Source organism: Sander vitreus, chromosome 10, assembly GCF_031162955.1.
Source record: "Sander vitreus isolate 19-12246 chromosome 10, sanVit1, whole genome shotgun sequence".
Lineage (NCBI taxonomy): Eukaryota > Metazoa > Chordata > Actinopteri > Perciformes > Percidae > Sander > Sander vitreus.
The window spans coordinates 8,955,398-9,027,486 of record NC_135864.1 but is presented as its reverse complement, the minus strand read 5'-3'; the positions used below and the strand labels follow the sequence as shown (position 1 = coordinate 9,027,486).

The 72,089-nt window shown below is 39.2% G+C and overlaps 4 protein-coding genes across 4 annotated transcripts; 1 reads left to right on the top strand and 3 right to left on the bottom strand.

Annotated features, from left to right (window-relative positions):
• Positions 1-21,345: 21,345 nt before the first annotated feature.
• Positions 21,346-28,491, bottom strand: LOC144524123 (eukaryotic translation initiation factor 4E-1A). The gene is made up of 7 exons (XM_078260153.1): positions 28,413-28,491; positions 27,010-27,113; positions 26,731-26,826; positions 26,273-26,336; positions 23,539-23,652; positions 23,034-23,173; positions 21,346-22,676 (listed from the first exon to the last, which is right to left on the bottom strand). Exons 1-7 carry the CDS (start codon positions 28,428-28,430, stop codon positions 22,562-22,564), a joined length of 651 nt encoding a protein of 216 aa, XP_078116279.1. The 5' UTR covers positions 28,431-28,491; the 3' UTR covers positions 21,346-22,561.
• Positions 28,492-30,216: 1,725 nt separating this feature from the next.
• On the bottom strand, positions 30,217-36,806 carry LOC144524121 (alcohol dehydrogenase class-3). The gene is made up of 9 exons (XM_078260150.1): positions 36,739-36,806; positions 36,066-36,167; positions 35,649-35,790; positions 35,471-35,558; positions 34,978-35,197; positions 33,787-34,047; positions 33,383-33,518; positions 30,884-31,022; positions 30,217-30,789 (listed from the first exon to the last, which is right to left on the bottom strand). The coding sequence occupies exons 1-9, from the start codon at positions 36,754-36,756 to the stop codon at positions 30,765-30,767; spliced, it is 1,131 nt and encodes a 376-aa protein (XP_078116276.1). The 5' UTR covers positions 36,757-36,806; the 3' UTR covers positions 30,217-30,764.
• A 1,110-nt stretch (positions 36,807-37,916) lies between these two features.
• Positions 37,917-41,131, bottom strand: gar1 (GAR1 homolog, ribonucleoprotein). The gene is made up of 7 exons (XM_078260152.1): positions 41,054-41,131; positions 40,498-40,714; positions 38,923-39,077; positions 38,736-38,795; positions 38,504-38,627; positions 38,167-38,292; positions 37,917-38,075 (listed from the first exon to the last, which is right to left on the bottom strand). The coding sequence occupies exons 2-7, from the start codon at positions 40,697-40,699 to the stop codon at positions 38,065-38,067; spliced, it is 678 nt and encodes a 225-aa protein (XP_078116278.1). The 5' UTR covers positions 40,700-40,714; positions 41,054-41,131; the 3' UTR covers positions 37,917-38,064.
• Positions 41,132-41,193: 62 nt separating this feature from the next.
• Positions 41,194-47,740, top strand: LOC144524120 (alcohol dehydrogenase class-3-like). Its single transcript, XM_078260149.1, has 10 exons — positions 41,194-41,250; positions 41,365-41,413; positions 41,727-41,828; positions 42,575-42,725; positions 42,812-42,899; positions 42,993-43,212; positions 45,123-45,383; positions 45,660-45,792; positions 46,325-46,463; positions 47,308-47,740. Exons 2-10 carry the CDS (start codon positions 41,396-41,398, stop codon positions 47,372-47,374), a joined length of 1,179 nt encoding a protein of 392 aa, XP_078116275.1. The 5' UTR covers positions 41,194-41,250; positions 41,365-41,395; the 3' UTR covers positions 47,375-47,740.
• Positions 47,741-72,089: the final 24,349 nt, after the last annotated feature.

Sequence of the window (72,089 nt, the reverse complement as noted above, 5' to 3'; positions counted from 1 at the left end):
TCCATTTTTAAGTAAAATCATTGAAAAAACGGTTTCTCAACAACTCAACCTTTTCTTGTCACTAAACAACAGTTTTGATGCCTTCCAGTCGGGTTTTCGACCACACCACAGCACTGAGACAGCTCTTGTTAAAGTCTTTAATGACATCCACTTAAACACAGATAGTGGCAAAATTTCAGTCTTAGTATTACTTGATCTCAGTGCTGCATTTGATATGGTCGACCATGACATATGGCTCAGTACTAAAGTGGTTTGAGTCTTATTTAAAGAATAGGGACTACTTTGTGTCTATAGGGAATTATACATCTGAGCATACAAATATGACGTGCGGAGTTCCCCAAGGCTCAGTTCTGGGGCGTCTCCTGTTTAACATCTACGTGCTTCCACTGGCTCAAATTATGGAAAACAATAAAATAAGTTACCATAGTTATGCGGATGACACACAAATTCATATAACCTAATTGCCAGGGGACTATAGTCCAATACAACAACTGACTAAGTGCATTGAACAAATTAACGACTGGATGTGCCAGAACTTTCTTAAATTAAATGAAGAAAAAACTGAGGTGGTTGTTTTTGGAGCAAAAGAAGAACGATTAAAAGTCAGCACTCAGCTTCAAACAATAATGTCAAAAACAACAGACAAAGCCAGAAATCTTGGTGTAGTCATGGACTCAGACCTGAATTTTAACAGCCACATTAAGACAATTACAAAGTCAGCCTATTACCACCTTAAAAATATATCAAGGGGTAAAGGACTTATGTCTCAGCAGGATTTGGAAAAACTTGTCCATGCTTTTATCTTCAGTAGACTTGACTACTGTAACGGTGTCTTTACAGGTCTCCCTAAAAAAAAATTAAAAAAATCAGACAGCTGCAGCTGATTCAGAACGCTGCTGCTCGAGTCCTCACTAAGCCCAAGAAAGCGGATCACATCACTCCAGTTCTGAAGTCTCTACACTGGCTTCCAGTGCCTCAAAGAATTGATTTCAAAATACTTTTACTGGTTTATAAATCACTAAACGGTTTAGGGCCAAAATACATTTCTGATCTGCTACTACACTATGAACCACCCAGACCTCTCAGGTTGTCTGGGACAGGTCTGCTTGTTGTCCCCAGAGTCAGAACTAAACAGGGGGAAGCAGCGTTCAGTTTTTATGCTCCACATATCTGGAACAAACTCCCAGAAAACTGCAGGTCTATTGCAACTCTCAGTTCTTTTAAATCAAGGCTGAAGACCTCTTTTTGATGTTGCCTTTCTTTAAATAACTGTTCATTTCTTATACTGAAGTTGCATTGTTGACACTCTATGACAATCTATATAAGCATATAAAGAGAAATTCCTATTTTATCTGCTTTTATATATTTAACTGTTTTAACTGCTCTTAAATGTTTAATTTCTTATACTGCACTGTAACTTTATTCTCGTATTTTAGGTTTTAAATTGTTTGATCTGTTTTCAATTAAAGCACTTTGAATTGCCCTGTTGCTGAAATGTGCTATACAGATAAAGCTTCCTTACTATATCTAACGCAGAGCTGAGGTCAAGAAGTACCAACACAGAACAATCACGTGCGTCAGAGGACATTAAAATATAATAAGAAACCCTTTTGATATAGGGCAAATAATGTAAATGCAGCACATGCATCAAAAACAGTGTGGGGTATCGACTTCACAGCAGGCAAAATGAGACAGAGGTATGGTTATATATCATCAAGCACATCTTACAAAAAGCTATGTGTGGTTACAGAATAGAGACAATTCAAGGAAGGAACAGCATTAGTGTAGTGATCAGTGAATACCAAGTGGCAAACATTTCTGAAAGAAACTTCAACACATCTTAATTAAACAAATGAAGTTTTTTTTCTTCTCTTTTCCATTAAGTCAGTGGCTGCGGGACAGAAGGAATTGGTTGAGGAAGCGAAGTAGATTGGAATCCCCAAATAGGGGCTGCCCTGTGCCTCTGCAGCTAACAACTCTAAACCTGTATTGTCTCTCAGTACCGTTTGGAGGACATTAGTCCTGCATAGACAACTCCCAGGACAAAGCCTTAAAGATGGACCGGATTGCACCCACTGCCAAGAACTCAGATGATTGAGTAGTCTGTGTATTTACCCTGTCTCCCTCACTAGTATTATATGTTTATTAGTCCGTCTTAAAGCTAGCCTTATAAAACTGACCAAGGCCCTCGCTGTCATACAAACCATTTTTCACTCATACCACAGCACCACTTTTATAGTGTTAGTCTGCCCTCAGAATAAAAAGTCAAAAAAATTCAAATGTGCTTGCTTTTCAGGCATCAGGTGGCAAAAGGAATACTTGAGCACCCAGTTGTTTGAAATATGAGGTCACTGTCGCAATATACTGCAAGTCTTTAATTCCACTTTATCACATTTTTAAAAGAATAGGTTACAGCGGCTTCTGCAAGACTAATGTAAGACAGATCCATTGTGGGAAGACCTATACCTTTGCTATCATTACAGTATTAATGCAGTGTAAATGTCGGGAGGGGGTCTTATCACTGCAGTATAAATGCAGAACAGATGAAGGAGCTGGGACCTCTACCATGGTTACCACTATAGTATTAATGTAAAATAAGGGATTCTATCATGGTTGTCTGTCACTGTAGAGGTAATTTAGTATATATATGGTTGTGCTATAATCGCCTTTTGGTTATAGCTGTTGGGAATTGCTTTGGCGCATCCAGCAGAGAGTTTCACTCAAGCTCCACTGAAAAATAAGTGATGAAATCTCGACACAATCAATTGTCATGATTGCAAAACCTATGAAAATAAGGCCCACGTTGAAAATATCCCTTTAAAACTGACTAAAGACATTATCTCTGGCCCAGGTCTAATGCCCAGTATAGAGCATTGTCATTATCTAAATGAAAGGAAGGGAAATGATTTATCTGCTCAACATAATCCTGATCACCCACATCATTAGTTATAATAAAATGCTAATAATGTATCATATGTCTTCAAGGGAAACTCATTTGTCAAACATTCATTTGAATACAACAAGGAACTCTGCATACATTCCTCTAACCTTTCGCAGCGACAGAGATTATTACTTCCCACACTACGGCAATAATACATCTGGTGTAAAGGAAAAGAACAAAGACACACTTTATTCACATTTCTGAAAGGGTAATAAGGATGCCATACTACTAAAATGAAATTCATATTGATGGTGGTTTGAACACGAGAGCAAAAGACCACCAAGAAGAACACTGACCAGACAATTTCTTACTGCCTTTTGGATTATACATTGAGCAAGCATATGGTTGTGAATGATGACACGGTGTTATCTATTTGTAAAAGAAAAACTTTTTTTTAATCATGTTCTGTTTCTATCAAATTACTGTCTCAGGGCATGTTCACGCCAGAAAGTAGCAGAGCCAAGTGTATCCGCAAGTCTTAAATAAAATAGTCCGTGCTAAAGATGATAATAATGACTACTAGGGATTCCTCGCAGGGCTAGTTGGTAAAATACTGTCAGTTAGTAAGCTTGTTAGCCTTCTTACTAATGGGACTCTAGTTCACACAATGTATTTAAGATTTTGTACCAATGACTTTTGTCTCTTGTCTAAAAACAATGCCTTTTATAAGAAGCAGCTTATACTCTGACAGAGGAGGTTAAATAAAAGTGGATGGTGCACCTCAACTAATAAGCTACAATGGCTTCTTCCATTTTGGACTCACCAGCTCTCCGCTCCAAAATGCAGCGTTGACAAGACTGTTGCATGTCAAATGTTACCAAGATTAGAGTCAACGTGAACGATAAGTACGGATAAATGTGCCCCCACAAGCGAGTCCATTAATCACAGTGATTCCATTTTCAAAACTTTCAAAAATTAACTGATTTCGTCGCAAAATGTAAATGTTTTTAATAGTGCTGTCAGTTAAACGCGTTAACGCAAACCCATTTTAACGGCGTCAATTTTTTTTATCGTGAGATTAACGTTCTTTTTGGCCTAGCAAACTTTGTAGTTTTTTTCACATGCTGTTGCAACAACTAGTAACGTTAGAAAAACTACAACACCACACCGGATCTAGCTAGACCGGAAACAAAAACAACAGGCACGCCGCACACACTTGTTTGGGCTTGCGAGCCGACCAAAGAGTTGTAGGCTAACGTTACGTTTTGAGTGCATGGCGAGCGCGAGACGCCGAAATGGATGCCAATAACATTCTGAATGGAAAGATTACTTTCAAAAAGTTGCCAAATGGTTCCATTGACAAGACCAAAGTGATCTGTGTGTTTTGTCGTTGTGAACTGAGCTATCATCGCAGCACGTCCAGTCTGAAATACCATTTGATGGCCAAGCACACAGCTGATGCAAATTCTCCGCCCCTTCGTCAAAGCCATTACATTGTGTGAGAGATTATTTGCTCCAAGTGAAATTGAACAATATAGTATGCCAATGTTGTTTTCAATAAAAAAAAACATGTGCACAAAGCAAGCCAATCCACTTTTCCATGTTGATAAGAGCATTAAAATGAGAAAAAAATAATAATGGGACAAAAAGAAATCAAGGGACATTTAGAATAGATAAAAATGTGTGATTAATTGCGAGTTAACTATGACATTAATGCGATTATTTAAATATTTTAATCGTATGCCAGCACTAGTTTTTAATGTTGGCATAGCCAGGCTTTTATACTTTCTCTGTTCTATTATTTTGGCACTTCATTCTTAAGTGCTGCTTACAAAAATTTAACATTCTCTCTTCTGTTGTGTCAGTGTGTACTTCTGCAGTGGCTGAGGGTGTGGAAGAACATTACAGAAGCACAAACTAGAGACGTGAGAGAACAGTTGTTAAAGTGTCCTCAGAGACCCTATAAGACTTTATATAAGATCATGTGTTGCTGCATACAGTAAAATCCCCAGGTTACAAACAAGTACCACCTGCACTCGGTGCATGAGGTTTCCCAGCGTTAAAAACAGAAGTAGAAATCCCAGGTGCGGCAGCTTCAGTCTGTCTGACAGATTCCACTGTATTATCCAGCCACTGGCTTCCCATTTTAAACCACTCATAGAAAATGAACAGCCATGATAGGATATATGTTGCTGCTCCCACTGTTGTCTGTTTGGCTGGATGTACATCCATGTTATCTATTACCACCTATAAATTCCAATTATCTCCCTCTTCAGATAAGATCACACACCCACATGTCAAAATAGCAATACACAGAGCAGGAGGCAACAGGAATTCAGTGTTAGCAATAAAATAATCCTGTCCTTGAATCTAATCTCTACTACCTCAACTGTAGACAAATTCCACACCGGTGTAATTAAAGCTGATTTAGCATGATTTACACGCTACGAGCAAGATAAAATAAACATGATTAGGTTAGACAAATACTGAGGTCAATACTTTTGAAGGCTTGGAAATTAATAATGCATTTTGTATGATAAACACTTGCACCGTGGGCTCCAAGCATGGAATGCTAAACAGTTTGGTTGCTGTGCCGAATAAGGATCTGGGGCCCCCTGCTGTTATCGACTCAAACTCTTTGTTAATGCTGAAAATAGGCCTCTTAAGGCACTTGTTATCCCTAGAAAAAGGGGCATAATGTGCTTTGAATTTCCAATATCAAATGATTTTCTCAGAGGCTGTGTCACAAGTAGAAAGGAAATAGACTTATGCCAGATGCAAATTTCAAAGCGTTGGGTAATGATGCAAATTATGTTCTGCAATTTCTGCAATCTACAATATTTAGGACACGCCATGTTTACAGTGATTTCCACCTGAGAAGGACTGGAACCTGAGAGAGAAAGAAAATAATGTCCCGCTCATTGTGAGCTGCTTATCGCAAGCACTCAGCAGTGTCATCCTCTAAAATTAGCTTGTGCTGGCTGAGCACTATCTGGTGAAGATAAAATAGGGGGGTGGGGGGGGGGGATGAGTTATGCTGCATTATTAATCTTGAGATGTGGAGGGAAAGAAAGAGAAAAAGAAAGGGAAGGGTATGAGAACTGAATCGAGAGTGGGCGACATGGGCTGAGGAAACAACGAGATAACTTAAAAAAAAACATTTAACTAAATGAGGTTGCCACTCTCACCTGGCACAGCTGCAGATTTAGGTGGGTGGAGAGTCTGCCACTAGCTTGAGGTAAAGAAAAGTCGAAGAGATGACTGCCTCCTCCCTGGCTGGTTGGTAATCGCTGCAGCCGCGGACACACACAACTGTAAACCGGTGCGCTCTCTCAGACACAATCACACACACACAATCACACACACACAGCGGCAGACACATGACTGGCTCCTTTTTTTCTGCCCCAAGAGATTTTGGATTGCCCCATTGCACCCAATCCCACCTTTTACTCAGCTTGCTTCCACATTGCAGCTCTATATTCTTGAGGTCAAAATTCAATTACATCACAGTATAAATGCCTCAATTCAATATAGTGTTTATTTTGTGATAAGCCACAGCCATGAAAAGTTGATGTGTGGTTGCATTATACCTTGACTAATAGCTTGGGGTCTGAGGATCAAATATTTCTGTATTTTTTTCCCCTCTCTTTTTCTAACAGAGTACCTGTTATATAAGGCATTTATCTCATTTGATATTTTGGTCATTCAGTAAATAGCTACTTATCCAGAGCAGCTACACAGGAAGTGGCTTCAAATGAGGCTGACTCAACAGACACCTAAGAGCATGTAACCACGCACAGCCAATTAGTGATGTGCATGCATTTGTATTCCCAATGAAAAGCATTTGCTGTGTGGTTGGGGAACAATACACCATGTGGGCTTGGTGCAGAAGATATGCAAAGCAGTGCGAATTTATGAAAATGTCTGTTTTTGTGCTGTTTTGAAACACTTATATTGAAACACATATTTAGGCGATGGTGTGTGATGCTGGTGAGCCAAAATGACATTTTGCACAGTGAGCCATGTATGGAAATGTTGCCAGAGCAAACAAGGGAGTCCATCAGTACCACATCCACAATTTATGAATTTATGCATCTGGGCAGGTCGGAAGAAAAATGCCAGCGTGGCACTTCATCCACCAGTGATGAAAATCCAACCGGGATCAAGCAGGGTGGTTCAGGACAGGAGAGGGTTTTCAAGATAAAGCTGCTATAAAAGATGAATGACTATTTGCAACAAACACAGTGGATCCTGAATCATTCATGGGTCATGTAATGGAAAAGGAACGAACGAGAGAAAACCCTTTACCCAAACAAACAGGAACAGGATTAAGGGGGGAAATTACATTGGATCCCAGCAAGGTCTCTCAACATGTTTATTTCTATAGGTATGTTATACTGTATGTATAGTATATTGGTAGGCTGGATCAATGGGAGAGAATATTATCAGCCAAGTATCAACACTGGGCCTACTACAGTCTTTGTACTCACTCACTGTAAAATGCCCTTTATTAAGAGCACAGGCTAAAGGTTTAAATGTAAATGTTTAGATGGCAAACTGCCGGCAATACTGACTGAGACTGAACTGCCAAATAGTTCAAGAAAGAAAAGATTGGAAATGTACACCATTATGATGAAAAAGCACATCAAATCATGCCCTCAGTGTAATTAGATTGTGCCTTTCCATGTGTACGATTAATACCAGGGGGGTTTGTACTGTCACTCCTCAAGGTCCTGCTTTATGTTAGCTTCACTGTCGATAAACAGCTACAAAAAAAGATGTTGCTGTGGACTATCATCTGTTTGGAGGATTCATATAAATTACTTTCCTAAATCCAAAAGACGACTGCTCTGATTACTGCATTGCTGTGATATTTGTCTTCTTTCATCAATTGAGAATATGTCTCTTTAGCTTCTCCCTTATAGCTTATTAAAATGACCATTTATGATTTTGTGCTATTCAAAATCAATTTAACTTGATTTGAAAAAAAGTGAAGTAGAACAGATAACTTTATGCCTTTAACTTTCCTCAAGGCAACTCACTGAAATGGTTCAGTGCATAAACCTCCAAAAAGAAATTGCTTTCTTGTTCGGAAACTGAAAGGATATAATTCAACTGACCAAAAGCCTAAATGCAGGAGATAAGATCACCATAAAGATCCCAGCCTAAAAGAGATGAACACCACCCTGCCAACACCGAGGACACACAAAAGCCTGAGATCCGTCTAAATCGCTCTCTCTATTATCATAGTAGAAATGCTACAAGAGGATCCAAGGTCCTTGGATGATAAAGATGTCACAGTAAGAGTAGCTCAAGTCGCTAAGAGCAATGAATGTGAATTGATTGATTTTATGCATGACATTGGTGCTGGAACCTACAGTAAAAGACTCTCAGAGTCATTTAATTCAAACATAACTTCAAGTACAACACAACCTCAGTTATAGTGCAAGAGGACAGTGCCACAAAGTAAAGCAACAGTTGCTGCATTCATGGGACCATTTAAGTGTTTGTCATGTGTTTTTTCTCTTCCTGTAGTCACATATATATCTTATAACTTCACAGTGAGCTGTACCTTGCGCGGCAACAACAGCAGACATTGGTTGTCTGAGAATCTCAGACTATAAAGTATAAAAAATCTTTTAAGACATGCTTTGCAGAGGTAAATATAATGCGTGCGTTCACTTTGTCACAATGTTATTCTTGATACTACCACCAGATGGTGCCAAAGTAAAACATTTTCAAATCCTAAATTAAAAAATTTCGGTGTTGTACTTTGTAGACGGTCCCTAAGCACTCGTCTTGCCGTCTCAACACCAGAACTAAACAGCTGAATTAGCACAACTTTTTTGCATTTCTTTCACCTCTACTGCAGTCAGAGTCACATGGGTAGGCACTTGTAATGACATTTCGAACATGTTAAGAGGCTAAAAGCAAATTGAAAACTTGCCCGGTTTCAGCCTCCTGGGTGCCAACGCTAGCAGGAGGATAACACGGTGTAGGCAACACCGATTGTTTTCGTTTTTCTCGCTACTGACAGCACTCCAAATTTTTCAGTCTTTATGCTAAGCTAAACAAACTGCTTCCTGGCTTTAGCTTCATGCTTAACAGATGAAAGTGGTTTTGATCGTCTCATCCGACGTATTTCAATACAAGCGTATTTCCCAAAATGTTGAACTATTCCTTTAAGACATGGCATTTTCCCCATATAGTGGTGGGGATCTAAGAGCAGCAAATCAATCAATCAATGAATGCAATTGTCTTTCAACAAACAATTTCCAGTTTTCCGGTGTGCAAGGACTATTCATTTTACTGACCAGAGCACCACTGGTTTTGATGTGAGATGCAGATTGAGAGATACAATATAGCACTGTGATGTGTGATAACAGTGAATACGGTATCAAATAAGTCACCAATACAGGGCATCTGTCACTTTCTCTCAAACTCCTACACTATAACATTATGTTGCACACACAGACATACATATACACCACACACAAGCCTTTTGAAGCTGAAGTTTTAATCCAAAGGGCTTTGACATCTGCGGCACGTAGACAAAAATATATGCACTTATATCATGTTGGACTTTGTTTATATATCTCATTTCAAATACAAGGTGGCTTTTTCCTTTTAGCAGCAGAGGGAGAAAATCAATAGGCAGAATAATGATGCTGTTGTCTGCGCTGCTTCCACGCCTTTACATTCACTGTCATCAATTTACGACACAGCCTTTAGACCTCAACCTCGGTTTTTATTCATCCGGGCTCTTATTTATTTGTAACAGCTGTGGGTGTGGGGGGGCAAGAGAACATGTGTGTAGTATGTGTGCATGCATGTGTGTGGGTGTGTGTGTGAGAGGGGGAGAAGGCAGGAGATGGCAAGAACCTGAAGAAGAAACAAATAGAAAATTAGAGATGAAGGAGGAAGAAGAAAGAGAGGTGTGAGAGACAGAAAGCGAGAGATCACAGAAGATAAAGCGTCTTATGAGGTAAGACTTTTTGACAAACCCTTTTTAGCACACTACACAGCTACAAGCAGGGTTACAAAAGAAAAGAAAAAAAGGCTTTGGTTCATGAGGTTGGCTAGTAGTCATGCTGCTTGCCAGCCCGCATAATGACAGGGAAAAGAGGAAATGCTCTTATTCCGGGCCAAAGATAAAAAGGATTTGTAAGGGTATGTAAGTACAGAAGGAGTCGAGAGAGCGATCAATAATTAATTTACTCTCAACAGTCAAGGGCAATTAACACGCTTTTTTGCCCATTACCCGCCTAAAAGGGCCGACACTGTGGCTCTAGCCCCTAATCTCGCTGACCGTTGTCACAATCGAGGATTACACAGCTAACAAATCGATGCACACACAGACATAGAAAACATGCACGCTCCCCTAAACACTGGAGACTTGGATTAGCAGCAGTTTTGTATGGTTATAAAATGTTGAACATGGAGGATTTTGTTGCATTAAGCACCGTCCCGAAGAACAGGATGGCTGAGCGAGTCGCTGTTTGTTTGCACAAACAATGTTGTGCCTCTGTCATCCATCACTAAAATGCAATTTCAAAAATGTAATCAATATCTGATGTGGCCTGAATATTTAGAGCAGAACGCAAAGAGTCATTGCGGTGTGACCGGCCGATCTGATACAAAAGACACATTTTTTTGGACTTTATTTTTGGACTTTTGCCTTTATACTGGCAGCAGGGTAGGTTGATGTCTTAGAGACTTTTCTGTACAAACAAGGTGTGAGGTTTGTTCTCTTCCAATTGTGAGCGTTGATTACTTTCAGGATAATTAATCTTTATCTGCTTCATAAAATGATCAGGAGAAGCCAGCGGATGTTGATTCAGTTTCTTCTTTATTTACATTGACTCCCTATGTTGTTACTACTACTGCCCCCTCTGACGAAAATCTCTACATGTTTACTGTGTGTGTCTTGAATTAGAATACTTCATGTCAATTGTGTCCTAAAATATTTGCCCTCTGAGCTCATCACCACAAGGCCTTGCAACCAGTGAATGATTTTCCAGATAGAGAGCACTCCACTGCGTTCATCAGCATTTCTCATATGGAATATGTTGCCAGGCAAACACCATTTATGCATAATGAGCTGACCTCAGAGTTGAGCTCAAACTCGGCATAAGAAGTACATTTCAGCACATCATTCTGCGCAAGAGTTACACATTAACTGATGTAAATGTGTTGCAGATCTTTTTTTTAAATGGGTCAGAAAAACCCAACTGGAAGCATGCTCAGGGATGGATGATACCTTAAGCTTTGGGGAATAGATGTAACATACCGGATTCTGGAGCTGTGACATCAGTGATTACTGCCGAACCGACAGGAAGGATATCTCATTTAAGTTACTGCCAGGGGATCTTTTTCCTGCCCGAACTGAACATGTGTACTAAAACTGACGACGTGGAATGAGCTGGATGGATAGAGATATATATATATATATATATATATATATATATATATATATATATATATATATATATATATATATACACACACACACATACATACATATATACATACATATACATACATACACACACACACACACACACACACCCCTCATTTGTAACAGCTGTGGGGGCAAGAGAACGTGTGCAGTATGTGTGCATGCATATGTGTGTGGGTGTGTGTGTGTGAGAGGGGGAGAAGGCAGGAGATGGCAAGAACCTGAAGAAGAAACTAATAGAAAATTAGAGAGGAAGGAGGAAGAAGAAAGAGAGGTATGAAGGCCGTTTCACATTGTACGCGGCATGCGCTGCGCTCGCCACTAGGTTGTCCTATTCCCAACTATATTTGTTGTGCTTGCCGCCGGGCTCAGCGCAAATTTACGTCATACATGCGCCAATATTTGAATGCACTTCACGACTGCGTCCGGTGTTTACATCAGACGTGCAGTACATGCGACATTGTGGATACACAGTAGTGATTTGGTGGAGACGATGTTTCTGTCTTTGAAACAAAAGAAAGCCTTGGCACTTGCCCTGGTTGTGAGGAGAAGACGGAGGAAGGCAGCAGGAAGAAGGGTGTGGGTGCACGAGACCCTCAGGTCCAGAGAGCAGTTGGGGGAATTCCGGCAGGTGAAGGAGCTCCGCATTCACTGTGACCGGTTCCAGGGGTACTTTCGGCTCAACAGGGAGCAGTTTGACAGTCTGCTGACGAGAGTCAGGCCTACGATTTCCCGGATGCGAACAACATTCCGAAAGCCCATTTCTACAACGGAGCGTCTGGCTATTTGTCTCTCCCTGACGTGTGGCTCCAGACAAGACAGTATGGAAAAGTACTTCCGAGTCTGCCCCTGCACCACTTTTGTCTCCTCTCCTTTATGTACCTGTCCCTTAGGTTCTTCCACCTTTTCTTACACTCCTCCTTTAAATAGATGAAGACGTGTGAATTATTTTCATTTCTAAATAAAATGTTGCATTTCAACACTATGTGTCATTGCATGTTTATATACTTAAGTAAGAGGTCTGCAGTCATTGCAGTTGGGTATAATAAACCTAAGATATGAGCCTACAGTCATACATGCATCATTCATTCTCTGGAAAACACTTTATTTAATGCATATGTGCAATTAATTCCTCCAAAACTGGAGCTTACACATTCGGAAATGGGTAGTTATTCTGTGTAAAGGCCATATACCTACCTATATACCTATATGTGAACTTCAATGAAAATGAACATGACTTGTGTCAATCAGTCCCAACATATTTTACATCATATAAACATACAAATACAATATTATTATTGTGTAATAACAACCGAGTGTAAATTGTAATTTCCCCATTGGGGATCAATAAAGAGTATAAATTATAAATTTTTTATAAGAAATACAAATACATCCTACAAATACCTGTATGGAGCTGTATAACCAACTTGGTATTTGGTTTTCGCAGCTCACAACAGTAGGTTACAGTTCTTCTCAGTTGCTTTGGCGCATTTCTCAGATCAGAGATGACAATAATGTGTAACTTTGTCACATAGGGAATAGTGCTCCCTTTCATGTGCATTGTTCATTAGACTATACTTCCAGAGTGAACTGTTAAATATGGACAACAACACAAAGCAGTTTCACTATCTTGGTATAAACAATGGCGTAAGGACTTGTCAGTTTGATTCATAAATACTTGCTTTGGACACAAAAGATTTCCAGCAAGATACATGATTTTTCAGGTCAGTCACTCTGCGGTGCAGTTTACACCAATTGTTTTAAGAAATGCACTCACTGTTGTGCAAATGCAATTATGATTTGACTAGGATTGTATTTCAGTGGAGACATATGTTGATTTCACATAGCTAAAACAAACCCGAATTATTTAAATTAAGAGGCTACAATAATCTACATGCATGGCATGCCTATTATGGGGAAATATGCTTCCACAGCATAGTTTTGCGTCCGAGGTCTCTGTACGACCTCGAACTTGTGTCGTAGCCTGTACAGCTCTGGGAGATCGCTGACGGCCAAAATCAACCTCTCGTCCATCTTCCATTTGTGGATCCACGTGTATTCTGTGTTTTTGTTGTTGTTTTTTTTCCAGACACTTGAATGCACGTCACAGTTGAACCATGTTGAACTTTGACCGCGGCACGCGCAAGAGCAGCCAGCCACAAAATGCCGCTTGCGCTGCACTTTGCTCAGCGGCAGACCAGTTCTTGCGCACGCAAGCCATTGACAATAATGGGTTTCATAGCGCAGCGCTGCCGTTTGCGCGTACAATGTGAAACGGCCCTGAGAGACAGAAAGCAAGAGATCACAGAAGATAAAGCGTCTTATGGAGGTGAGGACACACACACACACACACACACACACACACACACACACACACACACACACACAACAGCATAGATGGAAACATTGCTTGGAATATGGAGCAATCTCTGTTTATTCTTCCTGTATAACAAAGACCTGAGGATGTTTGTTTTTGAATAATTTTCTTTCATAGTCTCATGCCTTCCCTCTGAGACTAATCAGAGTTTGTTAATGCTAATTACTGGCAGTTATACAGAGAGAGACGTGTTACTACTAGTGGCTCTTTCTCAGCAGGCATTCAAAAATCTGTGTTATCACATTTCATTACAGTCCAAAATTCAGATATAGACAAAATACAAAAGCAAGTGCAAAACTGACAAAAGAAACATTAATAGATTGTGTGGACCAGTGTGTGCAAAGAAAATGAAATAAATATATGTTAAACATATATTTTTGACATTAAAATATTTGAAATAATTAAGAAAGGATTTAGAGGAAGGCTCAATAAAGAAGCTCCTTATACGCTTTGTTTACACAAAATCCGTAGAGGCTTGGCCCTGCTTATGGACTGCTGAGGTTTTGAAGGCATACTATTTTTTCACTTTGCGATTCACTTAGGGCTGTGCAATTATCGTTAAGTCATAGAGAAACAATATTATTTTTGCACATTACGTTTTGCAAGTAAACTCTTATTTTGTCTTGTGTTCTGAATGGGAGAAAGAAAAAAAGTTCAAACGGGAAAAGTATTAAGGGAGATTTCACAGTTCAAGGTGTTTGCTGCTGCTTTTAAGTTCAATACTTGCAACATCTTTCCAAAAAACAATGAGTAATCGTGTTAATCGTGATTTAAATATTGAACAAAAATAATCCTGATTATGGTTTCTTCCATAATCGAGCAGCCCTAACTTTACCAGTATTTGATTTGTTTGTCTTTTGTCATGTAGGTTAGCATGATGTTTTTCTGCAACCTACTGATTATGTATGATGCTGCTCACTTGGTCAGCTCTCTAGAAAAATGCATTAGAACTGCCTGGACAAGCAGTGGAAACATACCTAAGGAATAAACCAGCTCTCCAAACAAAAAATACTTAGACAGCAATTCTGCAGTTATTTTGAATCCACTGGAGCTCACTACAAGTTGAACAGACAGAGGTAGGTATACAGTTCAATTCCTGTGACGAACCACAGAGGAATGGAAAATTAAGCTTAACATTATAATTCATTGTATTCCAACATCAGTTTGCCATGTCCATGCAATTATTGATCAGTTTCCTTTTTTAGCCGATTTTCATTACATTCATGATCATGTATGCTTCTCATAATCAAATATTAGCACAAGAAAGACAAACAAAATTAATTACACTTAATTGTAGCCGTTTTTTGGTCCGTGACAGCAGTGTAGGCGCAGAAGCAGCTGTCCGTGTATAAATTGCATTCCCATAGAAGGGCGGCCACCGATAACAAAACATACTGTACTTTCACGCTAAAACTCAGTGAACTGCTACATAGATTAGTTCACAGTGGTTGCTCACTTCATTGACTAATGTTATTTTTGCAAGCACAGATACACATAGTCCATCTTTGTGGTGCAGGGAACAGGCAGCTTGCTATCACTAATGCCAGTCTACTAGATTAAAGACATCAGTGTTTGCCGTTTTACAGTCTATATACAGAGGAGGCTAAGATATCTGGGAAAGAACATGGATACTTTCCACACAGTATAAAAGTGACACAACCAAATTTAGCATCTGTGATTAACTGTTGATATACTGCTAATACACAAAAGAACAAAGTGTAAATATGAGCTACACATCCCAGTCATGGCTGCTTTTAGCCCTACAACCTTTTCAATTTCCAATGAGTCAGGAAAAGTTCAATTTATTTGCAAAGTCTTTTCTATCAAACAAGTCTGTCACAAAGTAATTTACACAACACATCAGTAGAGATTGAAACAGGACAAACACAGGGAAGAACAAGCAAAGTGCACATTTCCGGATAGGTTCACAGGCTTTTTATACGCTGTTACAAATTCTGTTTTTATACCAAAATCCATTCAAAGTGACAGCCAAAAAAAATAACTGATTTTACAAAACACAAATTCTGTTATGATACAATATCTATCACAAATATTTGTCATGCCATGTTGAGTTTGGAAAATTAGATGTCTCGAGGAATACCAATAATGTCAATTTGCTTTTTTTACTGTTATTATGCATGGAAATCCTCCATGCTATTGCTGCTCAGCCAACCATTCACAAACGTCAAAATATGACAACAGGTAAAGATACGTGATTAATGAGTATCTTTACATGCTTAATTGAATCCTCTCAATTAAAATTGTGAATACTATATTTAAAGCACTATTCAGTGTATTGGCATGCAATTCAGATTTTGTAAGAGGCACATGTCAAAAGGTCACCAAATGTTATAACCCAGATGTTGATATTAACAAAATATGGTGCAGTGGATTGCCAAGTAGCCCAGTGATCATTATACAGTTGTATGTAGACGTGTTTATGAGTGTAATTGAATACTCAAACCATAAATTAGTGATCAAAATATTGATATTGACACTGATTATTTTCAGAAATACATGTTTATTTAAACATAAAACATTATGAAAAAAATCGATATATTACTTACGACAAAATTTAACTCCATGCAGCTTTTTGCTTGTTAAACTGATTTTGTGTGTGTGTGTGTGTGTGTGTGTGTGTGTGTGTGTGTGTGTGTGTGTGTGTGTGTTGAAGCCCCCTATACAATACTTAATGAGTGGATTCCTCCCTCTGGTTCAGACAGAGAGATGTCAAGATCTTATTATAATAGACTCATGGACACGGTCAGCAGCACCATGGATAATAGTCTACCTACTGAGCCTAGTTTAGGATTCCTGAGGCAGCTGCTTTTGGGGTACTGCGAAACGAGAAATAGTTAAGTGAAACGTCTGTCACAAAGCACAGAGGGAAGGAACACCTCCTGCAGATGCTAAGAACCATCTGCAACCTTTTATACCGCAGCCTAGTCCAGAGTGGTGTCATGTCATTGGGTGGTGTCATCTCCTGCACTTGTGCATAGCAGGTGGTACAAAAACATCAGTCAAGTGGAGGGTGCAAGGCCTCGACTCTCCCTGTCCCCTTTTGTGTGCCGTACAGGGGCTGCTGAGCAGGAGGTTGACAGTTGCCTAAGGCGATAGGGGAACATTGTAATGTGGATTTCTCTCTTTTTTTGGCGGGTGGGCGTGGATGGTATATAAATATATTTTTTTTAAAAGACACAGCTGCTATTTACAGATATATTCTTTCCCTCGTGTGTTCAACAGACACACTCAGCGGAATCCTAATTTCCTCTACCAAAAAAAAAAAAAAACGTGAAGGATTGAAAGATTGGAGGCTCAAGACAAATGTGTAGTTATACTGCCTCCCAGTGGAGAGTTTGTGAAAAGAAAATCCTCGACGTCACACTCACACTATGCACACATGAATTATTATCTATGGCAACAAAGGTGAGTGGAGATATTCTTTTTAGATAGATAGATGCACAGAGTGTAGTCTGAAAATAAAGGTTTTTCTGAGTTTAGTGTGAAATAAACTGAATGGTCAACAGAAAGGCCTGACCTTAACCATCTTTGGGATGAATTCAAAATGCAGACTGTGAGCCAGGACTTGTCGCCCAATATCAGTGCCCAGCATTACTAATGTTCTTGTGGCCAGGGATGGAAAGACTACTATACTACTACAAGTGAAATTACTTGTGCACATGTTTAGGCTTGATAAAAGTAGGTTAAATGATAGACCTAATTTAAAGAAGGTATTTAGGCAAATAAAGTGCATTGACATGTCAATGTATAGGCTATACATCACACCACAGGGCCCTTATGCCCAAACCAACAATGCATACATTATCAAGTAGGCTATAGGCCTACCAGAAAAGGGGACACAACTCAGACAGACCATTACACAAAAATGCAGAAAATATACATACAGTAAATAAGATACTGATAACACTTCTTATAGAATTAACAGCAGAAGAAAACATCACCAAAGCAGACAACACAGATATGTTCAAACAATGAAAACTCCACAGCGGCTGTAGCCACGAACACACAATGAAGCAAGAAAGCGTTGCACAGATTTGACACAATGTTTAGTAGGTTACACACAAGACATGCACACAAGCTCCTCTGGGTTGTGTGTTATTGTACTCACCTGAAGGGCCGCCTGCGATGTGCACCGTCAGCCTCATCTGTCCTACTGCGCTCCTCAAAGTTTCAAAATGTCTGGCTCTGTAGTCACAACTGTGGCGGAAATTAAAAGTAAAAAACAGTTAAATAAATAAAAAATAAAAGGGCCTCACACACCTTGCTGAGCAGAAGAAGTTACTCAGTGAATGCAGAAATCACCGCTGTTGGACCCATCGTGCATTTTATCTTAGCAAGTAGGCCTAAGTCAGACCAAGCACCTGTTGGGTAAGCTAATCATGGGTTTGTTTGATTTTAGACACTTAGCGCGCCCGTCGGGTGGAGCATTAAACCCGTGATTAATTAAGGTATTATTTTACCTATGCCGCGGTCCAACAATGTCAACCTTAACCTATAATGACGTCATTATCACATTGCATAGTTCACAAACTCATTGGCACGATTGTGAATGCACGACCCACACGCCCCCGGCCCGGACACGTGGCCAGTGAAGGTAAGGTAGGCTAAACGTTTCAGCTGAGTGTGGAGCTGTGCCCTCCTGCGGCCGCAGACCAGTAGCTTCAGACAGACAGGTGAACAAACACAGCAGCAGCTTGTTCTCTGCTGCAGCCGCTTAATTATAATTGAACAGCTTTCTGTTCACTGTTCATCAGGGCTTTTTAATGTGCCTTTTATGTTTAGCCTATGGTCTTTAAAACGGATGCGACCTGAAATGTCCCAAATAGCCTATAATACCTGAAATAAAAAAGAAAATACTTAAAGCAACCTAAGTAAAACAACTGATTTTAAAAAAAAATACTCCAAACAGTAGGCTATAAGTAGGCATGCACAAAAAAACGACGTTGTTAGGCTACTGTAACGAGAGTAGCCTACATGTAATTCGATACTTTCACCCCTGGTTGTAGGCTATCTGAACGGGCGGGCGGGCGGACGGACGGACAGACAGACAGACAGACAGACAGACAGACAGACAGACAGACAGATAGACAGACAGACAGACAGACAGATAGACAGACAGATAGACAGATAGACAGACAGACAGACAGACAGATAGACAGATAGACAGATAGATAGATAGATAGATAGATAGATAGATAGATAGATAGATAGATAGATAGATAGATAGCTGGGCTATCCCTGCAACCGCCAGCATGCTTATGAACAGATTGTTATTTGAGAGGATGGGCAGATTGTGATCAGTCTGCATCATCGTCTTTTTAAAGACTTCAAAATGACAAGCAGAAGCCAAGAAAAGAAATGATGAAATAAGAACAAGATAATGTAGTAATTAATCAGAATGTAATACAATTTGCATGTGTTTACATCTCCTTGATGCAATGTCTTAAAATATATGCTTGTATGAGCTACACTATTACATCATGGAGGGTAATAATTAAATTATCCATCAGAAGATTATATTACATTATCAGACAGTTAATTACATTAACAGATCGTATCACATTATGTAGCCTACTCATCTAGAGGGTCTATAAACCTGACACACAATTTCTTTATGTAACGCACTCGCCCTTCCATACAATAAATGGACAAATAATCTCACTGACCTGTACCAGGAGGATATCTGAAAACATCAGAGGCCTGAAGGATTTACTTTACCTACAGTAAGTTAATTTACTTGAGCTTGTGTTACAGCTGAACAGAGGATAATAAAAATACCAGCAAAAACAAATCCACCAGACAAGGTTTACTGCTTTTCAAATACCCACACTATGTTGGGATTGTTTTTATGGTTGGCCATGTGTTAAGGAAATGCGCAATACCAATTAATCTGTATGAACTAATGATAAATACAAGATTATACATGGAGTGGGATATTACTGACTTTAAGAAAACAGGTGGCATTGTGTGCACATAAAATGTATTTGTATCAAGTGTGTTGCTGAGAAAAAGTCAAATAAATGAAAAACATTTTAAGACTGAGCTTGTTGCCATGCAAAACCATTATTCACCTTTTTTTGCAAAGTTGCCTCCAGCTGACCGTAGTGCTGTCTGAATCCAACCTCCAACCATCATGGACCTGAGTGGGGTTGAGTCTATTGAGTCACATAACAAATATAAACTAGCATCATACACCTTCAAACCAAGGGCACTACAACCTCAGTCCACCTTTTATCTAACATTTTTGATCAGACTGATTGCATCTCAGTTCAAGACATTGCTATTTCTTCATTTTTAAGCCTAAAATATAAGTATAATAAGTTCCTGTGTCATTCTCCTGCATTGGATCACATCAGCCACGGAAGTAGTTGAGTGAGGGAAACCAAGCATCTGTGCTTAGTCTTTATTTAAATAGCTGTAAATTAGCAGCTACAGTTTTATTATGCGTTATGCTTCCATCTACAATAGATTCTTTCTTGAGGTCTGCAGTGTTAAGATGCAGACTAAATGTTCAACAGTGGCAAATTACCAACATTAAAAAGGCTTTCAACAAAACCTTCAACCTTACAATCTCTTGAGACAAATCTTTGTGGATCTCTCTTCTAATGTCCTCTTAGTTGTCTCCAGTGTGAGAATGTGCCTTGATTAATTGTGTCAATTACAGGGAGGCTTATTTCAAACGACCAGTAGGGGCCGTGTTGCTCTCAAGTAAGCGGTCAATGGATGTCATACAGTAGATTGCTTTAAGCCCATTCAAGTCCAACTACAATTTGTAGGCTATAGCCTAATAAAAGGTTAAGACCAACTGAGACAGAATTTACTGTAGCTACTAGGCCTAATAAAAGAAAATTATCTGAAGTAATTTATATTGGATATAATTATAGTAAGATGCTTCAAGATATTTCGGTCGTTGGCATTGCATTTATAAAGGGAAGATAATGACTTTAAAGGCTGAATGAAAGACATCTGTAAGTAAACTGTACCATTTAACCTTACATTGCATCTTTATGAACGCTCTATACGCGTGTATTAGGTTTATATATATATATATATATTTTCTATATGTGTGTTAGGTTTGTAATCAGATTTTTTGTTCGCTCCCTAACAATTTAAGGTAACACACATCAGTGTAACAGGAGAGAAGAGTGAATAGATAGTGCTACGGTGACATTAAAATAATTTTCAGCTTCAAGAAAACACACCTTGCATTACTCAACATGAGTTAAGTGTTAAGAGTGATGAAGAGCTCCTTACAGATGCTGTGTGATATAAATTGCCGAGCAGCCTATTATTAGCATACATAGCATACATGCAGAGCTTTCATAAAGATGCAATGTAAGGTTAAATGGCACAGTTTACTTAGATGTCTTTCATTCAGCCTTTAAAGTCATTATTTTCCCGTTATAAATGCAATGCCAATGACCAGCATTTTTTTTCTAAAAATATACATTTTACTATAATTATAGCCGATATATATAACTTCAGATCATTTTCTTTTATTAGGTTCCCTGCCTCTAAGCCCCCACTAAAACATTTGAATTTATGGCATGCAATTATGATTTAACAGTCAAAATAATCTGTTCATAATTAAAACAGCTTTGAACAGAACACACTAAACTGTATGTTTTATTTACATTACTCCTTTATGCATTTACTGTTGAGAAATATCATGCAATGTGTTACATTAAAGGCACAGTTCAATCCCTCCCAAACAATTTCTCTTCTTATGCCACAATCAAAACAAAATCTGGAGTGGAAATAATTCTACCTTGTAAACTTCATCAAAGAAGTAGATCAATAAAACTGACCAAACGAACAAATCAACTTTTTAACTGAACATTGTACATATCCAACAATATGTACATTTGGAAAATATCCTCCTTTAAGACATACGGCGATACAAAATCCTGTTTATCATTGACATCTTTGTGCTCTGAAACTCAAAATTCCAGAGATTTGTGTACAAGAGATAAAGTATAGCAAAAGCTCAGGCATCAACGGCTTGCATTTGCTCCTGTGATAAAGCTGAGGCACATAGTTAGTATGCTTCATGGTCCATTTTGGTGTGAAATTTGTAGTTTACTCCAGTGGCAAATAAGTCAACTTCAAAATATACCTCAAACTCACCATGAAGCACCATGAGTAACTCAACGTCAACACTTCACATATTGCACAAGAAACTAAACTGTTCAAATTAAGACATCCTATTTGCAACGTTAGCAATAAAAGTGACTTTGAAATAATTATCAACCAGGAAAACAACTCCAAAAAGAAGTCAAAACTGCTCTTACTGCTGAATTTAAAAAAGGTATTCTATCAATGTGTAAACTTTCAGAAGATGTGGGTTTGATCACAATGTATGGTTTAAAATTCCATGTGCAATAAAGCCATACATGTATATTGTAATTTATCTGTGTGGCATTAGAGTAATAAAGAGCTAGTTTATACCAAAGTAGAACATGTTTTACTTTGTTCTTTTTGCCTTTAATGTTAGGTACTTTAAGAAAATAACTGACATACACTAAGTGATACATTAAATAAATTCTCCACAAATATGCAGCTGCATTTGAAAATGAAATGTGGGCATCAAAATATCTTTGACTCATCTTCAGCCCACCACCACAAAAATAATCAAGATAGTGCTACGTTTTAACTGCACATACCCTTACCATAAACAAAAGCTTTGATTTAGTAGCAACAAATAGGCAAACGGAAAGGAACACATTTTATCTCCACTTCAAATGTTTGTTAGTGGATAAACATGTCAGAAAAATCGATGCTGGCAACAGAAAAAGGCATGGTTGATGATACTGGTTAACAGTCCTTAGGCAACAAACTTGTTCTTGGTTGAGGAGCCGCTCTTTGTGGCGGTATCTGCATGCGACTGGTACCCGATGATCACTTTTGGAGGAACACCTAATCTCTCTTTGTAAACACGACTAAAAAAAAAAAACATATTGCATGTTAGCAAATACACAAAAAAGATTACAGACTCATAATATACATATTCCTCGCCAATATAATCTCCATTACAGTATTCTGCTGTAGAAAACTAGTTGGCGGCAGCTATCCAGCGATGCTGTATCAACATATTTTGCCCCAGAGGTTCGAAAAGCTAAAAACACTGGGGGTTTCCTGTCCACCTTTAAGCCAAACATATCTACAACTATACTAGTGAGTCAAATTGTAGTAACTATGTAACTACTGGGGTTAACCCGTTTACATATATAAAGAAATGTTGATTTTCTTTGACATCTTAACATTTGTCATCAATAAGTGTGGCATTTTTAGGTCACCCTATGTGCGTGATGGCATCTTTGTTTTCGTAGTCTGTGGTCCATATTGCTATTTTATCTCCTTTGGCTCGGACGTTGATGACGGCGCCGCACACATCGTCACTGTGGTCATCAAAAGCTTCACCCACAAGACACAGGAGCTGCAGGAAAAACAGACATCATTTACAAATGCCTCGTTGTTGTTGCTCTGATGGGGCCCTTTTCAAAGCAGAACTTCGGACTTCTCGGTAGGATAGAAAAGGACAGGTGTTACTAATAACACTAACGATGGCTCCATTCTATTCAAGTATCCCCAGCAAGCCATGACAGTGAGCCAGTAAGCACAACACCAGCACCCTGGTATAAAAAACAGCCAGACAGAATTCAGCCGTCATTAATTCTATGGTTGAAACTTGATTTTCCTCCTGTGATGTGACAAAATGTCCACCCTGAAAAACGGCCTAAAAAGATACAACTAATAATGGTATAGTTAAAAGTAACCAATACTCGACACGAGTGAACATACCGTCTCCAACCAGAACCGATCCAGGTCTGCTCTACGCTGCTGCTTGGACAGAGTTATCAGCCAGCGGCCACCTCGTCGATTCCGTCCATCCTCCCACATTGGCTCAATCCCATCCTGTATCCACATAAAAAAGGTCAAAGCTCACAACACAACAAATATCCCAAAGTCTCCATAATTAACAAAGGCTTTATCAGTTTCCCTTTAGATCAGGAAAAGAGCAAATAGTACATGTAGCAAAACATCTAATTAGAAAGTACAGAAAGTAGTTACGTTTCTGTGTTGTTCCTATAAAAAGCACACTTTACAAAACTTAAATTTAATACCAATTCATATGGTAACGTATATATTAAGACCATTCCAGATAGAAGGGACACGCTGATCCACTTTGTGTAGACTTGTGGCCAGCTTTGACATCTTGATATGCAGTTCTGTCTGGTTTGACCACAGTCTCAGTTGTGAGCCAGACAAGCATGTGTACAGCTGTAATCCAGGAAGAACATGGATGTGACAAAAAAATATATAAGCAATCTATTAAGAGCCAAACCTGGAGACAAAAGCAGCATCCGATATAACACTACATAACAGAGTGGCTTACACGCTTCCTATTAGATAAGTAAAATACGGTACGTGTCATTTTAGATTGCACAGAAGAAACACTCAAAGATTGATTATTTTTCTGAAAATAAAAAAATAAGTACATTTATTTTGTCCGTTTTGAGAAAGAAAAACATTTAAGAATAAAAAAAAAACTGTTTAAAAATATTCTTGTGTGTGAATACTTGATTCTGATTGACTGCAGGGTGTCCATAAAAAAAAGTGTTATAGGACATCTACTAAAAGGAGTTTCAGTAAAAGTTTACTGTTCTAAATTAATGCGCTACATTAAAACAAAAAGGAAATGTGAATCTGTCATTTCCAACACTGTTGTGCTTCAGTGCCTCGTCCTCTGAACACCACAGGATGGCGCTAACACACAAGCTGCAAGAACTAAGTTACACTGCCCCTCTGAACTGACTTTGTTCCACAGCGAATAACGCTATCTCACATCCCGTTCTCTGTTCAGGTCGCTACTTCAGGCTGCGGCCGACAGTAACGTTACACATCGTGGATAAAATTGTTGTTATAATTGTTTTGGGGACAATGACATGGCTGGATAGCTAGCTTGTCTTGATGTTAAACATACTGTCAAATCATTTTTTAACTGATTACCAACTAGACAATATTATTGACTTTGGATCTTGCCAGCATAGCGTTAACTCTGGCTCGTAGCTGAGCTGAAGGGTTCTACGAGCTGAGCGGACTATAAATATCTCCTTTGATACGTACTGTACCTTCGAGCTCGCCTGGTCCTACCAGACTCTCATACATTTCATTTGTACAGAGAGTCTGGCCACTCTCCATTGACAAGTGTTAACTTCAATGAAGGCGGGTACTTTGAAGTTTAAAAACTATTGGATCTGCCCAGAGCCACTCTGGATCTGCCATAAACAAATCGCTAACGTTTGGTCGTGACGTATGTCATGCACAACAAGAGGGGAGACCGACAAGGCTTGTATTTAGCATTAGCATCGCTAGGGTTAGCCTTAGCCAATCAAACTTTTCCCGAACCCTGTGGGGAGGAGGGCCACAACATCATGGCCATCAACAAAACTCAGCAAAGCTTGTTCTTGCTCAGGCTTTAACTCCTGGATATTCGCAGCGTGCCACAACGGGACCGAATGGCTTTCGGCCAGCATCTTTCTCCGCCGCCATTATGGAACTACAACTCTAGCGCACGACCTCAACGCTAACGTTCTCAGCCACTCCTCTGTTCACTGATTGACCGCCAAAAATTTGGCTGGAGAACACCGCAAACCCAGACGTAGTACTGAAGGAAATGGAAAAATTGAGCGCTAGCACGAGGGAAGGCAGAGCCAGGCTACCTTCGAGCCAGCGCCTCACTAGAATAGGCGTTTGTTTGCTTTAGTTCTTCAAGAATGCAACAGAACAGCCTGGACGTGACACTTCTATGAATTCAAAACTGAAAGTGATTACATGATTCATCGGCTGAGCATGGCAACTGTCAAGAAACACATCTTGTCTAGTTAGATATGCATTTGGTAACCTTGTCAGCATGTAAATACAAGGATTTTTGTATTGTGGAAATTTCTCATTAACAATGAGTAAAACTTGGCAACAACTTGCATCTGACAGCTATAATTTTGCTCCATATTGCAGCACAAAACACCACCTTTCCATCATGTTTCTAATTATCCAATTTATGACAGATGAGATCCAGTTTCAGTCTTGACTGATGCTCATAACTAACTCTTTCTTCGTAAGCCCTTTGTGGCTATCAGAGAAGATGAAGTGAAGGGACTTGCTGCTAGTAACTGGAATAAACGGTTTTGATTCCCCCCACCAAATGGGTACATGCGTCACTGGTGATGGACGGTCACAAGACAGCAAAACTCAAATGAATGAATTACCCATCAGGCCACTTGGCTTCATGTTTAATGCTCTTGGCTCCTTCGTAATAAGATGGTGTGCGCGGTTCATCTGTAATAAGATAGTGTGTGCTCTAAATGGACCAGAATTACAATACACCAAAAGAAAAATTGTTTTTTCGTGCACCTGAACAGCCCTTGGCACAAACTGGCAGTGCAACAATCCAGTCCCCCTGAATTAACATGAATATCTATTAACAATGGAAGCTAAGAGAATTCACGAGCGGGTACGTAAAAAGCATGCTTACCTTAAACAATGAGTAGTCACAGCCAGACATCAAGTTACTTGATAGCTGAATGTGATTGTATAATCTAGGAAAGGAAGGAGGACATTTTATGTCAAACAGTAAACCTTTTGGCAGCCTGGCTGAAAACCTGGTGTAATATGAATTGTAACTTCATGCAGTACCAACAACTGGGCTAACAATTGATCATCCATCAAATGTATACTGTTCCACAGTATATCAACTGGCACGCATGTTAAAAGGTTAAGACTTAATTTCCAAAATATTACATTAGTTTAGTTACCTGTCCCTCCACGAAAAAGCAATCCGATTTATTTGTCTAAATATCAGCAAATTCAGGGTGTTATGTACCACCACTCAAATTTTGCTATTTTTTTTTTTTTTTTTTTAATTATGAATAGGTCTGATGTGTAAAACGCCAGCTTTTAGAGCAGTAACCCATATAGCAATAATATACTCACGCCCAGAAGTCTTCCACAGTGTCAAATTTTGAGATCAGACGAAGGTTGGCTTGCCATGTTTTGCTTTTGTCATTCTTGAAAAACCAAAGAGCCCACCTGCAAATCAAATATGAGTTAGTACAGACAAACTGCACATTTTACCTCATTAGTCATGTTGCTCATTAACAACTCATTTCACTAAAAGAGATGCAAAAATGTCCTATAAAACTATTGTACCTGATATTGAGATGGGATGAGAGATTAGACGTTGTGAAAAAAAGAAAAGAGATGTGGTCTTACTTGTTTTGTAATGGATGCTTGATGTATGCTTCAGGACTCCTAACCTTTTGAATTACTGTTTCACATTTTTCCTTTTCAGGATGAGCAGGAACCGAAGTTGACACCTAAGAAACCAAAAAAAAAAAAAAAGTACAAAGATGTTTCAAATAAATACTTTCAGAGAAATGTTGTGGGTTCTTTAAACATTCGTTTCTCATGTGCCATCTGTGATGACAGCTACTCGCATTGTTACGCTGTTTGTAATTATCCAACATGTATAGTGTTGAGGTCATATTTAACTTTTAATTTGTATGTATTTTTATGGTCAGAGCCGTGATACTAAAGAGTGTGTAAGGAAGGTGGATTGCAGACTGTCTGGGGTATTATTTATGGAGTATGACTGGTTAAGGAGAAGTTAGCGGTTAGGAAATGGAGAACATGACACAGCACCCTGTGATAGTCATGTACATGTTATTTTTTTGTACTGTTCCTCTTTGTCCCAGTTGTTTGACTTTGCATATTTCTGCACTGTATTTGACCAAATTAATTTCGTTCTTTAAATAATAGTTAATTAAAAAAAAAAAACTCCTCCATGAGACTAATAATCAATTTGTCATGTTACCCAGTCTTATGCCTGCTTTTGGCTTGATGTTTTTGGCAGCTATGTTCTGAACAAAATTAAACAACTTTTCCTTTTTTGTTTTACATATTGGCTAGGCCTAATTTTTTACCAAATGTGCCGATCCCATCCACCCACCAAATATAACATAACGTAACATAACACCTTAGAATCCAACAGCCAACCATGCTCTGGACCTAGGTCCAGGTAGAATAACTTAATGTCAACTCAAAATACACTTAGCCCATTGACTTGCATTTGTAGAGTGGAAGACGTCTTCACAAAAGGAAGCCCATCTTACGAGTTCACCGTCCCAGTGATCTACCTAACCCTTAACCTATAGCTATAATTTAGCAAAATCACCATTACACGGTTGACCTGGTACATTAGCGACGCTTGTCTTTCATTCACCCCAAGCATCAGAGTTCATCTCAGGGTAACGTTAACATTACCGACTGAGTTATCTACTCGGTCAAGGTGTTTTAACCAGGCGTCATTCTCCTGCGTTGACGACAATACAGCAGCAGTTGTTGTGATTAATACAAACGTACTTACGAACCTTAACGTTTGGAAAAAATTCTTAGATAAAAAGCGACTAACATCAGTGTTAGTCTAGAGTGCTGCTAATGTAATGGTTTGGCTAGCGAATTCTGGTAATAAGGTAATAACAGTAAGTTTGAAAAAAATGACTGTGTCAGACTCAAACCCGTCGTTGTCTTTTATCATTGATGGTTCAAAAGTGGATTAAAAAAAAACCATCGCTTGTGGAGTTGACTTCGCTACAAGTGTGTTGCAGTACACTCACCACCAGAGCGGTCGCCATCTTCTGGAAATCACACTCAGTTTTTGGCGTGTGTTAAATAGATGATTGGGCCATCTGGTACTCTACAGAACGCATGCGCAAGAAGATGGACAAAAGTGTTGATCCTGTGGTACACTGTTATCCTCCTTGACTTATTTATATCCATCATCGGTAGATTACAAACAAATTCTGTCTAAGTTCTTTGTAATCGATTGTCATTTAAGTAATACAAATATATCAGATACATGTAACTATATTAGTAGAAATGTGTGCAATAGATGTACTTCAAGTAAAAGCATTTGCTACTTGTGACCATCATCCTGAACTTTCTTTTGTGGTTTACAGAAGTATTTACAAACCGTGTAAAGCATGAGATAATCAATAAAAAATGCCAGCCATACAGAATGATCTTTCAGGATGATGTGGTCCGGCATGGGTGCCCAAAGCCTGTTCGACTACAGAAATATGGGCTTTTTGGAGTCCCAACTGAATCACTCCAGGCTTTTAGCAGTATTGCTTTAGGTGATGTCAATGTGTTACTGTCAACATAAATGTCAATGTGTTACATGTTGTCAGGGTGGCACGGTGACCCAGAGAGTCAAGGCAATGGAGCTCAGCGCAAATTATTTCAGGAAGACTTCTAAATAACTTCAATCACCACTATCTCTTCCTAAAACTATTCAGCTGTTAAAAGGCGTTCACTCAGTAAACCAACCACAATTGGCCACGAAATTATGATCTAATCACAACATGACATCCTGCTTTATATGTCTTCTCTCCTTATCAGCTGTCTTTTCAGGCAAACGTGCAACCCTCCTCCTCCCCTTCCACCTCTGGTCATCGTCAACCACGGCAACCCGAGTCCCTTTCCGGCAGATAGCTCCTTCGTTCGGTCTCCGGGTTCCTTCTCCACCCTCACCAGTATCTAGGCTCCATCGGGGGGAATATGGCTTCTTTACCCCTTTAAAATATTTCTAACGATGGAGTCTAATCCCCAAAGACTCTGTACATTTCATATTATGCTTATGTACAATAAATCTTTGCATATCTGCAACGAAGTCTCTCCTGATTGAAATACCTACAATCCCTGGAGATCAGGTTTATTTATATAGCCATTGATTCAAATCACAGTATTTTAAAGTCATCTTAGTAGACACTAAACATCCCATCAAACAGCCAAAGTCACTTCTTGAAATGGTAAAAGTTAATAGGCACAAAGATGATAAACATTCAAGATTTTTTTTACTATATTGCACTTTGGATAATATATTGCAAAAACATTAAGTAAACTCAAGGGCCATTCTCAGTCTGTTTACCACCTCTGTTAAAGAATGTTATAGGCTTAGTATATTGTGCCAATAAATATTATACATATATTCTACAATGTAGTTGTTCCTCTGGGTGATTATAGTTAACACATGAACAGCAAATACTTCTGATTGTATGATTACAACTATATTTTACTCCGTATGAAGCTTGTGATCCTATCAGGCTGTGATACGCTCTCTCAGACTATATTTTAACTGGAAAATATTTGTATACTGCATTATTCTTAACTATCAAAATGTATATTTTATTGTGAAATTTTCATGGAAATTATCTGCACAAAAACACTGATGGATTGGAGATTAAAATTAATATTGTACAATAAAAAGAGACACACCTCAGGAGGAAAATAAAGAGGGTTCCTGACTAGAAAATGAAAATTTAGAAAATTTATAGTTTCCCCTAAGAATGCATACATGTGCAGCATCTGACTACTCAATATTGAAGGTAACCAAGATACATGTTGTCCGAACAAAGCATATGATCTCTATCTGATTTTTGATTTCAATGTAGTTTTCAGTTTCCAGGTGAACATAATGAGCAGAGTTAGAGTAATTAAGACTTGAACAAAATGACAAAATGTTTCATGGAAGTTTAATTCCACAATATTCAGTGTCTGGCAAGTGTTTTCAGGGTAAATTGTTTTGCATTAATGAGGATTAAGTATGAATGTGGTACTTTATACTGTCACTTATGTAATATGATTAATTGCTGTTTTCACGCTATGAACCCTTGGGGAGTGACTAAATAGAGCTGAAAGAGACTCATTGTTGACTGTTCTTAATAAGAGCAGCAGCCAAATGCCTTCGTCAGTCCGCAACAAGAGCAAAAGCAGATAATACATTCATTTTTCAGAATATTTTTATGACACTTTTTTTGTTTCAAACATGTATTGGGCTGTTAATACAAATGTTCTAATACTGAAAATTATGTCATCAAAACAAGTGCAGAAACATACATTAAGTGCTGCAACTATGAAAGGAGATTGTTTAAAGGCCGAATGTGAAGGATGTCAATGTTTCAGGTACTTCAGAAGGTCAGCACTGTGCGGATACTGCAATGAGAAAAAAAACTAATTAGGTTAGGACTCAGCAGAAAACAAAAGAAAACAGATAATTATCCACTGTGCATCAATGAACTGATCTCACCTCTTTCCAGCATGCATGAGGTCAAATCCCTCATTTATCTGCTCAAAGGGCAGGGTGTGGGTCACAAACTCATCCACCTTCAGCTTCTTATTCATGTAGTCTTCCACCAATTTAGGGACACTTTCCACACTCTTCCACCCTGGGGGTGAATATTGAAACCAGGTTAATAACTTTAGCCACAACTAAACTGAACAGAAGTAATCTTTCACCAAAAGGCCTTGGGAAAGGCACTTATTCCCCCAACTCTATCTATCTATCTATCTATCTATAGTTGTTTGTGTTCAAGCTTTACTTGGTAGAACAAAAGAAATCACCAGAAATGATAATAAACTACAGTATTTTACATGCTTAACTTGTGTTCAAAAACAGCATGTCTTCGACAGTTGCTCCAATGACCATTCCAAGGCTAATTAAAAAGGTGCTCTAAGCGATGTCGTGCGTTTTTTAGGCTACATTTTTTGTCACAAACAGCAAACATCTCCCTACTATCCGTTAGCTGCCTGTACCCTTAATACACTGTAAAAAAAACGCGGTCTCTGTAGACAGCCCAGAGGCCTGTACTACGAAGCGAGATTTGGCGTTAACGAGCTAACTTCAGGTTCAACCCAGGGTTTTCTGTACTACGAAGGTGGATCACTTGTGATCGGGTTCAATCGCCGTGGTAACTTATGCTGAACGCCTAACCTGGTCGGGAGCAGGTTAAGTTGGAGATCAGAGCTCAACCGGTGTAAAAGCACCGCCTACTGACCAATCAATACTCGATTGATAACGGCGTCACCGTTCTTAGAAGATCAGGCGGAGCTCGGTGCGCAGAGAGAGAGAGAGAGGGAGAGAGGGAGAAAGGGGTGCGCACATAAAAGTTAAAACATTTAGAGACCGACAACCCCGTTAGCATTCCCTGATGTGTATATTTATGAAATATATAGATTGTAATGGGAGGGAATTACATATCGGCTCGGCTTCTTGAGCCGTGTGTTGCCAATGCGCACATCAGTTTGAATTTTGTTTTTATATATTTTATTTGCTCTCACGATGGCTTCCCACTGCCAGGGTTGCAACTGAAATACTAGGCTAAAGCAACGACAGTTTATGGAAAGTGCACAAGTGTAATTATGGTCAGATCTTGGTGCTGACTGATGGGGAAGTAATATTAATAAGCGTTGTGATTTACGCATCTACAGCGTCGGCTATTTTTTTGCCAGCTTTCCTTCCTGTTTTAGGAAGCAGCGACTGTATTGCATTTTGCCTGCAAAACCGTGTCTGTGTTATTCATATTTATGTGGAATTATAATTTCCTCTTCTTATGTAAAATATGCGGCTCTGGTAGATGTTTGTGATTGGTCGTGCTGTGCAAACACCGCCTCTTTTATGTGAACGTGCGCGCCGCTGGATTGGGAAACCCTGGGTTGACTGAACTAGTTGATAACCAGCGTCGTGACACAGCTTATGCGGGACCGCGGTTGTTAGGTTAGGTGAAGCCGGGTAACTGAAAGAAATCCAGGACATGTTGATCTTGCTTCGTAGTACAGGCCTCAGGTTCCACAAACGGCAACAAAAACAAACTGCGCCAACCTCCACCACGAAACATAACAAACAGTGTTCCAGCCAATAACCCTCAAGAAGGAGTTGGTTGAGCCATCACCGCAGCAGCGTTAGCAAGTAGGCTACTTTCACAATGCGTGTTCATGACTGTTCCAGGAAGCATGGAAGGGAGGGGGAGAGGACAGGATGAGGAGGAGGGAGGGGCAAGCTAGCCTCCGTTTTGTTTGACAATACTTCGAACGTCAACAAGAAGTGACGTCACCCAACATCGCTTAGAGCACCTTTAACATTTGCTATCTTTGAGAAAAAAAAAGGTCATAAACCTTCAACCTAATGAAGTGGATGCTTAAAAAAAAGCCTAATTACCCATAGTTAAAATATACAAAAAGCAGTCCCTCCAGAAAAATGTGATTATGCGATCGCATAATTCAATGCATAATCAGCCAAAGTCCGTATATTTATGCGGGGGCCGCATTTTTTCAAATACGCCGCACTTTTGGCGCCTAAATTGCCGATTTCCGTGCAAAATATGCAGGGCTTGCATGATTTCATAATCCCCGCATTTTCGTTGCAAAAAAGTCACATATATCTTAAAATGTTGCGTTTACTTCACACAAGGGCAGCCATTTTCCCCTGTTGCCATGGGAACGTTATGAAGTGACGTAATTACGCGACGTGAACGTCATCGAAAAGCTGCAAACCCCGCGATGAAGCCACGATGAAACCGCAGTTTTTGCAAGTTCCCGCAATTTCATCGCATAAAAATCCCGCATATTCCATTGCATTTCTTAAGAAAACGTGCCGCATAATCACGGATTTTTGCCCGCAACAATCGCAAAAAAACTCCACATTTTTCTGGAAGGACTGAAAAAAGCTTTGAACTCACAGAAGGTTGGAATTGCAGCCAGACCACATTAAGCCCATTACAACAAGTAATTATCTAACACAGTCTGTCACCTCCAAAGGCTGTCCCCCTCCACACTCGGCCTGTCACCAGCTGGAAAGGTCTGGTCGAGATCTCCTGTCCAGCTCCGGCTACGCCGATGATGACACTTTCACCCCATCCTTTATGGCACGCCTCCAGAGCAGCTCTCTGAAATAATAAAATGGTCATTTTCCTGTTTTCTATGAATTGCCAACTGATGCTGCTTGTGCCATGTGTTGAGTACACACTATGTATATCTGCACCGGCTCTACTATGTACATCTACCAACCAACTGGGATGACAAATAAAACACAGTTAATGTATGAAAATGATTTATAATGTTGCTTACTGCTATTTCTATATGATGATGTCCAGCATGTTTTTCTGTTGATTTTTTTTTTTCTTCATAATACAGTTTGAACATAAAGTGTCTCACCATAATTTGCACATTTCCAATGCACTCAAATGAATAGTCCACACCCCCGTCAGTCATCTCCACCAGAACCTCCTGGATGGGCTTGCTGTGGTCCTTAGGGTTCACAAACTCAGTGGCTCCAAACTCCTTGGCTTTCTCAAACTTTGCAGGGTTGATGTCCACACCAATGATCCTGGTTGCCCCAGCAACCTTGCAGCCCATAATAACAGCCAAGCCAACAGCACCAAGGCCAAATACAGCACATGTGGAACCAGGCTCAACCTGAGCGTGCACGAGGAAGAACAGCAGCGTGATCATTTTGCCTTTTTGGGGTGAAATTAATAGTCACTACAAAAATAGGGGAAAAAAACAACCTTGGAAACAGATGCCCATGGCAGCAATTTGTTTTCACATCAAATCTGCATGATTAATAAGGGTGACCCATTTCAGAGTGAAGCCTACGAACAATGACAACATTTTCATCTCTTTTCATTGTATCCTTTGGGTGACACTTTGTGACAAACTTGTTCTGCATAACTAGCTTCAAACAATAACACTTTAGGCCTCCTGCACACTGGCTGTGTGGCGTGTCCGTTTTTATTTCAGCTCCCATGTTAACAGGTTAGAGCTTGCACACAGCCTGCACGCACTTCTCAGCCGCCATAAACGCGTGCATGCTAGAATTATAAAAAAACTACGCCTATTTTTCACGTGACACGCAAGCGTGTTGGAAGCGTTTCCAGGCAAAATAGAATACAAAAAGATGTTTATGTGTCATTTTGACACAAATACATTTAATAAATGACATTTTGATGTTTGAAAGTCTCTAGGTTTTGACATAAATGCAGATATAAATGTAATTTAAAAAAATAATAAATAATTAACGATTTTCAAATATTGCACCTGTCAATACAGAACAAAATATTCTGTAGTCTATGCTGCCGACGTTGTCTTTGCTGTAATCAAATCAGTATATATTTATGTTTAACATGGTATTTTATTTTATCAATGGGAAACATACATGTGTACAGACAAGGCTAGCAGCGGCGGCGCTGCGTCAGACACGTTTCTGGTGTGCAAAGACATAGAAAACGCCACGCTCACGCCACGCAGCCAGTGTGCAGGAGGCGTTAGCAATAAACTCATGTACAACTGCTTCTTTTTTGTAAGGAGGCAGTCTAATACTGTAGCACGGCCTGGCGTGATACCTACCTTGGCAGTGTTGAGAGCAGCACCGTAACCTGTAGAAATGCCACAACCAAGAAGGCACACTTTATCCAGTGGAGCCTTCGCGTTCACCTTGGCGAGAGAGATGTCGGCCACCACAGTATACTCCGAGAAAGTGCTGGTTCCCATGAAGTGAAAAACTTGCTTTCCCTTGCAAGTGAAGCGTGAGGTGTTGTCAGGGAGCAGGCCGCGGCCCTGGGTTACTCTGCAGGTTGGAAGCACAGGGAATAGAGGATTTCTTTTCATATATGATGAAACTTAGCTCTGTACTTCTATGCAAGGCAGGGCAGGCTCAAACTAATGACGACTGAGCTTTGATTTGGTTGCCCTGGGGTGGGACACCTGAGGCTGTGAATCCAACTATTGAGGTTGTAAGTTCTGCCACAAAGAAATCCATTTTTTGAATTCAGGTTTTATCCCTAAAAAACAGGCAGTCTTTGCCAACTCAAGTTTGCATACACAAGTCTTGCAGCATTACCTAATTTTCTGGCAAAGGTTGGTCTTGGGATTTTTGCAGAATTTGCATTCACCACACTGTGGCACATACAACGGGACGACAGTATCACCTGGGCAAAAGAGAATTGTGAATAATTAGAGATCATGCCAAACGTACGTATTCACAACACGTTTTAATATCATGTCCAGCAGCTAAATACCTGGCTTGAACTTGGTGACACCCTCACCAACGCTCTCAACAGTTCCAGCACCCTCGTGGCCCAAGATGACAGGGAAAAGTCCCTCGGGGTCACTGCCACTCAGAGTGTAGGCATCTGTATGACACACCCCCGTAGCAAAGATCTGAGAGGAACAGTGTCATTTTAAGTTCATGTTAGACACAGCTGCTAAGTGCAAGAATGGAATATAAAAGACGGTAGGCCTTAATATTAATATTATCTAACCCTAAACCTAATTACCTAATGTGTAAGTTAAGGCATTCAGAAGTTATGAAACATAAAAACCATACAAGTTTATCTTAAAACGTTGGGCTGTGTGTGATTCTTCCAAGGTAGTCATTTCCCTAAAAAAAATAATAATACAAAAGCAAGATACAATATCAGTAGAATTTGGTTTACCTTGATGCGGACTTCATGGGCCTTGGGTGGGGCTACCTCCACCTCCTCAATGGAAAGAGGCTTCCCAGATTCCCAGGCAACAGCTGCCTTGCACTTAATGACCTAAGGGCAAAGCACAGTACGTTGTTTTCCTTCTTCAAACAACGCTTCTACAGGTAAAGTAACTGGGGGGGGTTGACCGGGGCTTTGTAGGGTGTGTGACAGGGCGAGCTAGTTGCACACTGCACCTCAAAGGGCAGATGTACTTTGAACTGTACCCAGGCTTATGCAAAGCCAACCTAGAGTTATGTAGTAGTACACTGTTGGAGTGACGTAATACCATTTACCCTGTTAAGTTACCTACTGCAAAATAAGTGAGACGTGCCTACGATTTATTGTCCATCACGGTTTCTTAATTAACTAATCAGAATTAAAGATATCTCTGGGGACAAGCACTGCAGCAACATGCAGCATACTAGTTGCGACTGACTGATCAAAGATCCCTGTTAAGTAATGGAAGTGATTTTTCTGTACTTGTTCATTCAACGTAAGTTACGTGAATGCGTGCACGCCAGTTGAGAGAACTTTGCTTTTTTTATACTACATGTGTAATTGATGCAACCTTTACGGCACATACGCAATGAACTACTGCATTTAAAATGTGCATTGCGCATTTCGTGGGAAATGTACTTACTTTTCCAGCTGTCTCCATGTTCGTTCCTTCAGCACAAGAGGGAGGGGCGGTGCGCAGCCGTAAAGGAGTTAACGTCCGGACCAATCAGAAACGAGAACGCGCAGCATACGCATGACGCAGGCGCGGTAGAGAATTTCAGTCATGATTTTTAAGTTTTTCCTCTGGACGATTGCATATATATATATATATATGTCAATGGATTGTATTGAGTACGTGCCTGAAATGTTGTATATTTGAATGTTTTCTTCAATAAAGTTGAAAAAAATATATATATATTTTTATCACATGAAGGCCCAGACCAGAGAGAACAGTTTTATAAACAGTGTGAAACCATATAAAAAATAAATATATTTTCTCGTGTAGCACATATAAACCAACATTTGAAAGTGAAAGCTAATTCTTGGCCTTGGAAATAGTTTGAGAAATTAAACTGACAACTGAGCTGAACTCACTCAAATCATCAGCAAATTTGTTTACTCTTTATGTCTGAACATACTGAATGTGGGATGGTGAGGGTATTCATTTGTATAGTCAAATCAGCATAATTTTGTAGATTTCAATATAACATAATATTGTATTTCCCTATCCTAACAAAATCTACTCCTCCCTTAATTAAATGTATTAAAACTATGACTATTTTAATACTTTTCAAAGGTTTAACTACTGGGCACAAATATTCTTTAGCTACACTTGCTGTACACTCACATGCTGTATGTCTCCCCCCCCCCCATTCTTCACCTTAGGATGACATTTAACATTCTACTACGAACCTTCAACATGAGCAATAAAAATAAACACACAGTTACAAAGCACCTTTTAATCAAGGCCTTTAACAAAAATGTGACAACATTCTGCTTAAGATTTGACAAATTATGGGTATTAAAATGTTGTTTTTTTACTAACAGCATATAAAGATTTCCCACACATTTTCCCATAAGAGGAAATGAGTACAAGAAGGTCTGTGAATGTATCTCTTGAAATCTTGATCGAAGTACACACATCTGTCACGGCCAAACGTCTGAACACAATCAGCAGAGGATAATGATAAGCTTGTTCACAAAGGGACCCAACATCTCTCCTTAACAGGCTGAAAGGTCCTCGTTATGTTGCACACAAGCATAATTATGAACCTTTTAAATAAAAATGAAGAGACATCACATATTTAAAACTGGTAAAAACAACAAGAAAATCCATTCAAGTTCAACAAATGGAGGCAATGTCCATATACGGAGTCCAACAGGCCAGGCATTGGCAGAGAATGCAGGTTTTTTGCTTGTGTAGCAGAAGACAAGGATGACACCGTCACACCGGACCATCACTGTCAGATCATCTCCCGCCTACAAGTGAACAACGAAAAACTTACCTTTACACATGAAAAAAAAAAGTATAAAAAGTATAATTTGTAGAACATTGAAAAAAGGGGCAAACCTCTGAATCCACGTCCTCCTCCGCCTCCTCTTCCTCTGAAGCCTCCTCCTCCTCCGCCTCTTCCACCTCCAAATCCTCCGCCGCGGCCGCCTCCAAATCCTCCACCGCGGCCGCCTCGGAAACCACCTAAAACAAAAACTAAATTAATCAAACCACTCTCACAAGCCATGCTCTAAAATCGGCACAAAGGAACCACACTTTAAATCTACAATAACTAAGACTGACAGATCATTTTGGCATAAGTGCCCAATAGGAAAAAAAAAAAAAGAGCTACACATTCATCATCAACAACAGGAGACAGGATTAATTCAAATGAGACAAAGTTTGGATGCTTCACCTCCACGACCACCGCCTCTTCCTCCACCTCGACCCCCTCGGCCTCCTCTAGGCGGACCCTTCTCTCCTGGCGGCCTGGGGAGGAATCTCTGCAGCGGGAGAAGCTTCATTGGATCTATATAAAACTAAAAAGAGACATTGCAAATCACATACAGTGTAAAACAGAGAGGCACTGAATTTGTATTTATTTTTTTAAATGTGCAAATGTACTACTTCAAAATTAATTTGTGTACCTTCTGCAGTTTCTTAAATGAAGACGCCTTCATATTTTCTGAAAGTTTGACTGAAAAATACTGCAAGGATAGGTTAAGGAATTAACAGGATTTTGAGAAGCAACAATATTTAACTCACAGAGGTTGAACTTTACTTTATTTCACCACAGGTTGATTCAGAGGTCCAGAGACCGAATAGAAAGGATACAAAGTCCCGGAGCTGGCCAAATATCTCATCCACTTTCCCGATCTGCTCCTTGTTTTCCAAGTAGACGGGGGCATTGAAGTAAGGAACTTTGTTTTCCTCTGTCGTACACTTGCACACAATGTCATCTTCACATGGATGCACAAACTCTCCCAGTGCTGCAGAGCGGAAACACAGTGAACCACAGTTAGTTGAGTAAAGGGTGTTTTAGCTATCACGACAAATGCCCAGTTCCAATATCCCTCTGATTGACTTTATGAGCCCTTTATACATAGTTTCGATAAGTTTGCAACTCAGAACATTTGCATTAGGAAATAAGCCACAATTCATGCTTTTGGGACATTAAAGCAGCCAATTACATTTTTGAAGCGTCAAAAAAAAAGAAAAAAGAGTTGGCAAAAATACATTGAGTCAGGCTTAAAAACCTGCAAGTATAAACACTATAAACACTCGTCACTACTTGTTTGTCTTATGATAGCATGATGGCGATATCCAAATACTGTGATTTCACAGGTTGTAGAGATAATAAAGGTTACTATGCGTTTTACAGCTTGTAAGCATTCAGAAAACCAAAGATGGTTGTATGATTGCAGCGTCTCTGTTGTGTGAGCTTTTTGCTTTTCAGGCACTTCTGAATTATTCAGCCTAAGGACTGAGTATCAGTGTTCAGAAAGATTTGAGTTTTGTAGTCGTGATTCCAATTTCAATATTGACATGAAGGTATTTATGAATTGGAAATAGGCCTGTCGCAATATGCAATAAATCAATTAAATCGCATGATAAATAAAAAAAAGCTCGATAATTTTTAAATGGAAATCATCGCGGCCGGAAAAATATCCATTTTATTTATTGTTTTTGGTTGTTTTGTTTATTTAGTGTGGTTTTTTATTAAATGTCTTCCAGTTCCAGTGTTAAATATTCTTTAGAAATAAAAGTTTATTGATCTTTGAAAAGGTGTACCTGCATGTTTTAAGACATTATCATTATATTAGATGAAAATAGCCACAGAACGACAATATTATCGTTTATCGCAATCATTTCTGGGACAATTTATTGTCCAGCTAGCTTTCCTGTGACCTCAAAACTCATCATACAGGTGATGTCATTTAAAGTCTGAATGCTTAGTTTTTAATGTGAAGGATGGGTACTGGAGCTGGGCTTACAACTTTGCACATACATCCTATGTGACTACACACACCCCCTGGCATCTCATTTTAAACTACTGCCATCTAGGCGTCGTTTCTGCCCACCCCTTCTGACCAAGAACAGATCCAAATTGTTTTTTATCCCACAAGCCATAAAAGCCTTAAATCAGTCAAAATAAGCTAGATGTCCAGCATGGCCTGGTCATACCCAAGGGTGTATAGTGTATTGTAGTGTTTGATGTATGTTCTTTATGTTATGTCTGTCGGTGTCTGATGTATGGACTATTTGTTTTTATCATATGTCTGACGTCCTGTCATGAAGTGCCTTGCGACTGTGCCGCAAACCCTACGGAGACAATCAAGTTATCTTCTACTACTACTAGCTCTCAGCTTCTGAACCATCTTCTCAGCAGTACTGGCTTCATGATCTTACCGACGACATACTCTGGAGGACCGTAGTCTTGTTGTCTATTAAAACCACCTCTGCCACCACCACGTCCAAATCCACCTCCTCTGCCTCCTCCAAATCCGCCTCCCCTGCCTCCTCCAAATCCACCTCCTCCTCTGCCTCCTCCACCTCGGTTAAATCCTCCACCTCCTCTGCCTCCTCGTCCACCTCCTCCTCTGAAAGACATTTTGCTTCAAATCGTCTGTGAGAAACACAGGAGAGACAAAAGGAGAGGAAACGAGTGTCAGAAGAAAGCAAAGACAACATAAAAGACACGCGAATCCATGGCTGGTTAAATGGAGCCTGGACTGTGGAGTAAATCCAATGCATTCAACGACCTAACATCGTGGATTCAGCAGCACTTTATAAGTTCTAGCTAACATGCTAACGTTAGCTCAAGTCTACTAGTAAAACTAACGTTAACGTTACACAATTCAGCCGCATCTTCTTCCACACACCAACACATTATGTGTTCACTTGAGAATATAAACTTTAAAAAGTCTACAACCCTATCTACACACAGTTAAAGCGGATTACTCACAAATGTGATCGGCTAGCTGCAGCTATTTACTCCGAAAGACTTCCATGCGATGACAACACGTGTGACCACGGGCTGCCGTAAAGGCATTTACCAGTATCGGGAAGTGTCGTAAATTCAAATCTCTACCGCCGCGCACACATCCTATTTAAAGGCGCAGCAGACAGTCAGTTGACTCATCAAGATAGATAACAGACTCGGTCAGTATAACTTTACAGACTCCAATAATATGGCACATAGTTATTTATGTGAGACTTGATTGATGTACGCATATGTAAATATTCCAATAATATGATTACTTTGTTCAAATGCAGGCAAAAAGTAGCTAGTTAAAACCACTCAACAATGTCAACAGCAGGTCAGGTAAGAAAAAAACTTCATCTACGATATATTCACTGTTTGTTTTATATTCACTGTTTGTTTTATATATAGTAACTTAGGCCTAAATGTTATTGTTGCCTGGAGTCCGTCTTTTCTGACAGCTATATGTTCAACCAATGTTGTGCCTCACATATGTATAACGATACAGAATAATTCGTCCATCATTACAAAAACAGGCTACGCCCAGCCAAGACTTTCCCCCGTCTTCTCATTTGAGACATGCTTACAAATACAGTGTGACTAATAACCCAACCCATGCTCACAACCAAGCAACAAACACTTTTGTCCATCTCAGGTCATCCAATGCAAAGCAGCTGTTGCATGGGAGCCCAGGAAGCCTCTGTCCATCGAGGATGTGGAGGTGGCCCCACCTAAAGTCCACGAAGTCCGCATCAAGGTCTGCTGCTTATTAACTGTCTGTAATGCAAGAAAACATATTATCTCCAACTTTGGTTGTAAATGTGGGCACTTATACAGCAAACTTTCCAGTGTTAATTAACAGGTGTTGATTTTTCGGTGGTATCATTTGAATTTGATTATGTTAAATGATATCAGAATGCAATGAACTAATAGGAACAATATCATGATTATTTCCCAGTGACATACAGTTATGTGAAAAAAAAAATTGGACACCCATGCTAAAGTTGACTAAAAAGAGGAATAAAAAAATCATCTTTTGGGAATTGATCTTAATGCCTTGATTAAAAAAATGAGGAAAAATCCTATCTTTAAGGACACCTTCTTTTGTGAATGAATAATGTATCGTAAATATGGATCCAGGATACTATGCATCCTGATAAAGTTCCCTTGGCCTTTGGAATTAAAATAGCTCCACATCATCACATACCTTTCACCATACCTAGAGATTGGCATGGGGTCGATTGGCAATCAAACCAGCTATTAGGCTAACTGAAATAAAACCATGCCAATCTCTAGGTGATTTTTAGATTCCTCTTTTTAGTCAACTTTAGCATAGGTGTCCTAATTTGTTCACATGACTGTATTAACAAAGTCATAAGACTGAGTTTTTGCTTTTATCATGCAATCAACAAATGCTGACAGGAAATACTTGAACAGTCATTCTCAGTATTGCAACCACATTCACTTCCTAAAACTGTGACGTGAATCAAACTGTTTGTACAGATAGTTGCCACAGGCGTGTGCCACACAGATCGGGAATACCTGTATGAAGCTGGAAAAGGGATGAAGTTCAGACCATTCCCGTTAGTTCTCGGCCATGAAGCAGCAGGGATAGTGGAGAGCGTTGGTCCTGAAGTCACCAAATTCTCACCAGGTACATTGTACAGCTCACAGCAAACGAGATAACATGACATGTGACTCTGACTGATGCAGTCTGTCTGTTTTTTGTTGTTTTCACAGGCGACAAAGTTATTCCTCTTTTTCTGCCACAGTGTGGGGAATGTGAACGGTGTCGCAGTCCTAAAACCAATCAGTGCAGGAAGAACTGGTGATTCTTTTTGTTTTGTTTACACACGCAAAGCACTATTTTGTTCATTATGTTTAACTACTCAGTGTTTTTTTTTTTTTTTTGGGCTTTTAGGGCAAATACACAAAGGGGTGTATTGGCTGATGGCACAAGCAGGATATCCTGCAAGGGGCAGCAGGTGTACCAGTTCCTTGGCGTCAGTTCTTTCTCCCAGTACACTGTGGTTCCCGATACCTCACTTGCAAAGATAAGAAGCGATGCACCGCTAGACAAAGTGTGTCTACTAGGCTGTGGTGTCTCCACTGGTTATGGTGCTGCTATTAATACGGGCAAGGTAAGAGGATACAGATCTGCTTCTTCTTGTTCTCTGCATGTCCTTAGAACAAGAAGGATGCAACACATTTACCTACATTTTATATATATATATATATATATATATATATATATATATATATATATATATATATATTAATTAATACAGTTATTTTACTATCTGAAGGAAAACATCTTAGTTGAATTAGTATCTAACAATTTTATTTGACAAGTTGCTGCCCAGTGTTAACAGTACGTAGCAAGACTGTAGTTATTTATTTTCCCCACTTGATGTCAGTAGATAACAGGAGCACCACATAAAGGACGTTTTCTTGTTGTGCGTAGAATCGGCTTAGTAGTGTTGCACTTCCCCTAACTCATTCCAGGTTCTCCTTCTCCATTAACAACATGAAATCAAGGAGATGGTTAACTTTTCCTGCTACAGATTTCCCACCTTGGTCAGAAAACACAGGGGAGACACTTTGTTTCTCTCACTATTACTCTAGAGCAGGGGTCTTCAACGTTGTTTAAGCCAAGGACCCCTTAACTGAAAGAGAGATGGAGCAGGGACCCCCTACTACATATATTGTATAAAATGAAATTGCATAGTAAACTAGGCCTACATTAACGTGTAGGGCGGCCTTAAGCCTTTATACATACCTTTTTGCATAGAATACTAAGCTATTCAAATAGCATAATAATTGTTGGCATGCTTTTATGAATCACGTTTTAATGTTAAACATACACGTGGCTCAGTGAATCCTTAGGATTAACTAATCTGTGGATGGCCTTAGTGACTACCTTTCCTATAGACCAGTAAGCAGTGGGGATTTTTATTTGCTAATAATATGTTTAATATTTAAATCGATACAGCATCGTTTCGCGATATTTTCTGTGGCAATACTATATTGACACACAGATGACAAGTATCGATCTATTATTATATATGTGTTGGTCAGTTTATCTGCTTGACAATTCCATTTTGCAGCATTAAAATTAAAGTGAGATGAACAAACAGAGAAATGTATCTTTTTGAATAAAACAGATGTTGCAAAGTTTCCTTTTGGGGGACATAATTTGAAATTGGGAAAAATTTGAGTTAAAAAAAATGACAATATATCGCAGAATATTGCAATATGTTTAAAATCGCAATAATATTGTATCATAACCTAAAGTATCATGATGATATGGTATTGTGAGGCCTCTGGTGATTCCCACCCCTATTGGATTCATGTTAAGACGTTTACATTTTTGAAACAACTTTCAAAAATTAACAATAATTTGGAGGCCCCCCTGCATTGACTCTGAGGACCCCCTAGGGGTCCCAGACCCCCTGTTGAAGATCCCTGCTCTAGAGTCTGTACTCGCTCCGGAGCTAATTGCCATCGCTCTCTCACTTCTCCCTCGCTCTATCACCCACTCCCCAGACACACACATGCCGGCTCGACGCACACACCAGCGCACAAGTATAAACATCATGTCACTTACGTAGGCTACGGCGAAAGCTCTGCATGGAGCCTCCGCAGAACTGTAAAACAGCCTTAAGTGTACTGTGGGTTAAAAAGAACTAAGGAGTTCCATATTCCACCGCTTCTGTTCAACCTGTTCTGTTGCATATTAAAATAAGATAAATACAAAAACAAACAAAGAAAGTTTTGTTGAAACACACCAAGAAAATTAAAATGGTTAAACCGGTTTGAATATTGCGCAAACTTTGGATTGCTCAATGACATATCATTCTTGTGTGCCTGATAAGAATCTGTCCTTTCATAATAATATAATGAGCCAGTATAAGGTAAATAGAATGTGTATACTGGATAAGTTTAGAAGAATGAAGGCAAAATACATACTTTTAAACATGGTGAAGTGATCTCATCAGCAATCTCTCAAACAGCTTTCTGGTTGACTGACTTCCAAAGTGTGTGTATCCAGGTTGAAAAAGATTCCTCATGTGCCGTGTTTGGGCTCGGAGCTGTCGGACTGGCAGCCGTCATGGGCTGCAAGGTTGCCGGGGCAACCAGGATCATTGGTGTGGATATCAACACTGCAAAGTTTGAGAAAGCCAAGGAGTTTGGTGCCAGTGAATGTGTCAACCCCAAACAATGTAGCAGGCCCATTCAGGAGGTTCTGGTGGACATGACAGGTGGAGGAGTGGACTACGCTCTGGAGTGTGTTGGAAGTCCAATTGTTATGGTGGGTGTACATGTCTACAGTTACAGCAGGAATCCTTTAGTAGGCTGTACAGTGTCACTACAAAGTAGGTCTGTAATGCAGTAAGTGCACATAGGTTTGCTCAGAAATTCCGCATAAAGAAAATATGACACAATTACACAATTTTTGACATACACAATTTGTATTTCTGCAGTTGACATTTTTTTCACCTGTCTAGTTTGATCATATTCTGTGAATATTTAAATATATTTTCAAAGGAGTATTAATTAAGACCACTGGTGCTGTGTGTTGTCTTAGAGTGCTGCGCTTGAGTCTACAATAGATGCCTGGGGCACCTGTGTCATTGTTGGATGGACGGAGACGGAAGCAATGAGCGTCGTGGTTGAAAAGATCCTGATGGGACGCACCTTGAAGGGGACTTATTTTGGAGGTAAACTTAAAAGAAGTTACCAGGTCTATTAGTTAATGCAAAATGGCCTTTCATAATGCTTCAGCAACACTTTATGGTAATAAGAATGTCAAAGAAATTGCATAGTAAGTTAAACACACTGCAAACATGACTTTTCATAATGCTTCAGCAACAATTTATGGTAATTAGAATTAGAAAGATATTGCATAAACTTAAAATTCAGTGTAACATTGTTCAAGTTAAGATCCACGTCCCTGTTTTCGATATACCATGTTGATGGTTACAGCTGGAGTTTTGATGCAAGTCCCCCACAGTCAAAAAGTAAAGGCTTTTATCTTGAGTCACTGTTCAACAGGCATACTACCAAATTCACTGAGAAGAGGCAGGTGGCTAATATCTTCAAGCTAGCCAAACCAGAATGCAATGCAGCCACACACCATGTTGAATGGGACTACATGAAAAGATGATGAGGAAAGATGCCTTTCTTAGGGGCTCATTAATGTCCGCTATGTTGTGGTTCACGAGGACTCAGTTTTGTTTTGCTCTTCTAAAGGTTGGAAGAGTGTGGAGGATGTGCCTAAACTGGTGGACGACTACATGAACAAAAAGCTGAAGCTGGATGAGTTTATCACCAACATCCTCCCGCTGGATCAAATCAATGTGGCCTTTGAAGATATGACAAGTGGTAACAGGTAAGAGCTGATTTGTGGCTATTGGCTAGTGGCTAGTCTTTTATTAATGTTTTTCTGAATATGTGTGTATGTGTATGTGTGTATGTGTGTATGTGTGTGTGTATGTGTGTATGTGTGTATGTGTGTGTGTGTGTGTGTGTGTGTAACACTGTACTCCCCTGAAGCTTTAACTTCCTCACTAGTCTACTGCATAATACTTACAACAAAGTGTCCGAATGGCCTGTTTGATTATATAATCATGCACCAAAGGATTTCTCATAAAATGCTAATGGTATCCTGTAGAAGTCCTGTGCAGTATTTTCCTAAAGATATTGACCTAGCAGTGGTTTGTCAAACTGCTGCTGTGGCCATCTTTGCTCTATTTTATCTTTAAACAGTTTCCAACACATCATAGAATGTCTGTCTGAAATAAAAAGGACATTTATTGTGGTTTTCCAAATAGGAGCAATTTGGAGTATGATTAATACGTTGAAAAGAATATCAAGAATTTGACAAACTGCAAGTTTTTCAGCAATGTATGTGTGATATAAATGTATTGTATATATTATTCTGTATATTATATATGTCGGCTGCAACTACCTATTATTTTCTTGATTAATCGCTTACCTTTAACATTTCAAAAAACGTTCACATCGTCCAAAGGTTAAATTAAATGTCCTTTTTTTTTTTGCCCAACGAACAGCCCAAAACCAAAAGATATTCAAACCTGCAAATATTCACATTGGAGAAACTGGAACCAGAGAATTGTTAAAAAACTCAAAATGATTAAACAATATATTAGGTCTGGTGAGATTTCAGATTTCAGTTATCCTAACAATCTTTCTTTTTTCTCTTTCTTTTTTAGCATCCGTACTGTCATCAGTCTGTCGACAGAGGAGACTAGTGGCTACTCATATAAGATGAACAATTGACATTTTGTGTCATTGTAATGACGTTTTGCACACATCTGCAGTGTATTTGTGAACATCTCAATGCTCGCTTTCTAAAAAGATGTTGACAATTAAAATGTTTTGTGTCTATATTGGCCACTAGATGGCAGTCTTATATCAGTCTTAAGCTTCTGCATTTGTGTCCATGAATGCCATTTAGCTTTATAAAGTTGCTTATATCTGCAAAGGATTCTGTATTTTTATTCATATTAACTTCTGAGGTCGTTTTTTCTTGTTTAAACACTTGATCGAAAGGCCACAGAATGTCCAGTGCATTTGTGTGAAATAATACAATAATAATATAAATGAAGTTCAAAAGAAATAAACGGCATCCACAGTAACACCTAAGACCTAGTCTCTCTACATCTGTTATATTTGGCAGCTATACAGGGATTCTGGTCCTGATATCAATGTGAAATGATAGTTGAAATTACATACCCTTGTATAGAAGATGGGGTAAAAGACACAGGAAACAAATGGCTGAATCTGTCGTCATCCATGGACAAGTATCTGCTTCATGTGGTCAGGCTTACCAAATTTCGTCCTTGGTAATATTATATATTGATTTAATGGTTAGAAGGGCTAAAATAACAGTTGTGGGCTGTCAGTACAGAAGACAAAAGGTTGTTTGGGGAATGCCTCTCGGAGAAGAACCGAAATAGCTCTCGGAGGAATTTGTTTTATTGAAGTTCCGTTCAGATCAAATGAATACCCTTGGCAGTTCCCCCTACTTTTCCAAAACACTATTTAAAATGGAAAATAAATTGGTGCGCTTCTGCTTATGTTGGTCTCATCTGCCTGTATGCTATCAATCACAGATCACTCAGTTTAGACGCCCCTTCATCCTCCCAAAGAATCTTAAAGTAAAAAGAGTTTTTAAGAAATAGAAAGCAGAATAATGCAGAGAATGGAGATAGAAAAGGAGGGAGATCAAAAGACAGAGGAACACAACTTTTGACAGGTGGTTATGTGACTGGACATCCTATTATATAAATGTTAGACATGCTCACAGAGTTCTAAGGCTTTCTTGGGGATGTGTATGCCTCATCTATGGTAAAACTATCCAAAGTGACGACCATAAGTCTCCTACCTTTTTTCCTCTGGAATTGTCACAGCTATCTGAATTACATCCACAGCATTGTACACATTTTTGAATGTCTAAACTGTCTGCCTTATCATGTTTCACATGCACCTGTGCAACTTTTCTGCAGATATTTTCCGTATAAGAAACTTTGGCATAAAGTGGAATAGAAATAGAGACAGCTAACATTTGCAAATGGATATATTTTTTTTCTTTTTTTCTTTGCTAATTTGTTTTTCCCTCTGACTGTCGTTACAACTCTTTCAAGCATGAGTCTTCATGGAGATAATTGACGAACAGAAATGCCAGATGAGGTAAGTGCCGTCACACAAATAAAAGCATGTCTGGGAAAAAATATCAAAAGGTGCCGCCTTGCCTTCAAGAGATTTCCTCATATTTACTAGGCTATATTCCCGTGTGACAGATGGCACATTAAATATGATGAGAACATAAAAACTGTCGATAATATAAAAAAACTATTTGAACAAAGGCAGTGTTTTCTTATTAAAAACAACACAAAATATAATACACCCATATCCATTTACTCCATTGTAAATGGGAAATAGTGTCGCTCTGATTCAACTGAAATTAATGTCATGGCAAATATGTACAGTATATCCATCAGAAAAACTACAAATTATTACTACTTGGTATCCCTAGCTTAGTTACATTTTTGTCTTCTAATATTTGTATGGTTTTATATTTGTTATTGCAGTACACATAGAAGAGAAAAAGTTGCCTCTGCACAAGAAATAAGGAGTTTTGAGACGTTATTCTAGGAAAAAGACTGGTATAAATAATAAAACGAATGATGGCTGAATCTCATTAAGTGGCTTCTGTTTCAGGGTCCTGGTATTGTGCATGATGGCTCACTGTCACACTGTCACGGTTTACTGGGACATTGAATTTGTAACATTTATGTCAAGTCAAAATGTCTGCTGTGAGAAAAAGCCTAGTAAATTAATAGAAGCAGGAACATTTGGTTATTTTAATTAGGCATTTAATTGGGCATTATTTTTTTTCTTCCCATTTCAAACCCATTACAGGGCTTATATTCTGTAAATGTGTAAAATGGCATTGCTTGTACACCTGTTAGTCTTAACGTCTGCTGAAATCACAAAATCAGTCGAAATAAAGCTACTGTTTCGACTGATTCCGAGAAACAAGCTAGAGGGGAAAGCACGTCTGAGACAGTCGGTTAGAAAGAGAGATAGAGGGATGGATATACTGTATATCCTCGACGGCTATGGAAGAACGGCCCACTTAGGTCACTAAAGACTGCCAATGTGAGGCCCCTGCTTTATCAGCAAATCCTGGCCATTATACGGCTAATGCCAGGCAATGCCTGTGACATCCCCAGTCTTTCTCGGACAAAGCTAGCTTCAGCTTCTGTGTCAGTGGAATATACCCTGCTTCACTAGAGCACAGTACAATACAGTGCCTAGTGTTTTGGAGAGGCCACTAGTTTCCCGCTGCTTAAGTGACAGTAGGGTATCGTTATCAAGTGAAAGCCTCCAACATATTAACATTAAAAAAAAATTAAGGATGTTTTAGGCTTGCATTTAAGTTTTGAAATTTCGAGTACCGACGTTTTACAGGGCAACTGTAGTCTACTTTTACAATAATGTGCAGGTGTAATGTGTCAAATATAGTCCATGCTGAAGTGCAAACATCATACTTAGGCAAGAGAAAAAACAAATAGTGGGAGACACATTTTCTTCAAAATAGTATACAAAAATAAGACATTTTGTTGGCACTCACCATACATTCAATATAAAAGTTTGTGCTACCACACTTCAGAAGCCTTATTGTAATACAAAACCCCTAAACCTGATAATGACTGTATCATGCTCTTCTCATTGAGCCATGCAACACAATGTGTTTCTTATTTTGTAACCTCTATCATATTGTGTCAGTGTTTTATAGTTAAGTTGCAACAGAAATAGACAACAAAGAACAGGATTAGACAGACCACACATGGCTATTACCAAAGAGACACACAAGCACACACACACATAAGGGGCTATATTGCGTGACAGGTCTAAGCTTTTGTTGTGTTTTGTCTGACAGCAGCAGTAAAGTAGTAATTGAGAGATTAGCTCTAAGGTGCTATCATGGCACTCCTTTGTTTAGCCTCTGCCTCATTGGTCACACAGAACATTACTGATATGTGTGGGAAGGAGTCATACATTGAGATTGTTTTCCCTATTTTAGCTCTTTTGAATCTGTCATAAATGACCCGGGTCCAAAAATGTCATCCATAGCCAAGACAATGTACAATATATTATTTCAATTACAGGTACATTTCATACCTTGATTGCAGAATCAGAATGTGTGTATGTATATATGTGTCTTTAATCATTATTGTCATAAAAGTTAAAGATTGAATATAGTTCCCTAGAAAAGGTACAATAATAGAACATTTGACCTGGGGGGCTATACAGAACTCATCCACGACAGACTTGGACGCAGCCCTATCCCCTCTGCATCAATCCTTTTTTCAGCGTGCCAACATTGAGTCAACAGAGTCATTTCATGTGGTTTTGGGCTGAAGGTAGGGGGAGATATTTCTCTCAGACCCTGTGTGTTTACCCCCTAATCCCTGAGAAGAAGTTCACAAGCATGAGGAAAGTACTGGGAGCTTTAGCTACCTCCCAAATCTGCTCAGTTTACCCCTCCCCGGTTTTCCGCAGCCACATGGGGCTTGGGTAATTCCTGGGAATGTTTGTGAAGGTTTTTTTTTGTGTGTGTGTGTGTGGTTGTAAGAATATAATTGGTATGAAATTACCGGTTGTATTCTTATATGGAACAATCTACAATAGTCTATACACTAGACAGAATGTGTGCATGTTCAGTGATGCAGTCCATAAAGAATGTCTTCTACCGCTGTTGTTTTGTTTTGTTTTTGTTTTTTTGGGTGTTACGTTATGTGCTATAAAACTGTCAGTTGAGTTGTTAATTTTGTATCAAGTACATTATTTGTGTAGCACTACAACATAGTAACATAGTTACAACAAAATAAATTAGTAGCAGTGCAGGTTGTGGATGATATGGTTCATTCTACAGTTTAGGTGCCATGACAGCAAATGCACCCATGATAGCAACTTTAAGCTTTAGACAGAGCGAGAGGAGCCTTTTCTGTTGGTCTAAGTGTGCACCCTTGTACTGTAGCCTACATATGAGCTTAGTAGGTCAGAAATATAACTTGTAGCCAATCCATGTCATGCCTTATAAGTGATAAAAATAATTTTTAACTACATTCTTGAAGCAAAATAAGTGATACTAAAATTGGGATAATGTGATCTGACACCTAAATGGCTGAATGGCAACTGCATTGTGATATATATATATATATATATATATATATATATATATATAAGCGGAGAGAGAGGGGGGACGACATGCAGCAAAGAGCCGCGGGTCAGATTCAAACCCGGGCCGCTGCCAAGGAATCAGCCTACATGGGGAGCACACTCTACTAGGTGAGCTAGAAGTCACCCCGAGCAAATGCATTCTAAAATGTCTCCTCTACACTCGCAAATATGTTTTTCACTTTTTGTTCTTGGCCCTGAAACAGATTCTGGCTCTGATGACTCTTGATATATCTTCCAGGGTGGCTTCAAATGAGTCTCAAGGTTGTGGTAGGACAAAAAAAAATCTAAAGGAGTGTGCGGTGAGTCATAGTTACCTTGTTATACTGCCACAGTAAAGAACATCATTCTGTTTTTCTCCTTCTCCTCCTGACAACTCACTGTTGCTCACTGTTCACTGTTGTCCAAAGATGAGGCTCCCAAATCACTGTTCCTGGCCTGCTGCCAGGCCACAAAAGGATTGGGCCAATCCCAAAAAATACACTTCTAACTGAACACAGTTGAAACACTTCTTTGGCTGGTAATTGTGGTAAAAAGAAAATAAACCTGAAATGATCCACTGTAGTTGCCTGTGCCCATTACTCATTCTCAAGCATCCCACAGTTTTCAATTATATTGGCAGACAGGATTGAAGTGAGTAATGCTGAATTAACATTTACGTATATTTTAAGTATGGGAATGGAACAGGTAGGGAATGAGTCCTTACCCCAAGTGAGTACCTTGGGGTCTTGTTCGCGAGTGAGGGGACAAGGGAGCGGGAGATTGGTCGGAGAATCGGCACAGCAGGTGCGGTATTACATTCAATTTATCGCACCGTTGTGACGAAAAAATCTACCGGTCAGTTTTTGTTCCTACCCTCACCTATGGTCATGAAGGCTGGGTCATGACCGAAAGAACAAGATCCAGGGTACAAGCGGCCGAAATGGGTTTCCTCAGGAGGGTAGCTGGCGTCTCCCTTAGAGATAGGGTGAGAAGCTCAGTTATCCGTGAGGAGCTCGGAGTAGAGCTGCTGCTCCTTTGCGTCGAAAGGAGCCAGTTGAGGTGGTTCGGGCATCTGGTAAGGATGCCCCCTGGGCGCCTCCCTAGGGAGGTGTTCCAGGCACGTCCAGCTGGGAGGAGGCCTCGGGGGAGACCCAGGACTAGGTGGAGGGATTATATCTCTAACCTGGCTTGGGAACGCCTTGGGATCCCCCAGTCGGAGCTGGTTAATGTGGCCCGGGAAAGGGAAGTTTGGGGTCCCCTGCTGGAGCTGCTACCCCCGCGACCCGATACCGGATAAGCGGATGAAGATGGATGGATGGATGGTATATTTTAAGTATATAGCTGGACCTTATAGCCAGAGTAAAATATACTGAATGATGAAAGAGTTATTTGAATATTCTTCCACATTTTGGTATTACCTTTCATATCAGTTTACATAGCTGGCATCAAGCACTAACTAAGACTCACTAATTGTAGAGTTAATAATACAATTACTTGAGAGCTTTTAATCAGGGATAATGATACATGCAGTTTAGTTGTTTTGATGTCGCATATTTTAATATATCAAAAGATGTTAAGAACAGGGCATGGCAGTAGAGAAATATGACTGGACATTGGAGCTTATCTCAGGACAACATTTCTTGGTTAACAATTAAAAATAAATGACCTAGAAAAAAAGACTTCTCTATTGAAGTAGAATTGTGTATATGTAGGAAACATAATATAAATATACAGTATATGCCATACGGCCTTTAGTGACTTGGTAATGATGTTTGTATGTAAATGTGGGGTTCAAAGACACAATACTATTATTGGTTGCAGAATGACCACCAACTAGTTGACATTAAAAGTGGTACATCATGGTGATTTTGTACCACCTGTAGTTCTTCTGTTATTTGTCATGTCCCCGTCTTTTACTAATCTTGACTTGCATTAGCAGAGTAAAAGAAATCCTGAATGCCCTTGGGAAGTCACTTTTTAAGAAGGTTCACTTGTAAGGTCAACTCTGCTGCCAGAAAAACACACAGATTTAAACTTTAGGAGAGGATTTCCCATCAAATATGTAATCCTAACTGGGGAGGATTGGACATGGACAATATTCTCATAACCTCACGCTGAGAAAGCCAACAGTTCGTTGCCGCCACCCCGGCTACGTTGTTTTACCCAAAGTCTCTCATCTTAGCAGGAGTCTCTGTGTGCTTCACGTTTGCCTGTACTTCCCAAATCCCTAAGAGCAAACAGGAGCATGGGCAGATTATCTTAATATCATCCTTGGCACTAAATACACAAAAATGAAATGTCATCTGCATCCCAGGGTATAGTCAAAATAAGAAAGTCAAACTAGGGCTGCCCTGCTAGATAGAGTGCAAAGGGCAACGTTTCTATCCAAAAAATATTATCTATCTATATATCTATTTCTGTCTATCTCTGTCTGTCTGTCTGTCTATATATCTATCTAAAGTCAAATTGGATTTTCATCAATAATCTGGCAACTTCTTCGTGGAAGGTATGTGATTCTTGAAGAATAGGCAAATGACTAGGAATGAGAGCTAAAGCTAATAAGCAGGTCATTGCTAATCTCTTAAACAAAGCTTCTCTCTCCCTATGTGGCCTTCTTTCTTGCGTTATAAATAATGTATATTTTGCCCGCCACACACACAACACTCCCTCCAAATGTCTCTTTTGACTTCTGAGTTCTGAGTTAAATCTGGTCCATCCCCCAACCTTATTGGTTTACTTTAATTAGTGATATTGAAGGCAGGGGCAAATGAGGAGGGGTGTTGGTGATGAGGAGAGGGGGGGATTGGGGTGGCGTAAATACTGAAAACAAACAAGAGAGTTGAATGGGAGGATGGCGGCGGGTGCAGTCCCAATGCCGCTGTGCAGACGGAAGGGGACACATGGTGTATACAAACACTCATAATTGCATTAGATTCCCCTGGCACATGGGTAATCTAGCCTTCCTCTGTCCCAGAACACAACAGGACACATCTCCCGCTTCTCTCAATCTCTTTGTCACTCTCTCTCCTTCACGCATTATTAATGTAAAATCTACAGTGCTGTCATTGATCATTCAGCAGGCATGATAGAGGACTAATTATCATTTAGGAGACTGAGGTGTGGAGTGTCAGTGAGTGCGTGTCCACAGATTCACTTGCTTGTGTTTGAGAAATGCAGCATGTGTGTGTATTTGAATGCATGCATAATTGTGTGTGTGTGTGTGTGTGTGCGCGCGCGTGCGTGCGTGCGTGCGTGCGTGCATGCATCCCCATTAAACAGTTGTCCTGTTTGATATTTCATTCCTCAGCCCACATGTCTTGAGAGTATGAGCAAACACATTTGCTTGAATAGGATGTTCCCTGAGCAAACGGAGAAAATCTGGCCTTGATATGAATATCAGTGACAGTCAATGATAATTGGGATGGGATGTTTTTGCTCCTTATTGAGATATCCAGTGTACAGAGACCTTATCAAGTGACATACAGGATCTGATATTATTTTGAAAATGATATGGGTATTGACTTTTTCAGGAACTCTGCTCACTGCCCTATTTAGGGCAGTGAAGCGCCTCATGTGGCTGTAGAAACAGCAAGATCCACTAGGTGGTGTTGTGATAGCCACAAAAAAACAAAGATCCTCACATCCACATTATAAATACTCCAAGCTAATACTACCAAATCTTTTTAAAACATTTGTTTGCTACTGCAAATACACATGACTTTAAAGAGTTAATACAACAAAAAAGTCCAGATTGCAATGTTTACTTGAATTTAGCTTGTTAAGCTGTCTATAAAACTATACTTTGTCTATTATTCAAGTGCTTATGTACTCTGTATTTTGACATAACTCTAGCTTTACATCGACATTTTCCACATAGTCCTCTTGTATTTATCAGCGTTAAATTACTGCTCTTAACCAGACTAGTTTGAGTAACAGCAAAACAAGCTAAAAATCCTAAATTGCAAACATTAAAGAAAATTCACGCATCAGAGCCTTAGCTCCTTGACAATAGGTAATGAATAATTCCTGTCTCTGTGTAATAAACGCCATATTCTTTTGCATAGAAAAGCTGATGTACCATTAGTGAATGAAAGTGGTGCCAGAGAGGCAGAGTCGGGTCACCTACACAAACATTAATGAAAGGGACGGTCGAGGAAAAGTCTCAGATCTCTGATGGTATTTAGCGGATATGTGAGGCTTTGAGGGAAAGCCGCAGTGCCAGAGGGTTTAAATTTGTGTGGCCCCAGGGCCAGTGTAACAGAAAATAAACAATGCTTCCCAGTGATTAGGACTTTATTAAGGCACACAAAGTCCCAAGCTTAGATCGGGTTTATGTTTGAGGCGTGGGCCCAGTAACAATGCCAGTTAAGTACTTTGGTCACCAGCACTGGTCAAAAATGATAATATTCATTCCAATATTCATTCATTCATTTTTTCTTCATAAGAAACAAGCTAAGAAAGCCCTGCAACACAATACAAGATGACTTCATTATTTAATCCGACTGATTACGCTTGTGTTATTAACTCCACAGTGCACACAATTAGCTTCTATTGACCACCCCTATAATCACTACCACTCGGATTAGGAACTACTACCCACGCAAAATGCCTGATCTCTAATGACTGACAAACAAACAACCAAGAGAAGACAATGAGAGAGCACCGGGAACACCCACCGAGTTGCTTTTAAAGTAATATCCCTAAGCCCTGGACACCCCAACAAAGTCTGTCATGTCTAACCTGGCTCCTCACCTGTTAGGAGGCAGCTAAATAGCCCAGGGTAATCCCACATCCCTGGGGCACTGGAGGCAGATTTACCCACCTCAGAGCTCTGTCCTGCCCTGACAAGTTAATGTACTGCAGGGGCCCTTGGAACACCCACAGCCACCACTCTATGTTCATTTTAGGGCATTTAGCCTAACCAAAGTGACATTAAAAGTTCCAAAAAGGTCAATAAACTTGAATGGTAGCATATTACAGGAAATAAACAGCAATGTCTGCTAGAGTAAAAAGCACAGAAGCGCGATAATAAATGAAGAAAAAAAAAAAACATCCATGTAAAATCCAGGTGGAATAAGTATCCAGATCATTGATTTACTGCAAGTAACATAGCACACTAGACAATACTTTATTACAAGTCCCATATATACAATTATACTTAAGTAAAACTACAGAAGTGAGTATCAAAAGTACTACTACATTATGCAGAATAACCTCAGTCAGTGTTTTATATTTACTTATTTGGATCATTATTATTAATTTAATGTTGTAGCGTGTCAAGGGGGAGTTAATTTCAATTACTTTTTTTTTTTTTTACTTTTAAGTAGTTTAATCTATATATGATGCATCCTATTTTATAAACTGATCATATGTTTTGTATGTAAAATCTTAATCTAAATTAGTAATTAGTGAATGAGTGATAATACTCTAGTACAGTACCTCAAAATTCAACTAAAGTACAGTATTTGAGTGCATGTACTTAGTTTCTGGACTGGACTGGAAAACCGTAGGCTATGCATTAGTAATCCTGGACTACATAGATTTCTATATGAGTGCAACCCACACTGTTTTCAGGGAGCAACACATCTATTTATTGAGCAAATGTAGCATTAATTGGTGGATGGCATAGGCTGTGTGTGATATAACAATATGACTGAGCGAGCAGAGGGATATCGAGCCAATTGATTTTATTGCCTCTGTGTGTTTGTGTCCCACCCGGTTAGAGAACAGACAAGGCCTCACCTCTTGGCTCATTAAGAAAGCACGTTTAACGGCTCCAGAGCCCAGTGGCAGAGGGATCAGCATGCTAACCGCTAATTGGGCTGTTTCAAGGAGAGCTTGAACTGGAAAATGTTGCTTAATGATCAGTTGCAGCATTGCTCTTTGGTACGCAGTTGAAGGGAGAGATTTGCCTGATCTGGTTCTTTTTGTTGGAATCTACAGCTCTGCATTTGTTCAAAGCATCCTAATGTGTTTTTGTTCTACAAATTCAGGAACATGAACATCAAGAAACAACTAGTTCTGTTTGTGCAAAATCTAAGTTTACAATTTATCTTGTGACATGTTGTGTCTTGTGTGAATGTTTTCTTGTAAATGCAGTGGAGGCGTAGCTCCACTAGGGGGAGCAGCGTAGCAGAAAATCATGTGCCACCGCATGAGTTTCAAAGACAAAGACTGGTAAAGCTGAAAAGTAAATCCACTGACTGAGACAGATCACACAAAGAAGCATTTTAATTTTAAAGTGTCAAACTAATATGCTGGGATTGACCTGCTTATTGTAAATGTAACATCTTTCTTTAGATGTCTATTACTACAACTATTATCTACTACTATCAACAATTGCTATAAAATACTTTGACCCATTACCATGTGTATAATCACACATTAGTATATATAATGTAAGAAAAATAATAGCAAATTACATATATTGGAGGTTCTGTCAATTTCAGTTTCAAACAGCCGACAACCAACAAGCCCTCCAAAATAAGAGTATCATTAATGAAAGCTACATGCACTTTCTGTCCATAATTCTTATTGGCAATTAATGTCATAAGCCATTACTTGTCTAACTACTGGTATCCATTGCGATGAATTATATTAATTACAGATAAATGGTTACTTATAGATGTGTGTGGAATAAAGCATTAATGTAATGTAAGCAACACAGTTGCAGCAATCAGTTTGTTGTTGTGTGGTGAATAAACAAGTTGATTTCTTGTTGTACAAACAGAATGTATTTAAATATTTAGCTTGATATGCTTCTTCCATAATACACAGAATATGCAACATACACAATGTATTTCAAAAAGTACTATTAATACGTTTACAACATTGCACCACAATTGTTGCTTTATCATCAGCATGTCATCTTCTGCTAAATGAAAGGAGATCTCTCATTAGGCTTATTTATTTACAAAAGCATAATGGTTTGTCTCTTTTTTTATTGTCTTCACACAGTTATGTGTGTGATGTAGGTAGAGTATGTATGTATGCTGAGTCATGCATGATTATATTGATCATATTTCACTAATACTGATAATAAGTGTCTGCTTAATACTTAAATGAAAATGTGAATCTCAAAATTCTAACACACTGGTTTGTATGATATTATTACTTTCTTCTGTTTGACAATTTGTCATGTTTTGAATTAAATTAATTATTTTCCAAATGAAAAGTGTCTGGAGAGCAGGTTAGAAAACCACAGGGGTAACATTGACTGCCATGGTGCTATAAAGCTGGCAGCCTCTAAGCCATTAGTCTTTCTCTTATCTGCCAACTGTAACCACATTAATCATGTGGCTGCATTCAAGCTTTTAAATATTATCCAAAACTTCATGTTCACAATTTGTTCAAATGGTGTGTCTATTTTCAGATAAGAAAAGAAAATTAGAGCAGCATTAAATGGAGCCTGTTCAATTTGCTACAGTAGAAGCTATTCATCTTGATTAGCATGAAAAGATTGTGGGCTCCTTCATAATGTTGTTTGACAGGCTTTTTGTGTTAGCATGTGTGTGAACCCGTTCATGAGAATGCAATGGTCTGCATCTGAGGTGTGTGTGTGTGCGTGTGTGCGTGTGTGTGTGTGTGTGTGTGTGTGTGTGTGTCTGCGCGAGTCAGTGCATGTGCATAAACACTGCTGAAGTAGAATTTCAACTGACTACATCTGAACTTTATTTTCTTTGTGTGAAATTGATTTCCTTTCAAAGATTCTTACCTTGCTCTTTAGTTCATTTGGACAGTTTGTTTGTTTGGATTTTAATCCTAAAATCCCCTTTTACTCCGCTAAGAGTAAAACAACTTATTAACTTAAAAACAATAATTTCCCATGAGCATCCCTTGCGGGTGCTTTATGCCAAGATATTTTCTCTCATCCACAATATTTCTTTGAGCCCTAATTAACAGAACGAGGATTTAGTGTCCTCCAATCGTATCACTCAGAGGACAAGTTTGAACCCTCACACCTCTCCAGATCCAAACGAAAAGGACTAAGTGTAAACTGGGAGCCAAAACATATAAGCTTAATTAAAATACCCTTACTGGCGAAACTCTTTATGGTGTAACAGTTTTGAAAGCTGAATCCTGCAAGCATGTGTATCTGCACAGGCATGCACATACGTTTTCGTACAAAATCGTACGAAGCCGTTCATGAGAATGCAATGGTCTGCATCTGAGGTGTGTATGTGTGTTCTGACCATGTATGGTATGGGTATTATTCCGATTTATATGAGTGCAGATTATCTGTGCTAAAAGTGGACGTGTTTCCCCAGAAATTGATTTTTGGTCATAATACTAGCATTTAGACCATAATGAAGCTATACAAATTGTCTTGTAATGAAATCATTTAGGGTCCTCTTCAATTTACAAATAATTTGCTTGAATAACTATATTACAAATGTACATTTGAACACTCAATAAATATGCAAGGCTAAAGTTGAACGGGAAGGTAGATCTGCAAAAAATGCAGAATTTGCAAAATAATTTTAATATTTTGTTTTTTAACACCAAAAGAGTTAAGACAACATGGTTAGCTTTTAAAAAAACAACAACTGTTAATTACCATAGCCTACTGGACTAAAAGCACAAACTGAAAATATATAAGACCATCTTATATGAAAACGGAATTTTCCTTTTAACAGTAAGTGAATAAATAAGACATGGAAAGCAGGTTTCACAGACGCAAACTAATGTCTCTGTGATGTAACAATGAACCCCATTGGCAGTGGACGACACAGACTGCCCAATATGTGGTATACCGATATATCACTTTAACCCTGTATATCCTTGACGTTCCACTTCCGGGTTTGCTCCGTTGCCGCCGGAAAATCCGCCTGATTTCCCTCATTTAGGCTGGATATCCATTGCCTTGGCCTTCCTTTGGGTTGGAATTTTAAACTCTGGTGGATTTATGAGGACTATGGTTCCAATCTGAGTTTTCTGTTGCACGACTAAAACAACTTTTAAACGTATACATGTTCCACCAAAACAAGTTCCTTCCGAGCCTGTTTTGCAGCGGCACTGTGGCTTTTCTCCGGTGCTTAGCACCGCCCAAGACGACTGTGATTGGTTTAAAGAAATGCCAATAAACCAGAGCACGTTTTCCTCCCATCCCCGATGATCTGGTCTCGGTCTGGCAAAGCGAGACTACTTTATCCCCATTATGCGTTTTTCTGTTGTCCAGTCGACCCTCGGAAACATTTAACTTGACTTTGCCTACAACCAACACGTTACAACGCAGAAGCCAAAAGAAACCACTGAAGACCAGCTCTTGTACATGTGCTTTAGTTCTAACTCGAAGCAGGTTCATACCAGACTTAGAAAAGCTGTCTCGACTAAAGTATGACCGTGGGTGAATTATGCCTCTGCTGTCAGGTAAAGATGTGCTTAAAAAGTAGTCAGTGGAAAACACATCATAAAATTTTATGACATCAAGGGAAGCACTATAAATCTTTGATCTCCTTCTCCGTACCCATTCGCTCGCCATATGATTCTACTGTCAGGGGGAGGAGGGGATCTCAATAAAGCCGTCTGACCTCACAGCAGGTGTGTATATACACCATTAAAAGATTTGTAGACTCTGAATTAAACAATTAAGTTTTAAGGTGCACCATAAACATTTACGAAGGGTGTCATTGAGAAGTATTTCACAGCAGAAGTGAAGCGGCAGAGGGATTCAAGAGAGTGTGTGCAGGTGAGTGAGAGAGTGTGTTTCAACTGTATTTCAGGTAAAGCCAGGGAGATTACCTCACTGTCTTACTTCTCATTTAGAAGAAGGGCCTGACAAAATTGAAATCAAAATCAGATAAGCACTGAGCTGAAAATTGCGGAGTCCTCAGCATGCAACAACAACAAGCTGGCAGTTGACAAATCTGAATCGATCTTAGATAAACAAAATATACAAAGATCTTTATTAAGTTTGCTTTAAAAGTAAAAAAAACAAAAAACATGCTTATTGTATTGTGCACTGAATGCTCAAAAACTGCACAATCCAGGTGTAAATGGGCATTTAATAGATCTGGTTAATGGACATGTGGACTTCACAGCATTTAAAAAAAAGTTAGTGCTCAGTTTTTGTGTTCGCAGTTTGTACATAGTGCAGATTTTGTACATGTTGACACAATTCCAGGGGGTTTCCAATCATCTTTTCCTGGTGCGTGTGGTTACATGGAGAGGTAAGAGAGGATTACCTTCAAAGGACTGTGCCTGTTATTGTGTATAATTAGGATAATCTGAGGGGTTACAGTCAAATCTGAGCCCTTTCAGTGCTCCTGTTGTCACAAGGAGGGTGTGTCTGAGTCAACAGACAACAATTTAGTCAATTACATTTCCAGCTAATCTAAAGCTCCTGTGATAAAACAAAGCAATTTAAAGATTTGAGATTTTTTTAAACAGACACTTTGAATGTTAACTCTGCAGTCTGTATGTTTCAGGTAATTTATCGGCTACAAAACAAAACAGAGTTAAGCATTTCGCCTCTTTTAATTGCACTTGGATCTAAAGCTGACTGAAATCTCAATATCATCTGATAAAACTTTGGTGCACTTTTATTGTAGTGCGAGCCAGCTAAATACCTGGCTTATTAGCTTTTTGGTGACATAATGCACCCTCTGCCAGCCATATTGTGAGCCATTGTTTGTGTGAACATTAAATTATTGCAGTAGGGATATGCAACTTGGCTAACTTGACCGAACTAGATGCTCCTTTCTGTGCTGCTTTTGACTAATAATCAAACATTTGGCCAGATAATTTGATTTCAGTTTTCAGAAGCTTATCAATAACCCTCCTATCACGGTTTTTACTTTGAAAACATCTTATATGCACAATGCACTAAAAGCAAGAATAGATAGAGATAGATAGAGATACTTTATTTATCCCTAATGAAATTAAGGTGTCCAATATAGCTTATACACAACATACATACACATAGACACACAGACATATGACATCCACGCACACATACTACAAAAATACAAAGGAAGATATCAATAGTGTGCCCTTACAGTAAAGTTTGGTTGTAGCATGTTTAAAGGAGCGATGTGGAAAAAATGCAGAAAGGTGCAATGGTATCATAGTACAAGATAGTGTCAGTGCAAATTCTATATCTATTCAAGTACAACAGGCAACACAATATATCAAAAATAGAATAATAGAATAATCATTTAATCACTTAACTATACATAGACACTAGTAAAGACTTGAAGATCCTGGTCCTGATAAAACAGGCAGCTGGTTATTTAGCTAGCTAACAAAGCCAAAAAACAAGTTTTGTGCATTTGAGCTCATTGTTCTCAAGCTGCAGTTCATTAAAGGTCCAATATGTAATATATTCACTGTAATAAATCCAAAAATAATGCGTCATCAGATATTAAGGAAACATGCTACGTTGAAACGCTATCTTTTCTGACAATGCTAATGCCAGTAATTTCTCCATTTCTCCGTGACGGAATTTCTGTTTGTGTTTTGGCCTGTGTGTTGTTATCAACTGCCCAGTTTGACAGCCAGTCACTGAATACTGAATCTACACTAAACCTCCTTAGTGATCCTGTGGCTGTATGGAGATTTGTGACATTTGTGGTATCACACTCCTGCTTGCCATTTTGTACCCTTGAAGACCTCACTGCTCACTAAACATGGTGGTACCCTGACAAATTCAACACTCACTCACTCACTCACTCACTCACTCACTCACTCACTCACTCACTCACTCACTCACTCACTCACTGCTATTTCAGCATGTAAGAATATACAACTGTCACAGCTACAGTCAGATACCCAGGCACTCAGCTGTTGATTGAGGGATCACTAGCAAGATGGGATGTTGCCAATTCCAAAAGGTGCAGAGATGGAGATAAATAGCTGTGAGCCTCCTCAGCATTACAGAGGAATGTCACCCAGTGAGGAATCTTCTGATACAAGGAGCCAAAACATGAACCTTCTCCCCTGTCGCAGTAGCAGAGAAAAGAGGAAGAAGGATAGCCACCGCTCCTTGACGACAGGTAGAAGACGCTGCTGACACAAACTGTCACCCAACTCCCAGAGCGCACTGGGGCTGGAAATTTTCAGTCTGCCGTACTAGCACATGCTGTGATCTTGAGAAGTACCAAAACCCTTGCAAAGCTGACAAGGGAAATATATGATATATGATATAATTAAGTCAAGCCAGGAAAATATCGTCATGTTCTTTACACTGTGAATTAGTATGCTTGCGGGGTGCCCTGTCATCAGCCAAAGCCATGGCAAAAGAGGCCTAACTAATTTGGAATTTTTTCTTTCATGCTAGCTTTCCTTTATATTTAAAAATCTTTTGATTAATATATCTATTTTCTTTTTTGGGGGTACTGTGGAGTGAAACTGAACACTTTTATTGTATTTATTAGACTTTTCTCCCCACTGTTTTTGATTACTTTTTTTTTAACAACTTTAACATTCAATTATACATGAAATATTTGTGAACAAAGATGATACGCAAAAAGAAGCAAGAACTCAATAAATTGATTATTTCATTAAGCGTCTTTCTTCACAAAAAGGATCAAAACAGATCATTAAATCTGTCCTGTTATTTTCTTGATGCAGTTGAAAGAGATCTGTCCCTGAACAACCGTTTCCAGTAAATAACTGTATTACAGCTCTTACCTAGCTTGGGCCGCCCACTGCAGGGCTTGTATAATGCTTCCTCTAAATGTACATTTTTCAAATTGTAAATGTAATGCTGTGCACAGTGGATAATGATCTCTGGCACTTGACCGACCATTGTTGCTGTTGACATTTTAGTATTTGTTCAGCAACTGCTCCACTCTCTCAACATGGTACTTAATCAACTGTAGATCCCTCTGAGGGACAATAGCATTGTTGAGCTAGCTCACTTAGCCCACAGGGACCACAGTCCACATTTGTTTGGACTGGAGTGACCCTTACAGCACACTTACCGAGATAATATGACATGATGGATGCAGTGATGTAGCCTCAAATGATGTACATTTTTAAAGGCCAGTATCAAAAATACATTCCAATGTTATTTTGCATTTGCATTTTTGGCAATGAGGGAAAACCCCTGACGAAATGTTAACAATTTCTTTAATTTTCAAAAACAAAAACACACTATTTAAGGATACATCAGCGTATTGAAAGGATTAATTAATCAGAAAAAAAACAACCCTAATCAGGCTATGTGTGACACAATATGTATTAATATGAGGAGCAACACCACAAACAAAAGGGGAAAACAATTCTGTTGTGATACTTTATCAGCGTGAGTAATTTATAAACAAAACATATTTTATGCTACAAGTACTGTGCACCATTAAATATTCATTATTATTAATTTGGCAGTAAGAAATTAGTGTACATTTCTGCACAATTTTTACACAGTTGCAATTTAAAAAAAAAATTCTAAATTTGCATTGATTTGTAACTGTGTTTTTCTCCTAATGTCATTGTGCATTGTCAACAATGTATCTACCACACGCAAAAATCAAGTCATTAATATGTATGCATTTAGTTATATTTTAATGTGAACATATACTGTCCTCATATAAAACGTAGTTATGCATTTGGGCAATGTCAATATTGTCACCTGCAGAGGTCAAGGTAGCTACACAACAGTCCCCTTTGGACCAAATGGCACAATGTAACTTGATTCCAATGAAATAAAAGTTTTAATTTGTTTGGTCTGTTATATATATATATATATATATATATATATATATATATATATATATATATATATATATATATATATATATATATATAATATATGTTTTCCTGGATCCAAATTTGATCTTTAACACATTAGAAATGTGTGCCGGCATACTACATCCACAGTCACATGCAGAAGTGGTGACGTTTTTCCAGTGCGGCTGGATGAATTTGCAGATGGATTCTATGGAAGTCTGCCGTCTACAAGAATGACTAAGATGAGATGTCCCACCTGTGTGCGTGTGTGTTTGGGTCTACGTAAGTGCATGGGCAAATTTATTCATATCTGTCTGTGGAGGAATACACCTGTGTCCTCCATACGTAATATGTGCAATTTAAATCATTTGTGATGGCAATCATTTATAGCACAGAAACACTTCGGTTTATAATATTTGAAATTTATATACCAACACTGATAATATAAGTATTGTTATCGTATTATGGATGGGACAAATCATCATTCAGACAGTCCACTTATTTGATATATTCCTCTAAGTGAACAGGTTGTTAAGATGAGGGAATGTGGAACAGACTCAAGTCTGTCTCTACAACCCTATCCTCCCAGCAGGCTAAGTGTCAATCCAGAGTAAACATCTTGGGCAGGTGTACCAAGAGCCAAAAATCCATCGTCAGCTCAGCAGAGGCTGTGTGCAGAGTCTGGAGGAGAAAATGGATGCAGAGTCACTATAATCACAAAGTGCAATAGATGCCCAGGCAATGGCCACATTGATGTATGATATGGATATCACACAGAAATATATTTTATCTTTTTTGGCTTAAAACTGTACAATATACTTTGGATATATATCAAACTTTATATGTTTTATTATTATTATTTTGTATATGCACTAATGGGATTTTATACTAGTATAGCAGAACATTGCAATTTTATTCTGTTAATTGTTAATCTGTTTTGTGCTGACATAAACACGACATAAACAGGAGAAAGGAATCAAGTCCAGCACTTTTGTTTCTACTGAAGTTAATTATCAGCACTTGTTTAACGCATCTGTGTGTTCTTTGACACAACTTCTTACTGACAGAACATTTTAAAGCATTTGTTGTTCTGAATACATCCTTTGAAAAAGCAAAGTATATAGCTTTCTACTGCCTGCAGATTGAACAACACATCAGTAATGGGGTGTGTGTATTTGATATGATATCATATCTATGGTACTCTCAAAATAGCACCAGGGGATGATCCAGTCAGAGTGTACAGTATTTAAAGTCTGAATGCTTTTATAATCTTTGTTGAAACTAGAGATGAATCAAGTGTGTGTTACAGTTATAAAGGGTGAGGTTTGCGTTTGAGATGTATTTGTCGTTTTAAATGAATAAATCACATTGTCAGTGCCAGACATACGACTATGGAAATATTTGGCTTCTGCTTTGTGAAACAAAATGGCTTCTCCTTTTCCTCACAGTAAATACAGAAAAGAAACCTCAAAACAAAACAGTCGAGAGGATAACCATTGATCCCCATCTAAGCCACGCTCAATCACACTTAAACGGGGCGGCTCTTCCTACCAGAGGATCCAGCACAAACCTTTAAGTCGACAGCTAATGCCCGGTTTAGTCCTCTCTCTCTCTCTCTCTCTCTCTCTCTCTCTCTCTCTCTCTCTTTCTCTTTCCCTCCTCAAAACTGCCATGCTACAACTTAATACCAGACGAGCTCATGCTGGGAGTAGCTATCAAGGTCTGACTCCACACATTCAGTCTTTTGCCATTGCTTTACATTTCGTTGTCGCTATTCTTCGTCTCACTCCCTCCAATTTCTCTTTTGCGGGTCACTGAACCCGGGGACAAAGTGTGTTTGCCCCACCTCCTAATTCTCGGACGCCAACAACAAACCCGCCACACCACACACAACACTGGGAGATGACATTTCCTCACCCCTAAGGCCCCCCGCCCTCGTCTCCCCTAATCCAATCAGCAAGGCTGAGTTTTTCTAATATACTGGTGGTCTCATACTCTGACTTTATCCCTGCAGCTGTGCCGGACCGCTCATTGGCAAGATTAGGGCCTCCTCAGCTCCTCTGATCATGTATTTCAATATGAATGGGACCAATAAGGGGGTGGATTATGGCTTAGTTACTTTGGAAATCCAAGGCCCCCCTTTGATGCCCTCGGGTTTGAAAGGCAATGGCAGAACCCTGCCTGGTCGGCATGGCGTGGCGGCAACGCCACCTGGCAGTCAAATGTTTGCTCATATGCGCTCATTAAACAACACCACACTGGCACTGTGGGTACTGACTGCGGGCCCGATGGCGAGCCTTGGCCGCGACCAGATGGCGCCATCACCAGTATGCCAGGTGGGGTTCGTCGTTGCCACTCGTGAGATGCCTCATGGACGAAGGGTGGGGGGAGGTTTGGGAGGAAGAGGAGCGTGGATGGAGCATGTTGCCAACTAGGAAAAGAATAAACAAACACACATTCCAGTTACTTTCGCTGTTACACACACTCATTTTCATCTCTCTCTCGATCACCCTTTGCCTTTCCCACACACAGTGGGCACTTATAAACATATGCACTTCTTAGATGTAAACATGCCCTTAATGCAGAATTATCTACACTACATTAATCAGAAGAGATCCCTTATGCCCACTCAACATCACCCGCACGTATAAGTGCAACTGAACTCAAACACTAGAGACATACATTCACACACTAAGGTGTCCTGAGAGTATCGGCCCCACCATGGCACTATTTTCATTAGTTGTTGAGGCCTGTGTCGTCTTCTCGGCCGGCCCTCCTGCCCTTGCATCTCAGGGCCCATTGTGTGTGAAGTGCTAGAGGTGATTAATATTTGTTTTCCCTCCTCTGTGGGAGAGGAAGACCCAGCTGATCCACCGTGACCCCTCCTTAATCCCCAGCGGGTCGAGCCAGTCTCTCCGTTTCCTTTCCTCTTCTTTGGGTAAAATAGTCAGTAGCAATCTATGACAAAATGATATGCTTATTCTATATAAACAATAAAAAAACTATAAATAAACTCTAAAAAAAATATATATATTCAATTAAATGAATAAGTTCGTATTTTCTTTGATATTTTTTGTCGTTTATCGATATGCGATGATTATTGCTGGGTGTATGTTGATGTTGTCCAATGTCAAGTATTTGATCATGTGACAAGACGATACGATATATACGGTAATTAGTTTAAGAGCAAAATCTATGAAGACAAGCTGAGCACATCTGCAAGCCGAACGCCTAATGGTGTGTTTGTGTGTTTCATATTTATTTATGTAACTAGCATGCACTAGGGCCCATCGTAACTACCTTACGCCACTGAATGACTCTTGTAAATGTTGTTGTCAAGACAGTTTATGTTGAGTCTGACATTTACTCAGAAACTGCAAACAAACCAGACAGGGACCGCTTCACATCCACCTGCACATTTCTTGCAAAACAGCTCAGTGCAGCAGGATGTTTTTCTTAAAGTTTTCCAAAATAAATGTCTCAGTGTCAGGTTCAAAAACAGACTTGCAGTGCTAGAAATAGCCTCTGTATTGGTAACACACTGCTGTGCAGGTAGTTTAGACAGTTTGGACAGGTGAGGGAAGTATCTTCCTTACAGAAAATGGGAGGATTTCCTGAGTCAATTGGGCTGAGATGGCCACGTTGAGGGGTTTTGGGGCTTTGTTGAGGCCAGTGGAGGGGGTGTCTTGAAGGATTGAGAGGCTTGCGGGCTCTATTGAGCACTTGATCCTGTTGACAGATATACTGCTCCCTTTGTGACCACATGGCTGTGATGGAAATGACAGGTGCAGTATGGGTAGCCGATGGAAGAAAAAAAAAAATCATTTCTGGCGTTGTGTTTCAGTGGTTGTAAAAACACAGCTGTTTTCAGCTTTCTGAACCGGCTGCGCGCTCCGTTTCCAATTCTTTCCAGCTCCTTGTTGCCTTGTTGGCGTAGTCACTAAACTCGCAAACACAGTCTTATGGTCTTAGCTCTTTATAAGAGCTTTAGTTGGAAAAAATGTACAGATCAGTATTAACGATCAACACTGTTGGATGAAAGCTCTTAGCAACTGGTTCAAAACCTGCCTCAGAGTAACTGATAGTAATGGGAAACTGCTTGGCTATTTAACACACACACACACACACACACACACACACACACACACACACACACACACACACACACACACACACACACACACACACACACACACACACACACACACACACTAAGACAGGATGAGAGGGAACTATTTCGTCAAAGCTGAGCTGAAAAAGAAAAGGTATTTTATTAAGATATGCAAATTATAATATAGAAACAAATGACAAGACAAGTTCATACCATGGAATGCATCTAGAGAATACAAATATATCATGACTATTTTTGTTTATCATTCAAATGTTATCCTTGCTTGTAATCCCTTGTTCTTCCTATGTAAGTAGCACAGTATTGTATACCCTAAACCTTTTATATTGAATTAACATTCTAGACATATATGACAACTGTTACCTACAGGGAAAAAAGTGCAAATATACAAATATTTTGATCAAACCAACATTACACAGCAAAAGTGCAAGTCTTGGGAAAAATGAAGTAATTTAGGCCACTTTTATGATTGCATTTGATAGCGGTAAAAAGGAAAAAAGAATATTAGTAGAAAAGGTTAATAAAACAATTGTTTCAAAGTCAGTTACTTATTTTAAATTTAACCTATTTCATTCATATTTCTTTTATACATTATTTATTTAATTAAACATTGGAGTCTCTATTTCTTACAAAAGTATTAACTTAAGATATTAGACATAAGATACCTTTATATATTTTTTTCTTTACAGATTTATGAATGTAACTGATAAACACCTTACCAATTTTGCATTGTGGAAGTAAAATATTTAATTTTTTGTTTAATGGCTGTGGCATTTTCATAGTATACTACAAAATATTACCAAAGGTAAAACTAAAAATATAGTTCGCTAAACCCTCATTCCTCTAGTGGGACAATACTGACATCGCCAGCTATTGTAGAAAACAATTTGGGAAGTGAAAGATATAAAAAAAAAAAATTAAAGTTTGCCGAAGTTTGGATTCTGTGTGTGTGTGTGTGTGTGTGTGTGTGTGTCTGTGTGTGTGTGTCTGTTAATGTTAACTCCATTTCCTGCTCTTTTAAAATATTTTTAAAACCCTATAGCATATTATTTAAATGTTTTTTAAATCACTGTACATGTGCACAATAGTAACATTTTTAGTAGATTCCTTCTTTTCATTCGACAGCATCGTGCCTGACATGGTCCAGTCAGCTTTGTGTGGGAGTGTGTTCAGTGGGAGAAGCAAAGCTTTTAGCTCTCTATGAAGTTGTCTAATGAGTGGCGCCGAGTGCCACAACTCCTCCACAAATTACTTTTCTCTGCTGTCAGTCCTCACTCCCCCAATGTTGTGCTCCCATTTTCTTCTTGTCAACACCTTCAGGCAATGCCATCTCTTTGGACAAGTATCAAACCAAACTTTTCACTTCGTAGCATTTCATAGCTACCAAATAATTAATAAATGTAGAATTACGTTTGGTCAAAACAAATTGATATAAAAAGAAGCTTGCCTGTCAAAATGTATAATGAAAAATACAAGTATCCAAAAATGTTTGGTGATAGATAAAATCCTATTAAGAGTGTGTGAGAACAGCATGCTATGTTAACTGTATTGAACGGACTCTTGTCTTGGAAGATTTACGACAAACGCCACAGTAGAATAAGCTTAAAATCCTCAACGACCAATACAACGGCAGCACCACACCACTGGGGGACTTCAGTAATAGAGGTATTGATATCTGCCAATGAAAAATAAAAGCACCCCATTCTGTGTGGATTCAGCATGGTGACACAAAGATTGACATCTGATCGACAAAAACCCGAGCTCGTAGCCCTGATCTACGTCAACCGAGTGCATGCTGTCACTTTTCACTTTCCCGACATGAAGCAATTGTACCTGCTCATCGCTCTGGGGTTTAACTGATGAATGGCATTGCAGTGAGCTGTGCCTCACTACGGGCCATTTGTGGGGAGATAAGAGAGACTTCCTGGATTAAGGAGGTAGTTGAGGTACATCTCCAGAGAGCCTGTTTGTTTGGGTAAGACAGCTCCTTCATTACTGCAAAACTGTGGGAGGCTGGGAAGCCAACCTGTCTCCGAGATAGCACGGGACGGCTGCCAAATTGTACTTAACCAGACTGAAAATGTAACCCACTTACCCTTGATACCTCCAATATTTTATGAAGTGTGCATCAGGCATAATGCATAGTTTTGAGGCATTAATATTAAGCAGATGCAGACATTCTGACTTTAAAATATCACATATCCCCCCTCACATGGTGTGAAACTCCACACTCTTGATGTTCAGATTTTTTTAGTAGTAGTTTAGTAGTTTTGCCTTGTGGGTGGCCCAGCATGACCTGGCTGGTGAGCCTTGGAATTAAAATGAATGAGTTCCTGATGCCAGTGTCACTTTGAAAAACACAAGCTGACCATCGTGTTCTTATCCAAGTATACAGGATTACACAAGTACGAGTCACGTAGGCTTATATACTCATCTTGGACAGAAAAATAAGAAAACACTGAAGCC

Bases quoted from the DNA above. Each gene is read 5' to 3' on its own strand.
- gar1 (XM_078260152.1), bottom strand. From the start codon at position 40,699: ATGTCTTTCAGAGGAGGAGGTGGACGAGGAGGCAGAGGAGGTGGAGGA. The intron at 38,796-38,922 runs GTATCCTTTCTA...CTATCCTTGCAG, and splicing joins TTGGCCAGCTCCGGGACTTT to TATTTTTCAGTCAAACTTTC. The intron at 38,293-38,503 runs GTGAAGCATCCA...TTTTTGTTTTAG, and splicing joins AAGAGGCGGTGGTCGTGGAG to GTGGTTTCCGAGGCGGCCGC.
- LOC144524121 (XM_078260150.1), bottom strand. The intron at 35,559-35,648 runs GTATTTAGCTGC...TCTTTTGCCCAG, and splicing joins TGTCACCAAGTTCAAGCCAG to GTGATACTGTCGTCCCGTTG. The intron at 33,519-33,786 runs GTGAGACACTTT...TTATTATTTCAG, and splicing joins TTGGAAATGTGCAAATTATG to AGAGCTGCTCTGGAGGCGTG.
- LOC144524123 (XM_078260153.1), bottom strand. The intron at 23,653-26,272 runs GTAAGCATGCTT...ATGTGGATACAG, and splicing joins GTGACTACTCATTGTTTAAG to GATGGGATTGAGCCAATGTG. The intron at 23,174-23,538 runs GTATGTTCACTC...TTTTTCCTGCAG, and splicing joins ATCGGTTCTGGTTGGAGACG to CTCCTGTGTCTTGTGGGTGA.
- LOC144524120 (XM_078260149.1), top strand. The intron at 43,213-45,122 runs GTAAGAGGATAC...GTGTGTATCCAG, and splicing joins CTGCTATTAATACGGGCAAG to GTTGAAAAAGATTCCTCATG. The intron at 46,464-47,307 runs GTAAGAGCTGAT...TTTCTTTTTTAG, and splicing joins GATATGACAAGTGGTAACAG to CATCCGTACTGTCATCAGTC.